The following is a 72,089-nucleotide window of genomic DNA, read 5'->3' on the forward strand; positions in this document are numbered from 1 at the left end:
TGTTAAGTCCCATAGTGCTTAGAGCCATTTGAACCATTTGTGAATGACTTCCTTCAGAATAACGACATCGCTTCACTAGAGTGGCCAGCATGTTCTCCAGACATGAACCCTACTGAACATACCTGGGATAGATTTAAAAGCGCTGTTTATAGACGTGACCCACCAACGACTCTGAGGGATCTGGGCCGAATCGCCATTGAGGTATGAGACAATCTGGACCAACAGTGCCTCGATGAAGTTGTGGATGGTATGCCAAGATGAATACAGGCATGCATCAATATAAAAGGAAGTGCTACTGGGTATTAGAGGTACCAGTGTGTAGAGCAATCTGGACCACCACCTCTGAAGGTCTCGTTGTATGGTCGTACGATATGGAATGTGTGATTTTCATGAAGAATAAAAAGGGCAGAAATGATGTTTATGTTGATCTCTATTCCAGTTTTCTGTACAGGTTCTGGAACTCTCGGAACTGAGCTGGTGCAAATTTTTTTTGAAGTGTCTGTAAACATGCCAGAACGTAGAAAATTTGTGGGATTTACAGGGAGTTAGTTGCAGACCCCTTAATTTTTAAGTACAGCGAAAATCCTCTTTGATTACGTTCAAACTACTGAAACAGTGCCCAGTGATATAGTAAGGAATTAATAATGGCTCATAGAAAACCAAAGAAAATTCTATGTTTCTAGTATCATTGTGTGTACTCTCTGTAATAAAATTACAACCATCAAATTAGTCATATTTGAGGCAGAAGAGTGACTGTCAACTTTGAGCACAACATAGTAAGACAGATTTTACATTGTCACTCAGGGACATTGACACATACCAGAGAGAATGATACTGGGAAGCAGTAATGCAACTCATGAAAGTACAGGTAACAAATTACATAAACTTTGGCTCACAAATCAAGTGAATGACAGTAATAACTGTGTGTGTGTGTGTGTGTGTGTGTGTGTGTGTGTGTGGGAGGGGGGTTCCACCAAAGAGAATAGTCTTACCTTACTTAATTCGTTTATTCCTTTATTGCTGGTAATAGCACAGTTTCAGTGACTAAAACAAATCTTTAGATGAAATAAAACTTCTACACTTACGTAAAAGAGCAGGTATTCCATATCGACTCAAGTACCAACAGCATTAATGTGCCTTTCATTAATTCAGCGCCTAGATACAACCATGCCACCGATGTCCTTTATGTAGTCAGTCATTGGACATTCAGCAAATATAGAAGAGTCGTGATATTTTGTAGTTAAAGCAACCACTTTCTTTGGCTATACTTGTACACTGTTAGTGTAAAGAAATTTCCAGAAATTCTGCAAAATAATCTTAGAAATCGATTAAAATTTTGTTCTGAGAAGGGATGAAAATGCCTCAGGGTCAAATTAGCTGTATAGAGGCTCTTTTATTAGACAACACAGCCACACCATTATTGGTGCAATGTACAGTGACAATTACACTGCATAAGACTAGAGACGATGTAGGATGTACCAACATACAAGTCGTAAACTGATTAACCCTATAACCAATGGAAATGTTATCAGATTAGCTTAACTCTGAATTCTACAGCGTAAAGTGAACGTCTAAAGTGTCAAAACTCATGACTCATTATGAAACCAAAGCTTTGTTAAAACCATCCCAAGGTGTAATATGGTGATTCCTTATTAAATGTGGTCTTAAAATGCAGTTTCGATTAAAGAGGAGTGCAGTTAGCACCTGCAATTTCTCCATCGTGTGGATAAAACCATTGTTCACTTAGACTGCCCATAAAACTGTGCTAAGTGACGAAGGAGCTACAACATTGTATCCAGCTTCTTGGACCCTGCTAGTGTGAGTTCATCTTGTATGGGGTCCATTACAGTGGGTTGTTGTGACACTCGCCCAATAGAATTCAATTTGAGGTACTAATATGAACCAAAATAGTGGATGGGGTAGGAAATGAACATGTCAAATGAATGATGGAAACACTAGATGGTTCAGTCATCACTTAGCACAGTTTTATTGGCAGTCAACATGAACCATGGTTTTATTCACATAATGGTAACATTTAATGTGCAACAAGAACACTGTGGGCTGTAAGGCATGTCGGAGCTAACATCTGGCTAGGTGGGATGGTTTAATCTTTCTCTATTCGTAGACACTCACCTCTACATTCCACAAATCTGTTTTCTGATCTACAGCGACGAGCAGTAGATCAAATAGTGTAAAATAGTGTAAAATAACTGAATGAAATATTCGTGTCCCTAAATTGCATTACTGTTTGCTGTAAGCTTGTCCTACACATGAAGTCTTCGTTCACTAGATAATTGAAGTAAGCTCTCAGAAAAATCTATACATAGTAAAAGTCACAAATGTTGATTTGTTTCACTCAAACTTCACACCCTTACTGAGTGGTACCCACCTCAAACCTATGACCTACTAGGTAGAAACCGCAACAAAGTCTGTCTTTGAACTGTATGTGATTCAGCACCTGATTAAATATTTTGTTCATGTTCATACATGTTAAAAACCCAAAAATGTTACATTTTCTTGATACACTCTTCAGTCAGTGTAATAAGAGTATATAGTAGGTTGGATACCCCCACCTACTATGTTTCCATTGCTCAGTAATACAGCAGACACACAAAAATTTCTTCACAGCCAGTCTTAGGCCACTGTAACTTTATTATGTGGCTATTGTGAATCTATTAATTTTTTTGAGCTATCGATTTTTTGACTGGTTTGATGTATTTCACCACTAATTCCTATCCTGTGCCAACCTTTTCAGATCAGAGTAGCACTCGCTACCTACATCGCCAATTACGTGCTGGATTTGTCTGGTCTGTCTTTCTCTACAGATTTTACTCTCTGCAGCTCCCTCCAGTATCATGAAAATTACTGCCCGATATCTTGACAGATGTCCTACCATCCTTTCCCTTCTTCTTTTCAGTGTTTTTCATACATTACTTTGCTTGTATTTTCTAGGGATCACCACCTCATTCCTTATCTTATCAGTCCACTTGATTTTCAACATTCTTCTGTAGCACCACATCTCAAATGCTTCGATCCTGTCCTGTTCTAGTTTTTCAACGGTCCGTGTCTCACTACCATATAATGCTGTGCTCCAAACGTACGTTCTCAGAAATCTTCCTCAAGCTGAAATCTATTTTAGATACTAGCAGACTTCTCTTGTCCAGGAATGCCCTTTTTGCCAGTGCTGGTCTGCTTTTTATGCCCATCATTGGTTATTTTGCTGCCTAGGCGTTAGATTCCTAAACTTCATCTACTTTGTGATAACCAATTCTGATGTAAAACTTCTTGCTGTTGTCATCTGTGCTACTTCTCATTCTATTCGCGTTTCTTCGATTTAGTCTCAATTCATATCTTGTACTCCAGTAGACAGTTTATTCTGTTCAGCAGATCCTGTCATTCTTCTTCAGTTTCATTGAGGATACCGCTGCTATTAGCAAATCTTATCACTATCCTTACACTTTGAATTCTACTCCCACTCTTTAACCTTTCTTTTATTTCATCACTGCTTCTTCGATTTGTGAATTGAACGGTAACGATGAAATACTAATAAACCCCTGTCCTACATCCTTTTTAATTTGTATACTTCATTCTAGGTCTTCCAGACTTATCCTTCATCTTGGCTCTTGTACGTATTGTATATTACCTGTTATTCTTTGTAGCTTGTCCATATCTTTCGCAGAATTTACCGTATGTTGCACCATTTTCCATTGTCGAATACCTGTTCTCGGCCAACAGATCGTATGAAAATGTCTTGATTTTTCTTCGGTATGACTTCCCTTATCAACTGCAGCACCAGAACTGCCTCCCTTGTGCCTTTATCCTTCCTAAAAGTAAACCATCTAACAGATCCTGAATTTTCTTTTCCATTCTTCTGTATACTATTCCTGTTGAGAACTTGGACACATGAGCTGTTAAGGTGAATTCTCAGAGTTATTGACTCTTGCGAAATTCGAAATGGTGTGGATGCCGGTTTCTGAATGTCAGACTGTATATCGTATCATACATCCTACACACCAGTGTGAACAGTCGATTTGTTGCCACTTCCCGAAGTGATTTTAGAGATTATCTTCCTAAGCTCTTTTAAATTCTGAATCTAATATTGTATCACCCCTCTCTTCTATATCGACTACTGCTTCCTCTTCTATCACCTAATCAGCCAACAGCTCCTACCCCTCATAGAGGCCTTCAATGTGTTCTTTTCATCTACGTACTGGGAAATGAGAGCAAAGTATGATGAATTTCACTGTCAGGCCATCAGAACGATGAAGTTTTCTCACACTGTCAACCATTGAGGCTAGAATCGGGTTTAGGGACTGTTCAGGGAAAGAGAAATACTTAGGAGATGATGGCACAGCCTATTTTGTAAAGGGGTGTCTACAATAGATTGACAGGCAGAAACTCCTGTAATACAAGCAGGTGCAGTGCAGTGCAGTAGCACTATGGCATTGTGTAGTACTGAAGAAAAGGTAGTGATGGGAGAGTCAGCATATGGCCAGTTGCAGAGTTGAGTCGGGAGGGTGGGGGGGGGGGAGGGTAGGGTTGAGGCAGGGACTGCAGGTGAATTTGCATCCACACCTGCATACCACAGGCAACCTTAGGCTGACTTAGGGTGGCTACTTGTTGGGAAGCTGTCACTGCCCCAACACTCTCTTTTGATCCACTCAAGAATGGTGTATGGGAAGAATGAGTGAAGGAGAGCGTGCCTCACAATCGAAAATCATGGTTTATAGCTGCTTGAAAGTCGTTGCTAAAGTGTATTTACATATTCAAATTCTTCTGGTATATACATATGGAACACTGGTGGACAGTTTAATGTATGAAATAAAATGTAAAACAAACTTGAAATCAATCTCTTTGAGGTTGATACAGTTTCTTTTCGGACAAGTAATTGGATTAAGAGCATGGCATGCACCTAAATTAGTGTGTGGTGCCACTTCATCACAATAGGTGTACTAATGTGGGCACTGTGAGTCACCTAGATGACATATTGTTATGCGACTTGACACGTGACCCACTTGAGTGCTGAAGATTCTCTCTTTGGCTGCAGCTCTGTAGTGTGCAGCCATAATCCTCAAATCTGGTTGCACACTACTTGTAAAACTGAGACTCGGTTGAGACATCAGAAATATGTCTGAAAGTGATGCATTCCAGAGGAAAAAGAGGCGAGAAACTGTCTGGATCTGAAATTCTGAGTTGTGTAGTCTACTGTGGCACTATACTCAGCCTGTCCCCAAACAGGTGCTTACCTACATTGCAGCCTGCAGAGATACTCCTGTTAGCACAGGACTCCTTCCTGCCTGTTGGCCAGTAGACTATGAGAAGCCATGCAGAGCTTGCTGGAGGGTCTGTGTGGCAGCAGCAGCTCTGAGTTGCACAGAGGCAGCTGGCCTGAGTGGTGCCTCTCACAGGTGGGGGTGCAGCATGTACTGCCTTTGACAGTCAGGGAGGTTCCAACAGTGGAGCAGCACGACTCAGTGGGCACACAGGATACAGCGTGGCTTCTGATGAATCCCGAGACTGTGACCTGGAGGTCCTTCCTGCTGTCTAAACAAAGATGTGAGTGCCTACCTCTCCTATTCCCATCCCACACACAGTGTCTCATGTACCAACTGTACTAGCTGCACCGGCGAGCTATACAGTGTGATATAAGCGATCTAGTTCTGACAACCAGAGGGCTCCCTGTCATATTTAACTTAGGATAAGTGAATTACTCAACATTATAATTTTAGAACAAGTGAAATTTGAATCATCTCACCATTTAAAACTTTGGAGAAATGAGCTCTTGGGTTCTGAACTTAAGGTAATTGCAGTGGGTTAAATTGTTTCAATGGTAATATCAAAGGCTCAATTGTTTCAACTACAGTCAGTTGGGCTAGGAATCTTTTAAATTTAGGGAAAGAAACACTGTATATTTCACCTGAAAATGTATTGATTTGAACTGAACTGAGATGAATCTGAACTGAACTGAGTTGAATTGAATCTGAACTGAACTGAGATGAATCTGAACTGAACTGAGTTGAGTTGAATCTGAATTCAACTGAGTAGAGTTGACTCTGAACTGAACTGAGATGAATCTGAACTGAACTGAGATGAATCTGAACTGAACTGAGATGAATGTGAACTGAAATGAGATGAATCTGAACTGAACTGAGATGAATCTGAAGTGAACTGAGTTGAATCTGACCTGAACTGAGATGAATATGAACTGAACTGAGTTGAGTTGAATCTGAACTGAACTGAATTGAGTTGAATCTCAACTGAACTGAGTTGAGTTGAATCTGAACTGAACTGAGATGAATCTGAAGTGAACTGAGTTGAGTTGAATCTGAACTGAACTGAGATGAATCTGAACTGAACTGAGTTGAGTTGAATCTGAACTGAACTGAGTTGAGTTGAATCTGATCTGATCTGAGGTGAATCTGAACTGAACTGAGTTGAGTTGAATCTTAACTGAGATGAATCTGAACTGAACTGAGTTGAGTTGAATCTGTACTGAACTGAGTTGAGTTGAATCTGAACTGAACTAAGTTGAGTTGAGTTGAATCTGAACTGAACTGAGTTGAGTTGAGTTGAATCTGAACTGAACTGATATGAGTTGAATCTGAACTGAACTGAGTTGAGTTGAGTTGAATCTGAAGTGAACTGAGTTGAATCTGAACTGAACTGAGTTGAATCTGAACTGAACTGAGTTGAGTTGAGCTGAATTTGAACTGAACTGAGTTGAGTTGAATCTGAACTGAACTGAGTTGAGTTGAATCTGAACTCAACCGAGTTGAGTTGAATCTGAACTGAACTGAGTTGAGTTGAGTTGAATCTGAACTGAGTTGAGTTTCATCTGAACTGACTTGAGTTCAGTTGAGTTCAATCTGAACTGAGTTGATTTGAGTTGAGTTGAAACTGAACTGAGTTGGATCTGAACTGAAAGTTGGTGTGCAGACAAGTTCACCTTGGATACAACCCATAGCATGAAAAACATATCCTGGAAGTACCCAACAGGCTCAGACTAGCAGGGACAAAATATGTCTTGTCTAACAGGCAGGGCTCGAGCTACAGGAGGAACCAACACCTTTTGTCCTGGCTGTGTATAGCAACCCACACAGGCTAGGATTGACATGAGTGTTGGGGAGAACTTTGGAAATGTTGTAACGATATGGGTGGTGCCAGCATCAGAGATGAACCATGTTGAATGGCACTAGACAATGCCTCATCTACGATTTCCTGCCCATTTATACTTAGGACAAGAGGTCTAGTTCCACAATGATATCATAGGAGGAGGGATGGGCAAACCCACTAGCAGAACGGCACTACTTTCGAATTTCTCGCCATCTTTGAGCTTAGCTCCCTTTTTTGAATTTTTCGCCATTTAATACATGGAACAATTTGCCTATGTTGTAGGATGAGGAGGAGGAGGAGGGGGGACAGGGAAGGAGGAAATCTGGCAACGATGCATGGTATGAGAGAAAAGGATGTAATTCTGGCAACACTACATGTGGTGCCTGACTAGCTGACTATACATACTGTTTGAATTTCAGGCCATTCTATACTTACGACGATTGAGGATAAGTCCGCTGTGATGCCTTAGGGTGTGGAGGCTGTTGGACATTAATATTAAGGTATCTTGACTACTGTGTGGTTTCCCATACGGTACATCTACTTTTCCTTGTGTTTCGGTTGTCTACCTGTATTGTTCCTCTTTTCAAACACACGTAGGTTAATTGCCGAAGAATTCTTAACAAAGTGGCCGAGTTCGATGCGCCTTTCAAAAGCGGCAAAACACGTGTAATATTAGGTCCAGATAACTGGTTACTCCCGAACTGCAGGGCAGTGAGATTTGTGGAAAAAATTCAAGCGTATATCGAAAGGATAGGCTAATGAGAGATGGATGTGGTGTAAATGTTGATGTAGACAAGATGCATAAAACCGTCAATACGGAAAATAAAGATGCATGGGAGACTCTTTAGCCAAGACTTAATACCAAGTGTGGGTATAACACAGGTAGTCACTTCATGGTGTAACAAAACGTTAAGGAAAAACCTCAGTTTGCTACTAAATGACTTTCACAATCACTCTGTAGTCATCTGAGGAGACATTAGTCATCCAGCAATCAGCTGAGATAATTACAGTTATGTTAATATCGAAAATGACGAGACATCCTGTGAAACACTGCTAGGTGCCTTTTCTGAAAACAACTGTGAAGTGATGGTTCAGAATCCCATTCACAAAAGACATTAGATCTAATGACAATAAATAGACCGGATCTCTTTGAGGATGTCCACATAGATACTGGTATCAGTCCTGATGAGGTTGTTACAGCAAGATTTATTACCAAAGTACAAAGGGCGACTAGAACGAAAGGAAGTATTTATATATTCAGTAAATTAGACTGAATTGTATCGAATTTTATTTTATCCTGTAGGATTACAAGGTGTATACGTAATAAAGCCTATGTCAAAAAAAAAAAAGAAAACATTCATTATCATGTACTTCCTTACCTTTTTCCCTATGTTCTAACATCAATGATTACTAATAACAATATACCCAAATTTAATGTGGTAAGTACTCTTCAACACTGTGACATTTCTTTTCCACCAGTTAGTGTTTGAGGTCCTCTGGAGAGTTAGTCATGAACACTGTTACACCACATTCAGGGCAGACTTCTTTGGAATTTAATACCTGAGTACTCAGGTCCTTTTTCGATCTCTGGCAGTTGGTGGGATAGCAACGTTGTATCTCAATTAGGAACTCTAAGCATGTTGAAGCACTCTGGCTCACGTTTATAAGATTACTTGACCATGTGTTCGATAGATATGTATCTAGTAAAACGTTTCATCGTGGGAAACGCACTCCATAGCATACAACCCCAGCAAAAAGCTTCTAAAGAAACAGACTACTGCATAATAAACGTTAAACAAAGATTCGGGCTAGAGATGGAGTTGCTAAATTAAACACATTTCTGCCGAGAGGGCAATGATGAAGCTTTCAACGCCTACTGAAGCGGACCGTTGAAAGAGATCTCTCACAAAACCCAAAAAAATTCTGGTCGTACATGTAAAGACTGTTAATGCTACCAAACTTTCTGTCCAACCACTCATACACGATAAAGAGGCTGAAATTGAGAGTAGCGAAATAAAAGCAGAAATCTTTCACTTTCTGATGTTCATTTGTAAATGAAAATCCAGTTTTATTCTCACCCGACTTGTAATCTACGTCCCTCTATCTTACTTGCAGCAATTGTCCACAATAAGCAAAGTCTTTTATGAAAAATTTGAAAGGGTCGAAGATTACTATAAACTTTCTGTTTACTTAGCTTGTCATACAGAGTTGGCTCCTGTTCTTCTTGTCTAGGGGTCTGATATTTGAAGCTGAAAATATCACAGTTTAGGTCCTCACGGTTCGATTGATGTAAATAAATTTGAAGATTTTTATTGCAGAATTTTAATTTTTATGTAAAACTATTTCCTCGGATTTTGGTTTATCATATAGTCTTTTGGTCACATTGACAAAGCCGAAATTACATTGTTCCACAAAATACAGAAATACATCCGATCGTATCAGAGGCATAACTATAGTACAAAGAGATTACAAGTTTTCTTCATAAACGCATTTCTACTAATTTCTGTTACATTATTACTTTCCGTTATTATTTCATAAATGAATCCAGAAATAAACATAATGGCCAGTACAGTATTGCATAGTTAATAATATAAATTTTAAGTATGCCAATACTTCGTGATTTCAAATGCTTCTTAAAAAAAATTAACTGTACGTTGAGAACTAATACTTATGGGTTATAACACAGAGTAAAACATTCTATAAAGTAGTTCATTTTCATACATTTTAGCTTGAAATATAAATTACTATATATAAAATTATGCGAAAGTTTTCAGAAAAGCAACTCAGATAATCCTGACAGGTCCAAAATTCGAAAAATAGTTGTAGTATCGACAACTGCTATGGAGGAAAAGTAAAGCTAGAGAAGGATGTCGCGTTACACATTGCTAAGATGAATGATACAGATATTAGTGTTCGAGTTGTCCTAAGTTGAGGAAGGCTCCAAAGCCCGTTGGAATCCCTACTCAATTCTATACCAAATTTCGGAGAGTTAGCCTGTGTTTTAACTATAATCTGTCGTAGATCCCACGAAACAAGAAACTGTGTCCAATAGTTGACAGAAAACACAGACAACACCCAGTGGAGGTGATTCACGAAACTACTGTCAAATGTCCTTGATACCCATTTGCTGCAGAATCTGACCTCAAACTTAGTGAGTTATCTTGAGCAAAATTCTTTTAGCTTGTCAGCGAGCACGGATTCCGCAAACATCGAGCATGTGAAAGCCAACCCACGCTTTTCTCACGTGACGTCCTGAAACTCATGGGTCAAGGGAGTCAGATAGTCGCAGCAGTTCTGTTTTTTTGTTATCAAAAGTTGAAGCGTATTGGTTATCAAACGAAATCTATGACTGGATTGAGAGGTTTTTTGGTAGGTAGGATGCAGCAAGTTGTCTTGGATGGAGAGTCTCCGACACATGTAGAAGTAACTTCGGCTATGCTCCAGGAAAGTTCGTTGGAGCCGTTGCTGTTCATGATGTATGTTAACGACCTCACATACAATATCAATAGTAACCTCAGACTTGTCATAGATAATGCAGTTGTACATAATCAGGTACTGTCTGAAGAAATATGCACAAATATTCAGTCAGGTGTTGATAAAATTTTTGAAGTGATACAATGATTGGAAACTTGCTTCAAATGTACAAACATATAATCCTCTGATATAATAGGTCAACTAGTAGAAATACGTGGATGCTACAATTTATAGGAATATGAAACGCAATGATCACATAGTCTCAATTGTGAAGCAGGTGGCAGACATCGTATCACTGGTAAAAAACTGTGAAAATGCAATCGGTCTACAAAGGACATGCTTACAAATCCCTTGGGTGACCCATTCTGGAATATTGTGAAAGTGTGTGGGACTTGTTCCAAATAGCACTAACAGAGGATATTGAATGCATGCAGAGAAGGGCCGCTTGAATGGTCACAGATTTGTTTGGTCCATTGCACAGCATCACAGAATTTCTTCAGAAACTGAACTGGCAGACACAAATTCGCTCGAGAAAGCCTACTAACGAAGTTATAGTTACGACTCTAGGAACATCTTTCAGTCGCCCACATATTGCTCCCGTAGAGATCGTTAGGACTAGGGTGGATTAATTACGTTACAGATGGAGGTATTTGAATAACCATTCCTCCCGTGTCCCATACAGAAGTATGTAGGAGCTCAAGTAACTGGTACATTGGAAGTACACTCTACCATGCACCTCACAATAGTTTGCGGAGTGTGGATGTAGAGTTAGCTCATTTGAACGATTCTCGTATCGCCATGATGTGGAACGAATTATGGACGCATTATTTTGTAGTCCTGCTCGTTCAACCACACTCATGCTAGCAGTTTTTACACAGAAATTTGTTCATGGAATAGGAGTGTCAGTACCAGATGGAAAGTGCTCCTAGAGCAACTCCAATATCGCCTCATCTTTCAGTTCACTTGCTATTGTCGTGTAAAAACATGACCTACACGTGCAGATTTTTTGTTACGAAAAGTTTCTAAAAATTTTCAATATTTTGTGCTTCTAATCTATTATTGCTATAAATAGACTTCCAACAAAATGAGGAAAATGATTTGAAGACCGGATTACCAGAGGAAGCACTCAGATTCAAGTTCAGAACGACACCGTTACAGCCGGTATGCAAACAGCAGTTGCAGTGCTCTCGCTCATACTCAAACAGCTCTAGAGCGACAGATAACACATCCGTCAAAGTTCTGCGATATGTTAACAGCGTACCAAACATTTCGTTACGATGCGAAAAGTCATTTTAATCTCTTACGAGGCCCATTACGTATTCTAGTAGCGCCATAACTACTGTTTGGTCACAGATGCCTTGCTGCAGTAATGACGACTATGAAGCGTCGTGCATGTGTGGGCTCCAGAATGATTCATACCGCCGCGAACTTATTTTCGAAGTCATTGTCGATATGTCGATGTCCCTAATGTGATGGAAAAAACGATGGATGGTCATCTGTTAAATGTAAACAACAAAGAAGGAGAAGAGGTTGCGACTGCAATCCCTTGTGACAAGCAGGTTAACTACGTTTTGTAAAAGTGTACCCTCGCCTCCTCTCCACTTGCATTTTTTGTAGTTAATGTCCAACAGTCATGCGTAATATGTATCAAAATACTCGTTGGAGGCTTGTTCATTGTATTATATAGATTTTCTGCATTCAGTCTGGACTTTTTACTATTATAACGAAAAGTGTGTTAAGCAAAGTGAGAACGTAGATATGAGGCTATGCAGCAGATCAAGATTTTACCACAATGATAGATTTGCATTCACAATCTTTGGCTTGACCAACTCACAACCAAACTGTTCGAATTTTTTTTATCAAAGTCTGTACTCTTCCAACTATTCTTGTAATCAGTGCAATTAGCACGTGATGTAAACGAAGAATTTAAATTTCAACAGTTACCACAGTAATTATGTGTCTGCACTTTATTGCTGTAGCGAAGCAGCGAAGCTGAACAGAACACTTAAATTGAGACATTACAACCCAGTGTAAATTTCAAATGTGGTATTTCTAAGCACACAATATTTGCTTCTTCCATCGACTTTCCTATTTTTTTTTTTTTTTTTTGCAAGATTCTATAAGACATTACTGTTAGTGCTTATTTAGTATCAGATCCTTTTTCTCGTTACTTATCGACAATTCACTTCACGGTAAATGATAACAGCTAAACAGTTACAGGATAAGATTTATTGAAATACTAGACCATGGCTTCAGTATATCTAAATATACCTTCACCAGAAACAAAAATACACTAAAATCACATCCTGCAGTGGAGATACATGAAACAATCGTGCCGAACGCGTCGTCAGTAGTTAAAATTAAAATATCACCTGTATGTGTACAGGATAATTATGCAGAGAAAGTCGATGCCAACACGGTACATCATTAGTACTTAGCCTGTGAACTACACACAACTAACAGTAACTACTGGATCCAGGTAAATACGTGATATACCGAATAGATTTCGTTGTGTAAATGAGTTGAGCTGGTGCACATAAACAGATATATCTAAATAGCGAATTGTATTTCTTGTTAGAAGAATTTGAAAAGCATTGTTTCACAATTAAGAATGTTGTCCGGTAGTGATTTAGATACAGATGTCAGTTTATTTAACGCATTCGTAATGTCAAGTTGTCGTCCATGAAGCTGTGCGGAACTTGGCTGGGAAGTTGGCCTGTATCAGTTTTCCAACAGCCAAGACGGCTGCTGCTAAGACTCTCCCAAACAAATGACAGAGTAGTCAATTGCGGCTAAAGAGCATGGAAACTGAACTTATAAATCAGTTAAGGTGTACCTTAAGTGTTCAGTGTGTTTTTTGTGTTTCTCACAATGACTTTAATGTGAATTCCATTCAACACGTATGTAAATGTGATCACACATTTAAGGAGTATCGAATGGAAACAGCAATATCGAAAATTTCAGCTTTTTATTATAGGCAGCGGATCGTCGCCGGCTTTTTTCGTACAACTGATCGTATCAACAACGACATGATTTATATTCATTAATAATGCAGTATTATGTCGATCCAGCGTGTTCTCGTAGCACGCGAATTTCATTACAGAAATTAATGAATATGGAAATTTACCTACAGAAAGAAGTAGTGCATTACGACGTCTGCTCATTTGCTCCTTCCACCAATCACCGCTAAGGACCCATGACGTCACGCATGTCTGTACCTGGCAGTAGAACACGTCTCCGACGCTTCGATATTAAACCAGCTGTCCACCACGGCGAATGGAGGCGAACGCGAAATGTAGGCAGTTCGCCAGTGGCACTACCACACGATTCCCGCGAACAAGCTGGAACTGAAGAGAACTCGAATAAACGACCCCAGCCTGTGAAGGCTGCCTCATTATTTTTTGGCGGTAACGATCAACATCGCAGACGTATTGTTTTTGACGAAATAAGATAAACGGAATAGGAAAAGGAAATGCGAGTGATGTAAGGTTAATGAAAGGTGAAATGTGTGTACGAGCTGACACGCTGCCTACTTGATAAAATCTGCTGTATAGTTAGTTAGAGGGCAGACAGCGTGGTCCCAGGTAAATGATTTTTCTCAGCAAAAATCTGTAGGATAAGAGTAATACGTCATCCACGTAATAACATATACCATGAACATAGCCAACGAGCACCATCAGATCTCTTGTATATTTCTAATTTTATTCAGTATAATGATACGTATTCGCAAACATACACTTTCAAGGAAATTCGTTGTAGCTTCCATTTTTAATAAAAAGAATTGCGCCTGTTCAATTCTTTCCTGCTAGATGCAACCATTTTAAGTGTGACGTCACGCGTGCTGGACTGTTGTTGAAATTGCTCGCCAGTATTTTATAAAGGTTTTGTCTTCAGTTACTCTTTTTAAAGTTTATTTGTGTTAATATTTGCTGTAAAAATAACTTATTAGTGGATTCTCATTAACCTCAGTCTTTCTTCCTGTGCTATTGACTCGAGTGGTCTGTTAGTCGTGAGTGTGCTTACGTCGGTCATCCAAGCCTGACGCCTCAGTAGTATGTTTATATCCCACGGCGTACAGTTGCAGCTGTAGCGGCTATAAAGCTAAGTACTGACAAAGTTATTTGCGCGCTGTTATAGAGTTACTAAATTTAATAGTTTTCAGCGGTGTTTCGTGCTGTTTGTGGCCAAATAACGATTTAATAAACTTGTCGGAACGTGGGAGTAGTCAGTGATGTGTACTTGGATTACTCGATGCAAGTGCAGCAGACGTTAGTTATAAGTTTTTAGTCTTTGATTGTTAGTTGAGACAGTTTTCCTTCTTTTTCCTTTTTTGCAAAGCTGTATGGGGGTTTAATTTATTTCCTACATAACTGGAGACCCCGGGAAAAGTACGAAAAGCTCTCGAAACTTAATATTGTGCGACAGTTTCGCCAAAGATGGAAGAAGCCAACAAAATTCTGCAAGCAACAAACGACGAGATACGACGGCTAAAGCATGAGATTGAGCTTTTGTAGCTTGCAGTGCCGAAGAATGATAGCAAAACGGAATCTATGAATTTGCAAACTCCGCTAGTAGCAGAAACACGCTGAAGATTTTTCACGCACGAACGCGCGTTCGATCAACCGCGCCGCGGTTGCAGTTAAGAGCGCCTCCATTCACGCCTGGCGAACCAGACGTATTGTTTGCGATTACAGAGAATATCTTCGAGCAACAAAACCAAAGACCGCGAAAAACCACTCTCGCAGTTAGCAACCTGGATCAGGGGCCAAAAGCAATAGTCTCTGATATGATCACACATCCGCCGCTCCGACAATCATACACCACACTTTAAACGGCGTTGATCGCTCGCTGCAAGAAATTACGTGAACCACGACCTTCCCAGGTGATGCATCAGGAGAAACGCCGTGACAGAAGGCCATCTTAATTTTTGAGACATTTACGCACTATCGTCGACGCAAGCGTGATGTCCAGTGAACTGTTGCTGCACGCCTGGCGACATCAGCTTCCTCATCAGGTTCAGCTGACGTCGATTTGCGTACGACGGACTGTTTGTCGACAAGCTACTGCAAACAGCTGACAGAGCTTTCGCTACTCTACAGTCGAAGCTCGTAGCGTCCGTAGCAACGTCATCTGCCACAACAGCAACGGAAGCCAATGATGACTCATCGGAATGGTTACAACAATCGAAGTTAAGCTGTGCAGCCACAGACAAAAACAAGGCATCGCTGACGGGAGCAGAAAACTGCAATGGAAAATATGGCTACTCGGCTACATAGCTTGGAGCTGCAGACGTCCACCAGTAACAAGAAGTCTCTCTCCAAACAGGACGAAGCTCACACTGACAGTTTTTGCTGGTATCACAGACGATTCGGGCCACAAGCTACGAGATGTGCCAAACCTTGCGGATACCCAAATGGCGAGGGCAGCCCGCTCTAGGCCCCACGGGCTGCGGCACTCACGAACGGCGCCGTATACGAACCAGGAACCAGCCGACAGTAGCAGGCAGCAACACGCACAGGTGAGGCGCTTGAAGGCTTCCCGTATGCTGTACCTTTATGCCACTCTGCGTCAACCTGGGAGTGTAAGCTAACATCGCGCAGATTACAAGTGGTTGATACTCTCAAGTATAAAAACGTACAGCTATGAAGAGCTCACGATAGATGTTGGTTTATCTACCCGTTATAAGTGGAATTTTGTAGTGGCAGATATTTTACAGCCAATCTTAGACACAGTATTCTTGTCTCATTTCGCACTCACCGTGTACTTGGCAAATAACTCTCTTACCACCGGATCAAATAGGTCCGCCAGTATCGAGACGTGTCCGCAGATTAGCCCTAGAGCGATTAGCTGGGAGACAAAAGCGATATTTGAGGAGATGCTCCAGACTGGAGTAATTAGGAGGTCTGACAGTTCTTGGGCGTCCCCTCTCCACCTAGTACGCAAGAAAAACAGCACATGGCGTCCCTGTGGCGACTACCGCCGATTGAACGCGAGAATAATCCCAGACAAATACCCCACACCAAACATTCAAACGTTTAACTACGCTCTAGCAGGTGCGAATGTCTTCTCGGTAATGGAGTGCCGTAAGGCATACAGTCAGATTCCTGAGGCTCCGGGTGACGTGACAAAGACGGTGGTGATCACACTCTTTGCGCTATTCGAATTTCTGTTTATGCCATTCGGACTCGAAAATACGGCCCAATCCTGGCAAAGATTCATTGATTAAGTGCTCCAGGGATTACCATTCTGTTACGCAAATCTGAATAATATTTTGGCATTTTCAGAGGGTATGCAATCACATGATAGATATATTGAAGAGGTACGGCAGGGGCTCGATACATATGGAGTGTTTGTAAGGTGTCAGGCAAATCCAACACCTTCTATGAAAACCCTGACATCATAAGCAAATCCAGTAGTATGTCACATAGTTGCGAATAAATCCTGACATTAAATTAACGAAAGTAATACGAGTAACGAATGAGCAAATGGAATACCACAGACTAACACAAGAAGGCCTAAATGCATGTCATATCTTCCCACCATGAGACAGACGCAGTTCCGAGGGGAGAAACGAGAACAGAAGCCGAGAGCAGAACCGTGTTAAGCTGGAAGGCCCTACGATAAGGGACGGACACCCACGTTGCCAGCTAACCGCTAGGACCGCCCCCTAGCCCATGTTAAAAGATAGAGCCCTCCAGAAGAACAGTATAGATCTCACGATAACACTAAAAGGACCACACCAGCTGCAAGTTTTAGTGTTAGACTTTTTCGCGTCTCTGTTACGTTGCAAACTTTAAAAACATTGCCCCACCACGAAAAGTATAACGTTTCTCATTGGATAGACAGAATTTTTGTAGGCGGAGCTTAGGGTTAACATTGAGACCCTGACTGGTCAGATGAAAACACAGCCAGATAGTTTCTTTTAAACCAACTTCGGTAAATTGTAGTAAGGAGAAGTTAGGAGGGAGTTGCTTCCGAGACGGCGAGGTGAGCGGAGCTGTGCTGTCCCCCGCCCCCTGACGAACACCGACAAGGTAATGAACGCACGCGATGCTGCATAACAGCACATAAGGCTTCACTCAGAACTGCAGAAGTCTCATCTGTTACACCCCCTTTTTACGTAATACTAGTGTCGATCGTCAATTAAAGCTCATGGTGTTCACATTTGCCACTTGAAGTAAATATCTGAAACGCGATGATTTTTCTGTTATATAGTTATTGAGAAGCTACATCAGCCACTGTAATTTACGACAAGTGAGATAAGTAATTAGAGATAATTGAGGGTACTGTAGACCATTTTGATAGTTTTCTCTTTTGTGAAACTTAATTTAAACCTAGATTATAGATGTGATATGGTATAGGTCATCCTTCGATCCATTGTAGAACTTGGAAACCCATTCAGGGAATATTCGTTCACATTTTTGTTGAATGCAGTTGGTTTTTACCATCCTGTATTAAAACATTTCCTTTTATCAATAGTGCAATTTATAAACAATGTTTTGTGAGTAGAATAAAATTTCCAATGGTAAACTTAACTGCTAACTAAAAATAGGAAAGCCTTGAACTCCTTCCACTAAATGGAGTTAGTATTAAGATTCTTTTACAGGGAGTGCAGTGGAGCTGACGCTGAAATCATTAAGTATTTGGTTATATCATCGCTAGTCTCACTGAACTCTTCTGAATTCTACATGTCATGTGTGGTCTGGCGTCTACTTACCAGCAACAGGTCCCAGGTTCAAACTAGTGAATTCCCTAAAAAACACGCTCAGAGCGTCGTTGCTCGAAAGTGGTAGGGAGACACGATATAGAACAAATAGACACCACGCAGAATGTTAGAGAATTTCTGTTTATGCCATTCGGACTCGGAAATACGGCCAAATCCTGGCAAAGAGTCATTGATTAAGTGCTCCAGGGATTACCTTTCTGTTACGCAAATCTGGATAATATTTTGGTATTTTCAGAGGATATGCAATCGCATGATAGATATATTGAAGAGGTACGACAGGGGCTCGATACATATGGAGTGTGTTAAATGAACGCAAATGCGTCATAAACAAGAGTCAAGTAACTTGTCTCTGCTATACAGGGTGGTGCATTGATAGTAACTGGGTCCAATATCTCACTAAATTTGTTTCAATCGAAAAAACTACAAAGAACGAAACTTGTCTAGCTTGAAGCGGGAAACCATATGGCGCTATGGTTGGCCCGCCAGATGGTGCTGCCGTAGGTCAAAAGGGTATCAACTACATTTTTTTAAATAGGGATCCACGGTTTTTATTACATATTTGTGTAGTACGTAAAGAAATATGAATGTTTTAGTTGGACCACTTTTTTCGATTTGGGATGGATGGCGTTGTAATAGTCACTAACGTATACGTACGTGGTATCACATGCCATTCCGCCAGTGCGGACGGTGTTTGTTTCGTGATACATTGCCGTGTTAAAATGGACCGCTTACCATTTGCGGAGAAGGTCGATATCGTGTTGATGTTTGGCTATTGTGATCAAAATGCCCCACGGGTGTGTGCTATGTATGCTGCTCGGTGCCCTGGACGACATCATCCAAGTGTCCGGATCGTTCGCCGGATAGTTACGTTATTTAAGGAAACAGGAAGTGTTGAGCCACGAGTGAAACGTCAACCACGACCTGCAACAAATGCAGGAGAGGCCAACATCAATACCGCAGTGACGTCAGAGAAGCCGACGGCAGCAGGTCGGCGGAGGGCGGCCACAGTGGACAGGCAGGACCGCAGCTGCCTGCCGCACGCCCTCGTCCCACAGGAGTCGTCGACGCGTCAGCACCTTTCTCAATGGGCCGAAGACGTGATAATCGCACGGGGAGAAATCAGGACTACAGGGGCGGGTCGTTGCCCGTAATGGATAGGGCTGGCTTCACAGATCGACTGGCGTCTTGCGTGGAATCGCCACGAACCCGAAACTTGGTCCACCGTTCCACAACGGCAGGTTTCGACTTACGTGCTGCCCCATTCACGTCCTTCCTTCTCTGATGGATGCCTACTCTTGTTTGTCCCTCGGTAGCAAGAAAGAACAACAGCACGTTGGTCCTGTTCGGATACATTTGGTAATAACGTCGCGATTTCGCATTTACCTCTACCACCCGAGGAAAACACGAATGCCACACTAATCTCTTGCCTACAAGTCGGTGGTTATATACCAGCATCGGAGTTGCGCTACGTTGCATATGCACTGTGTGATCAAAAGTATCCGGACACCTAACTCAAAATGACTTACAAGATCGTGGCGACCCACTCCACATGGAGTGCTGCACTGAAGAGAGGTATTGATGACGGTTGGTCATACCCGGCACGAAGGCGCCGTTTCAAAACATCCCAAAGGTGTTCTGTAGGATTCAAGACTCTGTGCAGGCCAGTCCATTAGAGGGATGTTATTGTCGTGTAACCACTCCGCCACATGCCGTCTAATATGAACAGGCGATCGATCGTGTTGCAATCACCATTCCCGACTTGTTCAAAAGTGGGAAGCAAGAAGGTGCTTAAAACATCAAAATGGTTCAAATGGCTCTGAGCACTATGGGACTTAATATCTGAGGTCATCAGTCCCCTAGAACTTAGAACTACTTAAACCTAACTAAACTAAGGCCATCATATACATCCATGCCCGAGGCAGGATTCGAAACTGCAACTGTAGCAGTCGTGCGATTCCGGACTGAAGCGCATAGAACCGCTCGGCCATAGCGGCCGGCTTAAAACATCAATGTAGGCCTGTGTTATGATAGTGCCACGCAAAAGAACAAGGTGTGCAAGCCCTCCCATAAAAAACACGACCACACCATAACACCACCGCCTCCGAATTTACTGCTGGCACTACACACGCTGGCAGATAACGTTCACTGGGCATTCGCCGTATCCACACGCAGCCATCGGATCGGCACGTTGTGTACCGTTATTCGTTAGTCCACACAACGTTTTTCCACTGTTCAATTGTCCAATGTTTACGCTCCTTATGCCAAGCAAGGCGTCGTTTGGCATTTACAAACGTGATGTATGGCTTATGAGAGGCCGCTCGACCATGAAATCCAAGTTTTCTCACCTCCCGCCTGACTGACATAGTACTTGCAGTGCATCCTGATGCAGTTTGGAATTCCTGTGTGGTGGTCTGGATAAATATCTGCCTATCACACATTACGACCCTCTTCAACAGTCGGCGGTCTCTGTGAGTCAACAGACGAGGTCGGCCTGCACGCTTTTGTGCTGTACGTGTCCCTTCACGTTTCCACCACTATCACTTCGGAAACAGTGGACCTAGGGAAGCTTAGGAGTGTGGCAATACCGCGTACAGACGTATGACCCAGGTGACACCGAATCACCTGACCACGGAACACCCCATTCTGCTCTCATACGATGTCTAATGACAACTGAGGTCATTGATATGTAGTACCTGGCAGAAGGTGGCGGCACAATCCACGTGATATGAAAAAGTATGTTTTTGGGGGGTCTCTGGATACTTTTGATCACATAGTGTACGTCCAGTTTCGTGACATATAACAACTACTCCCGTATGCAAACAGCAATATTAAGTTTCCATGTGAGATCTTTTTCATTTGTAAGGAATAGTCTATGTGCACGACAGCTACAGCCGACAGTGAATGTGTGAGTGCGTTACATCTGCGACCCTCACTTCTTTGGCCCATATCCGTAACTCACCTCTGTGGTGCCTAATACATTCCAGTTGCATAATGTTCTTGGTTTACGTTTTCCTTATCTTCTCATCTCATTTCCTTCTTTCTCCTCGTTGTTCTGGCGTTGTTGTTGCCTTAGGGACTGACTTTTCAGGTTTGACAACTCTCACAGAACCAATTGCCAACACTGGTTGTCTTGTAGTAACCCCACACCGGCTAACTGTCCCACCATAAAACGAGTTACAGGCATAATAACTTTCGAGAATGACAAAATAGCAGCAACTCAAACTATAAAAAAGTTTTTAAAAAATCGACGTTCGCAAAACTAGAAATACACAATGGAAACATAACAGCATCGCACAGCATATCGTATGGCAGGTCTGTCAACTTGAGAAACAGTTATATAGTATATGTTTCCCCAACAGGAGTGTGATGACTATATTGATGTGTCGAAGCGGCAGGTATGTGGGTGTGGACATGGACTGAGAGATCTGTAGGTTGATTTTTAAACAACTTCCTGATGTCCAATTCAGTTCTTTTAACCAACGTGTTCTTCAAAAATATCTAAATAGCGATTTCACATGGAAAACAGAAATACGGATTTTTTGAAGCGGATTCACAGCAAGTTACCTTAATCGCATCACGACGTCTCATCAAAAATCCAGACTGTGGCCATTCGTGAGGCGAAAGCGCCCACATGTTGTTTCCTTGTTGCCACGTCATGTTGTTTCGCTTCTTTATACTACGACGCGTATTCGAAAGTAAGTTCCGATCGGTCGTGAAATGGAAACCACTGCGAATATCAGAAATGTTTTATTTTCAACAGTTATCTAAACCTTCCAAATACTTGTCTACGTAGTCGCCGCTCAGATGTAGACATTTGTTGTAGCACTGTACCAACTTTCCAGTACCCTCTTCATAGGAGGCAGACGCCTCTGCTCTCTGCCAATTCTCTACGCTATTCTGCAGCTCGTTGTGTCTGCCAAAATGTTGTCTTCATAGCCAGCGTTTCAAGCGAGCAGAGATGAAACTTGGTGGGAGCCAATTACGGGGTGTATTGTGGGTGATCAAACATTTCGCATCGAAAACGCTGCAGGAGCGTCTTCATTGCCCCTGCAGAGTGCGGCCGAGAATTGTCACGAAGAAGGAAACGTGTAACAGTTATGTTGTGTGGGCTGCGTGGCATCAGGCGAAATATCTCACCTGGCCCCCATACTTGGCGGGAGACGCTGTTGTTGTACGCATCTATATGTGTTCACTGTGCCCTGAGAACTGAAAAGAGCGACGTGACGCGATCGACGAGATTACTAGAGATGCTGTCCAGCACATCTGTGCAAAGGTTCATCGGCTTTCCACTATGGTTTCCATTTCGCACCCAATAGGACCTTACTTTCAGAATAGCCCTTGTAGTTTTTTACAGACATGAACCACATGACAGTGGCATTTTGTTGTGTGCATTTTATTGTTGACACTCGCAAATAATACGACAGGCACAACCTGCTGAAGAAAGACACTAAGTGATGGAAACGAGCAAGAACATTAAATTTCTTTTATGCAACTGACTGCTTATTATTTCGTTATGTCATCAATGGATTTCCGCTGCAGAGGATAACCAACAGCAAAAAGCTCAAGACCTTTTCATCAGTAGGGAAAGTGATACTCATAGCGTTGTGGGATGTTCATGGTGTGGTGAATTTGGAATTCATACTACGACAAACTCTAGAAGACTACTGTGAGACTCTCAGAAAAGACAGAACCCAAATTCGAATTGTTCGTCCTCACACAGAGAACGCTCTTCTTCGATATGACAATGCCTGACCAAACTCGAGCACTGCGACATCTGCAACGGTCTGGGTTCACTGACATCCATCATCCTCCATACGTGCATGACTTGGCACCATTCCAGTTTCAACTGCTTCCGAAACTCGAAGAACACCTACGCGGACTTCACTTTCACAGTGATGACGTAGCGCAAGCAGAGGTGTGGTTGTGCCTCCCTGAACATAGTCAGACACTCTGCAGTGACGGTATCAGCAAACTGATCTCTCGTTGGGAGAAATATGTTCGTCGCCAGACTGACCATCTTGATAAATATATATTGATGTAGAATTGTATAAAGTTCATTTCATTCAAACTCGACAGCGTCACATTCCAGCACACCCTCCTACATCTCTCTCACTTTTTAGCTGACGTATCGAAACTGTAGACTTAGAAACGTAAAAACTGTGTTCATAATCTTCAGAGAACCGATTGCGAGTATTTTGTTTGTAGCAGGGATGATTCTAGAATTTGGTCAAGGGGGTTTGGGGGAATAGACTATCGCTCAACAAAAGGAGAGTTGGGGTCCACCACCGACACATTGGTAAAATTTGGTGTTGCTTAAACTAGTTTTTTGTAACTGTTTTGGAGTACAGGGTAAAAACACGTCTACAGAATGTGTGTGCCTAGGAAATTAATACGATTTGACCCAGATGTCCGGCGATTTCGAAGTTTTTGTCTGGGGTCAGCAACATAAGTGTCAGTAGGCATAGCCGGCGTATTGAGCTTTCTTGATTATTGTACGTGGTACTAGTTCATTGACATACATCCAATGTATATTAACAAATAATAAGGCGCCGATTTTAAGTTAAATCATATTCAATGGTTTAGATACTGAACTATTTGCCGCTCTTATTCTTTTGTTGAAATGTGTTTGAAATACATTGCAACCTATATTGCTACATAATTATAAAAAAATGATTGAATCTGTTGAAGTAAATAAATGATTGAATCTTTGAAGTAAAAAAATGATTGAATCTGTTAAAGTAAAAAAATGATTGAATCTGTTGAAGTAATATACTCGCTGATTTCTGAAGTCATTTTATCTAGTGTAATATGATACTCCGTTGTCGTGGGGGGGGGGGGGGGGGACTATAGCCCCAATAGCTAATCCCACCCTCTTGCCGCTGCCCCTGGTTTGTAGTAAATGAGGTGATAAAGAGCTCCCAAGGCCAGCGGTAAATACGTTTACGTGCACCACTGCACTGAGAGGGCTGACGCCCCCAGCTTGGCTGTCAGCTCAGAGCTGCAGCGGAGTGTCGGTCGGCCGCTTCCCGCCTGCAGCCACAGTGCGGATGTGACGTCAGCTACCGGGACCGCCCTTCCGCCGGACGCACGTGCACCCATGTCAACCCATGGGCCACTCTTGAGCAGTTTCGCAAAGATTAGGTTTCAAAATGCGAGATGTGGGCGAGAGTATTAGTTTTTGAAGCGTCTTGGTTAAGGGGGAACATAGGAGAAAATGGACGTGTTTACATAATCTAATGCTGTTTTTGGTGTTTGAAAGATAATAGAACCTAACTTAAGACGTGAGGTAATTATGTTATGGGCTACATTCTGAAATTTTTTCAAATTTCTTTCTGAGCAAATTAGATTATGGTATTATTGGAAATTTTCATAAGACATGCTGTCACACAAGGAACATTTTCACAAAAGTTACTTTACTTACAACTTTCATACTCTGATAAGTAACTCTTAGTAATCAGATAAGCAAACGTGTGAAAAGTTTTCTTTAACATCAGTTTTAGAGCTCTCGCAGTTTATTTTAAAAAATTATCCATATGAAACAAAGTAATTCCCATTTCACAGAAAAGTAAATAATTTTGACAGAAATACACCAAAAAAAAAATTGTACCACACCACGTTGTGTTACACTATGAACAAATTCTGCAGAAAATGTTACTTTTCTATCTCCAATCGTTCAGGGGAAAATGTTCTTTGTACACTGAAAAATGAAAGTTCTGAGAAATACACATAAAAGTTTTATAAAGATTTACACCATAAACTAATACCTTAATGCTGACCATAACCATACATATGGTCTTCTTGCTGTTCGTGTACCTGTTTCCCTTTTATCAGATGTTCCTGGCCTGCCCTTTTGGCTATATCCTTCACAGTCAGTTCAGAAGATGATTGTTTAGTGCTGAGTACAAGGCAGACAGAGATGACATATTCATTACTGTAAAAAACAAATTACTAAGTTCCCTTCTAACACCAACACATCATATCACACAGCATAATCTTATATAAGCTCTGTACACCCAATTCTTAGCAGTTGATTTTCGTGACAGGTGTAAAATGGACATTTCAATTCAAAACAAGTGCATAATACACACAATACCGTCTCTGTCATTATGTCGTATAATCTTAAAGACTTATTGCCATAGTTACCACATCCACAAGAATTTCTGATAATACAAAACGTAATTTTTAAATCACTTATCGTAAAATCACTATTCACTTCGTCTTTAGTGGACTGAAACTCTACAATAGATCCAGGATTCTTCTGTGAACTACTCGTCGTCTTATCTTCACAACTGTCTTCTGCTGACTTAGTTCACTCACCTGTAGATGCTGATATTCACACGTAAACGGCGAGCTTTGGGCAATTTCTTAAGCACTTTACCACTATATCTTGGCATTTTATACAGTAAATCACACAAAGAAAGCCTGAACACAGTCGTAATTCTCACAGTAACAGAAGAACTGAAATGTTTGTATTTCTGCACCACAGACAATAAATAACAGCTGCCAAAGATAGCTAGCGGAAGGCTATTATAACACGACGTAAACGGGTCCACAGCGTTCTATACTGCTCCGATGCTTTTATGACAGCAGGAAGTAATAAAACATCGCAAACAAGGAGAATGTCGTCTAGAAACGTGGGCGTGGCGCTGCGCAGTGATTGAAACAAGACAGTTTTTTTTATCATTTGTAGTTCGAACTAATCAGTGAAAATTGTAGACAGTATTTCTAACATGCTACAGAACTATCTGGTGGCAAAAATTCTTTTATAATTTTTTTACTATTTTGCCAACGTCCCCCCTTAACAGTTTTGTCTGGAAGTTTGCTTCCCCAGTGTGCGACGTTATCGGAGTTGGTGCAGTGACCGGTTGCCAAAAAGGCCTGGCTGCAAGCGTGTGGCCAACACAGAAGCCAAGCAGCCGGTTATGACGAAACGCAAAATCAGAGACGCCACCGAAATACTTAAACACCCCAATAACAAGAACAGGGCGGATGGACTCAGGCTTGCCCCACCTTGGCTGCCAGCAATCAGAGCCCAACAGACCGTTCTGTCAACACGAGGCCCGAGCACTGCCGCCGAGTAACTGCCGCCGCGCGGCCGACGTACAGCGCCTGGTAAACAACAGCCAACTCGTCATTCGACGATGACCGTCAATCACGGCACATAACACAGGAGCCAACAGATAACAGAGGTTACGTTCTCCCTCCACTGCAGTGACCTATTAAAATAAAGTTCCTTCTCGTTCTTCCTTAAGCGACCAATGAAACGAACTATCTTTTAAAATTATGACGTAATGGCATGCGCAGTGAACAGTAAAAGCAAACTATAACTTACACTGCATAGCTACTAGAACGCACCATTAGACCCAGAAGAAGGCCGCTGCAACCGTGGCCGAAACTTTGGTTTTTCTCCAACAGCAGAATTTTATACAGTATGACGCGCGATACCATGCCCAGAAAACTCTTATGTCGACTGACTCTGGCCGTGGAAGCCTGCGCAGTTACACTTCTGGTGTTGTTATTGTGAAGAGGAATACAAGCTGGAAGGCGAGGGTTTAGCATCCACATGCAGTAACGAGTGTAAAAACGCAGAGAATAAAAAGTTGTAATGTAAATTGTGAAGATGTGTGTAAGTAGAACATCGTGTACAGGCAGGGCTGTGACCAGCCATGTTCCACCACAGGCAACACGTGAGTGTGCGTTAGATCAATTTTCCAGTTCGTCACTGGAAGGAGCCGATGAAACCTTAGGTGAGCTGTTGAATAGAAGCGAGATCGTGGCTATGGGAAAGAAGCCGAAAGCTAGACAGATAGATTTTGGTGTATAGGTTACCCCTGACCAACTCCGCAATCTGTTGAGCTTTCGGCACGAAAACGAAACAGGTAGGTATCTCGATCCGCTAAGGATCGAGAAAACATTTTGTATTCCGAGATATACACTTAAAACACATGTGGTTGGCAATCACACTGAGTTATGTGCATGCACAATAAATTGCAATGAAACCACAGTCGATTTTGCTTATCGATCCATTATGTCCGAATACAGAACTGGAGCCGTTCGGTAACTACAGTATGCTTCAGTGACATCGAAAAAGTTCAAAGGACAGGTCGTTTTGTATCATCGCGAAAGAGGGGGGATAGTGCCACAGACATCATATTTGAACTGGAGTGGCAATCATTAAAACAAAGACATTTTTCGATGCGACGGGATCTTCTCATGAAATTTCAGTTATCAGTTTTCTCCTACGGTATGTAAAAACATTCCGATGGCACACATCCTCATAGGGAGAAATGATCATCACAATAAAATAACAGAAATCGGGACTCGCAAGGAAAAATTTAAGTGCTCGTTTTTCCCGCGCGCCGTTCGAGAATGGAACAGTAGACAGACAGCTTGAAATTGAAACCTCTGCCAGGCACTTTATTGTGGACAGCAGAGTAATCACGCAGATGTAGATCTTCGTGAGTGCCGTAGGAACGACAGGCTGACGGTCGAAAAAACTCGAATTTGTTTTCATTATGAAATTCGAATGTATATACATTGAAGAATTATTCCCCACAATAGTATGCTAGAACTCTAAAAAGTAACGATTCTGTGAGCGTGTGAATCCGAGTGTGCACTGCACGCCGCGGCGTTAGAGAACCGCTTTCCACAAGTCGTTATCGATGCCTTCACCCCCATTTTCACCGATTTGAGCAAACCTGATTTGCTGGAGCGTTCTTTGGACGGTTTTATTCAAAATGTGAACGAACGTTTGAATAGTTTCATTCGGAGATATGCTCCAGAAATAACATCCAGGCGAAGCGAAATTGTCAACTTTGCTTCAAACCACCACCATCAGTACCTGAATTTTGACAGCTGTCATCCCCTTCAGACCAAAAAATTCCTCCCACGTAGCCTGGCTACCCGAGGATGGCATGTGGGTAGAGAGATGAAAACTGTCTGGTGGAGTGTGCAGGGACTAGACTTCTAACAGCTGCAGCATCAGGAGACTGTGGACTAGGCAGGTGGGAGAAAAAGGAACAAAAAAGGAGAGGAGCAGAAAAAGACGGGCAGATGCGTTGGGAGAGGGCTGCAAATAAACTGGGTGGGAGACAAAAATGGGGAGGAGGTGAGAGGACAGAGGAAACTGTTGGGTGGAGGATGTGGAAACAATATGTTACCAAAGGTTGAGGCCAGGATGATTACAGGACTGAGGAATGTGTTGTAAGAATAACTCCCATCTGTGCAGCTCAGTAAAGCCGGTAGTGGAGGGAAAAATCCAGATAGATCAGGTAGTGAAGCAGCCACTGAAATCAAGTGTGTTACGTTCAGCTACATATTGTGCCACAGGATGGTCTACTTGGCCTCTGTTTGACAGTGGCCATTCATCCTGAAGGACAGCTGGTTGGTAGTAATACAAATATAAAAAGCTGTGCAGTGATTGCAGCAGAGTTGGTAAATGACATGGATGTTTTCACAGGCGACCCAGCCCCTGATGGGGTAGGATAAACCTGTGACAAGTCTGGAATAGGAAGTGCTGGTGGGGGATTGGGCAAGTTTTGCACCTAGTTACTTCACAGGGATGTGACCTCTTGTGACAAGGGATTGGCATTTGGAGTGGCACAGGGATGGGCTGGGATTTTGTGGTTGGGTGGGCGACAGAACACGTTTTAGGAGGAGTGGGAAGTATTGCATGTAGGTTATCCCTCATTTCTGGACACAGATAAGCAAAGCCCTGTCGAAGGATATGGTTCAGTTGTTCCAGTTCAGGATGGTACTGGATGACAAAGGGGACACTCCTTTGTGGCTGGTTTTTGGGGGGTGTTGGGAGGATTGGGGTTATGAGGAGAAATCACATGCATGAGAGATCTGTTTGTGGACTATGTCTGGAGATAGTGCCTGCCTGTGAAGGCCTTAACGAGCATCCACATACTGAGCAAGGGAGTTTTTGTCACTGCAGGTATGCTATTCTCAGGTAGCCAGGCTATATGCGAGGGGTTCTTTGGTGTGAAAGGGATGACAGCCGTCAAAATGCAGGTACTGTTGTTAGTTGCTGGGTTTATTGTGGACAGAGGTACAGATGGAGCATCATAGAAGGGGAGGTCACCATCTTGGAAGTTGGCACACTGGGTTGAGGAAGACCACATGAAGTGGTTGTGAAGGAACGAAGATAGGGTGTCTTGGTACTAAATCATGAAGATATCATCAATGAACCAGAATGAGACTAGAGGTTCAGTGTTTTGAGAGGCTAGGAAGATCTCCTCTAGATGCCCCATAAAAAGGTGGGCATAGGAGCGTGCCATGCAGATGCCCATAGCTGTACTGCTGATTTGTTCATGTACCTCCCCTTCAAATGAGAAGTAGTTGTGTTTTAGGATATAGTTAGTAAGCTGTGTGAGGAATTAGGTAGGGGGCTTGGGAAATATAGCATTCAATAGTGGTAAGACCATGGGCATGAGGGATGTTGGTTGATAGGGAGGTGGCATCAACAGTGATGAGTAGGGATTCAGGAGGTAAAGAGGTGGGGATACAGGAGACTCAGCGAAGGAAGTGGTCTTTGACTTGTTAGACTAGATTATGGGCAACTGGTGGGAGATGTTGATGAATGAGTGCCAAATAATCCAATGTCAGAGCTGTCACTGGAAGGCACATTGATTCGGCAGGAGTCTCAACAAGCTAAAACCCCATTGCAACTGAGGGGATGAATCCATAAATAGTATGAATCAGACTGTTGTTGAGATAAGAGTTCATTGCAATGTTACACTTGATAAGGATTGTACTGATGGGAAATATGTCCACAGTCTGATCTGACTTGTAAAATTTACTACGTTCCTTCTTCAAACGTGCCCTTTCGTGAAACCCAGTAGGCGCCCTATTGAACCTTTCTGGTTAAAGTCAATCGTTGCATTTACAGTCCTTATTTCAGATTTAAGTGTATTGATGTCTGCACATAGCTAAATACCTTTTCCAGACTGTTTTCAGACTTTATTTAAATTGTCGATATCGTATGCACATTGTTCTATTTACACAATACCTTTTCACAATTAATATCCAGGTGCAGTTTGTTGTTAGTCTCGGTGATATTTGGGGTGCTGTTGTACATCTCCAGTCCATTCAGTGCAATACTACATTCACCAATACTCAAATCAATTGGCGGGAAGCAATTTGTATGCAATACAGATGATCGTTCTTTTAACGTCAAAGTTTACGACATTGCATCTAAACTTTAACTGATGAAGGACTGGTTAAAGCTCCTCCTTATACAGTCTCCTTCTCCTTCTTTGTAAACTTCAAGAGAAACATGATACATAGTTGCACACAGTGCTGTGTATTAAAGTCCTGATAGCGCCGGAAATTGTAGGACACGCGTCTTCTGTGAGTGACGTGTCGTGGTAACTCTCCTGGCAGTTACCGCCGATGCAGTATACCTTCCAGTGGCAGCTCAGGTATTGGATTATTTGACGCTGCGTATTGTGCACCAGGTTAAACACCTTGTGGACTTTCGTGGTGAGGAAATCATTGTACGATTACATCCAAGGCAAGACGGGCATACAGCATAAAACCAGTGGTCGCAATCTACAGAATGTCACTACGTTACCAAACTGCTAAGTGATAACATGTGCGAACTATGAGTTTCTTAAGTCAGTTGGCTTGAAACCCCGCAATGACGCCCTCACTCAATATAATCAGTCCAGTAGAGAATGATGAGAGAATTATACCTCAGGAATACTTCTCGCATAAACCTTACACTTCAACCACATTTAATAAGAACGACATTCCTGTTCCAAGAGATACTCTATGAACTCAGTGGGTCTGAGATCGACTGTACACGCAGTGTCAGCATAGCATCAACTCTGCTTCACGTGCAGATTTGAATAGTTTAGAAATTGCGAGATGATTCATAGATGATACATAGGACAGAGCAGTTGCAGAGTATAAGCGATTTACTGCATGCATACCTCGAAAAATGCTTATGGAGTACTTTGAGGACATGAGGCACATTATTATGAACGCTAAACAGGAACTCATTCTGGTGCAGAGTGCGGCAGATAATAAATCATACATTCAAGGAGCTCAAGAGGAGAAAATTATCACAATCAGAAAGATAATATGGAAAATGGCTCACATCAGTGTATCAGACGAGGAGCATTTGAAGCTTTTAAAAGTCCTGAATTCTGGTACATTTCTGTCAGTGACATTTCGGTCATGGAAGTTTTTCGAGTACCCAGTGTTACCGACTGCGAGCAGTAAAACAAGGGCTAGGAAAACCTCTTCGCTGTTAGAGACACCTATATACATCGTACTTGCGTTTCAGATTGAAAGACGAGGGAATATAGCAAATGATTCCACCGTGCCCGGCAAATGCAAGTTAACTAATGAATTCATATTTGTACCCATATGACATATATGCAAGGTTTCTCGCTTCTTACTATGAAAGTGGTGAAGAAGAAGGAGGAGGTTGTCTACTCAGCCCATGGAAGTTCAAAGAGCTATCACGGATCATCGTGATAGACTGCTCGAAACAGAACAAAATAATTAAGTCTGGACTGATAGACATGCGAAATGAATTTGAATCTTGGACAAATTCCACAGAACACACTGCCGTGTATGCTCTAGTTCTACATGACCGTGTGATCTACTACTGCCCACTCGCCAGTGTTGTGAAACAAGCTGCGCAAATGAACAGGTGCTGCACCACGCCTAGAGCATTTTACAGTGACGTCTCAAGGTGTGAACATCACTGCGGATGCTCAGGGTCTGTATGAGGGTGAGCGTAGACAGTTCATATTTAAATATGTTGCGTTTTTACCATACACAGAAGATGCAGGAATAATAAAGACTCAGTAAACATTGCATCACTTAGGTCTTTCAAGTGTGTGAAGTGTGCTAAGACATGGAAGAGTGCAAAGTGGTTAACACATTTCTACCATAGAATTGACTGGGACGATCATGGCATACCCTGTAAAGATATTGTGACGTCGCTTCAATTATTCGACCACACGGATACCATCATCTACGTGAAGGTGAAGGAGAAGGGCTCATGGATGCATCGAATCTTTAAGTTTGCTGCTACTTAAGACCTTGAATTCTACAGGTGTCCTTCTCTCCATCGACTCAAGAAGAAGAACAAGAAGATGTGTGGAAATATTGTTGATGTGGCTACTTATGAAAATGTAAAATTACTTCCAAGTTGGATTACAAATAAATGATTTTTTACCTCACAACCTCTGTGTTCTTGTTTTCAACCCTGTTCCCACTTTCACAGTGTACATTTTTAACCACATCCTATGTCTGTGGTTTCCTTCAAGCACAGAAGATATAATTTTCGAAATGTAATGGTACGCATTTCTCCTCCTTGCACGAGGCGTCACAACATTTCACAAGGCAACGCCAGTAAACTGCTGTTTGTGTATGACAAATCGGTTGGAAACTTTCCTCATGTCAGCACGTTGTAGGTGTCGCCACCGGCGCCAACCTTGTGTGAATGCTCTGAAAGCTAATCATTTGCTTATCACAGCATCTTCTCCCTGTCGGTTAAATTTCGTGTCTGTAGCACGTCATCTTCGTGGTGTAGCAATTTTAATGGCCAGTAGTGTAATAAAAATGAATTTGGCACCCCTGAAATTGTCACCCAAGATACCCCGGTTTGCCTCCCCCCCCCCCCCCCTCCCGTTCCGCCTTAGATCCGGGACCAGCTTATGAGGAGCACCTTGTCAATTACATGTCATCATTTTTCATTCTCTATGCGCAGTTGTTTTGCTAGCTGGACTGCTGTCAGCACTTTGAAGCTCACGAGTGATTCCTTTCACTGATATCATGCGATTTTCTACAACCCCGTCCACAGTACTCGACAGTCCCCCTCCGTCACTACATGTGGTCTACTCGGTCACGCTCCTTACACCAAGCGAGGCATTGTTTGGCATTTACCGGCTTATGAGTAGCCGCTCGATCATGAAATCCAAGTTTTCTCATCTGCCCCCCGACTGTCATAGTACCTGTAGTGGATCCTGATGCAGTTTGTAAATCCTGTGTGATGGTCTGGATAGATGTCTGCCTATAACACATTATGACCCCCTTCAACTGTCAGCAGTCTCTGTCAGTCAACAGACGAGGTCGGCCTGTACGCTTTTATGCTGTACGTGTCTTCTTCACTATCACATCGGAAACAGTGGATCTAGGCTTGTTTAGGAGTATGGAAATCTCACGTACAGACATATGACACAAGTGGCGACCAATCACCTGTCACGTTTGAAGCCCGTGAGTTCCGCGGAGCGCCCCATTCTGCTCTCTCACGATGTCTAATGACTACTGAGGTCGCTGATATGGAGTACCTGGCAATATGTGGCAGCACAATGCACCTAATGTGAAAAACGTCTGTTTTTGGGGGTATCCGGATACTTTTGATCATATAGTGTATAGTCTATATTATATTACACCTAAATTCAATTTAGATAGTGTACAATCGATTTCAGTGTTTCCAGTTATACCTATCTTATTATTTCATTAGAGTACGAACACTCTTCATAAAATACGATGTTTACGAGAATTGCTCATTAGGTAATGTTATAAAATGTCCCTTGCTACTAATATTTATTACTAGGCCCTGATATTTACGCAGTGATGTTTGGCGGAGTTTTCTTTTCTTTTTTTCCAACTTTCGGAAAGCGTCTTCGGCAGCATAAAGAGAGTGACGTCATTCATCAAAGGACTTGTGACGCTAACACGCCAAGTTCCTTGCATTATATTTGTTCCATGCCGGCTTAATCATATTTGGGTTTCACTGAACTTTGTTCCTCTAAGCACTATATGCAGTGCTGTTTTTCTGGGGAACGCTGGGGGATGCGTATCCCTAAACATTTTCGTCGACAAAGTAATTTTTTTACGATGTTGAGAACTTGGAAGAGTGCCAAAAATTTATTTCACGGACGTAAATTTTTTATTTCTTTTTGTCGTGTTGGCAATTGCAATACGAACGATACCAGTGCAGTTTTTGGTGGGAAAATCGATGTCATTGACTATTTCAAGCATTTCGAAGCTGCGGCAACCGTTTTCGACAACTGAATCGCTGGCAGCCAGTTGGACAAGCACGTAGTGCCTTCGCCCGTTAATTGTGGGCGATGGTAGTGCTAAACGGACATGCGTGCGCTCAAATCGCATGATTCACTTGAGGTTATGTAAACTGAAGTGTTCGATACCACTTTCTCTTGAATGTTTCTCGGCATCGCCTGCTTCATTTGAGCTGTAAAATCAACTTAAGAGTCCGATACCAATTTTTGTTTTCGTAGTTCGACATGCTGATGACGTCATGGCTAAAAGCTGACGGTGGTATCCCATGCTTCAATTATAACTATTTTTCGCTGCATTATATCCCATGTCTGAGTACCCTCAAACTTTTATTTTTTTTAAAAAAAAGCACTGATTATATGTAATTCGAAATTAGTGTCGAACAGAGTTGCAATCTAGCGCATAGGTTCATCAGGCTACTAAAAATAAACTGACGGAAAAAAATTGCGACACCAAAAAATAATTAATGTAGAGTAATGAAATTTTGTGAATACACTTGTCTAGTAATATATGTAAGTGATTAAGATTGCGAGATCACACGTTAATGTAAGTGCGAGATAAGCCATTGCAATTGTGAAATGCTAGGACATTAATGACCAGTGTGTCCGCCACGATGGTCAGCGTGACGGACTGCCGTCCTAAGGGGCCCGGGTTCGATTCCCGGGTGGGTCGAGGATTTCCTCTGCTCAGGGACTGGGTGTTGCGTTGTCTTCATCATCATTTCATCCCCATTAGGCACGCAGGTCGACCAATGTGGCGCCGAATGTAGTAAGACCTGCACCGAGGCGGCCGGACCTGCCCCGTAAGGGGCCTCCCAGCCAATGACGCCAAACGCTCATTTCCATTTCCAGTGACCAGTGTAACCGCCAGAATGTTGCATGCAAATATGGAAACGTGCACGCATTGTGTTGTACAGGTGCCGGTTGTCAGTTTGTGGGTCTAAGATCTGTACCAGTTGCACTCGGTCGGTCAAAACAGGGATGGTTAATGCCATTTGTGGATGGCACCGAAGTTGTTGTCCGACGATATCATTCGAGGCAGATCTGGTGATTGAGCAGGCCACGACAACGTGTCGACGAGCATGTCCGGTTATAACACTGGTTTGTTGGAAAACGTTATCCTGTTGGAAAACACCTACTGCGGTGCTGTTCAAGAATGGAAGTACAACGTGTCGGATCACCAGATTTGTAGTCAGGGTGCGTGGGATAATCACGAGAGCGCTCCTGCTGTCACCACTGAAGCTGTAAACGGCGGTGGTTTGGGGTCAGTGGAATGCACGTTACAGGGCTTCTGGCTCGGAGCTGTCCTTTAAGTAACCGACTTGTAGCAGTTCGCTGTGTCACTGTGGTGCCGACCGCTGCTCAGACTGCTGCAGCGGATGCAGAGCGATGCGACGGAGCCACGTCTGAACGCGACGGTCTTCGCTCTCGGCAGTGCCGCGTGGGCGTCCGGAGCCGAGACTTCTTGCGACCGTACATCCTCGTGACCGACGCTGCCCGCCGTCACGTACAGTGCCTGCATTCCTGTCGAGTATTTCTGCAATGCCGTAGAAGGAACATCCGGCTTCTCGTAGCCCAAAAACGCGACCTCGTTCAAATTGGTCGGTCGGTTTGTGGGACTGAAGGGACCAGACTACAAGGGCCATCGGTCCCTTTTCCCACGAACTTGAAACACTCACAGAGAATAAGAACAAACACTGGTCATGACGAGAGACGACACAGGACAAGAAAGACTTAGACAGAGACCAGAAAAAAGGAATTAAAATCACACCGAGTGTGACAGTGGTTGGCCGACCGTAGAAACAAAAAGGAAAAGCCAACCACCAAGAAACGCACTAAAAACCCCAGTCTAAAACCGTAGGCCAAAGGCCAGACTCGACACAAAAAAAGGGACAAAAGCTTAGATCGAGCGATAAAAACACTCTGCACGAATAAAACTCAAAACTAAATCTGCCATTGCAACATCGTCCGATAAAAGTGCGGGAAGCGCACCGGGCAGCGCAAACGTCAGCCCGAGCGGAGTTAAAAGCGGGCAGTCCGACAAGATGTGGACCACCGCCGAATATGACCCGCAGACACATAAAGGCTGATCCTCGCGGTTCAATAAATAGCTGTGTGTCATCCTGGTGTGGCCCATGCAGAGCCGGCAGAGGACAGCAGAGTCCTGGCGGATCTCTCGCCTCGCACCGGTAGCCTCCTCGGTGGCCCGAAGTTTGTCGGGTGAAGGAAGGGCGCGCCATTCCTCACCCCAGCTGCGAAGTACCTTCTGCCGCAAAACTGACCCGAGGTCACTCTCCGAAAGGCCGACCTCCGAGGCCGGTGCACCGACAGCCCGTTTGTCCAGCGCGTCGACACGTCCGTTTCCCGAAATGCCGACAGGACCCGGGATCCACAAGGAGACCACACAGTGGCAGCAATGGACAAGAGTATGGAGGGTCTCCTGGATAGACATCAGCAGTTGATAATGGCATCGTTCTCGCCTTAAAGGCACTCTCGACTAACATCAACTCGTCACGTCCAGTCTCAAAGGTAACTAACGCTCACGACCGTTACAGCGCGTATTTAGAGCAAACCTGATTTGCTGTCTCGTAGTGGCGCAGCTGTCGCCACTCCTATGCGACAGGCAAGAAATTGGAACATACATCATTTTTCAGATGTATGAGACAGGCGAAATACCCTCAGCCTTCAAGAAGAATATAATAATTCCAGTCCCAAAGAAAGCAAGTGTTGACAGATGTGAAAATTACCGAACTATCAGTTTAATAAGCCACGGCTACAAAATACTAACACGAATTCTTTACAGACGAATGGAAATGCTGGAAGAAGCCGACCTCGGAGAAGATCAGTTTGGATTCCGTAGAAATGTTGGAACACGTGAGGCAATACTGACCATACGACTTATATTAGAGAATAGATTAAGGAAAGGCAAGCCTACGTCTCTAGCATTTGTAGACTTAGAGAAAGCTTTTGACAATGTCGACCGGAATACTCTCTTTCATATTCTGAAGGCGGCAGGGGTAAAATACAGGGAGCGAAAGGCTATTTACAATTTGTACAGAAACCAGATGGCTGTTATAAGAGTCGAGGGGCATGAAAGGGAAGCAGCGGTTGGGAAGGGAGTGAGACTGGGTTGAAGCCTGTCCCCAATGTTATTTAATCTGTATATTGAGCAAGCAGTAAAGGAAACAAAAGAAAAATTTCATGTAGGAATTAAAATCCATGGACAAGAAATAAAAACTTTGAGGTTCGCCAATGACATTGTAATTCAATCAGAGACAGCAAAGGACCTGCAAGAGCAGTTGAACAGAATGGACAGTGTATTGAAAAGAGGATATAAGATGAACATCAACAAAAGCAAAACGAGAATAATGCAATGTAGTAGAATTAAATCGGGGGATGCTGAGGGTATTAGGCTAGGAAATGAGACGCTTAAAGTAGTAAAGGAGTTTTGGTATTTGGGGAACAAAAAAACTGAGGTTTGTCGAAGTAGAGAGGAAATAAAATGTAGACTGGCAATGAGAAGAAAAGCGTTTCTGAAGAAGAGAAATTTGTTAACATCGAATATAGATTTAAGTGTCAGGAAGTCGTTTCTGAAAGTATTTGTATGGACTGTAGCCAGGTATGGAAGTGAAACGTGGACGACAAATAGTTTAGAAAAGAAGAGAACAGAAGCTTTCGAGATGTGGTGGTACAGGAGAATGGTGAAGATTAGGTGGAATATCACACAATTAATGACGAGGTATTGAATAGAATTGGGGAGAAGAGAAGTTTGTGGCACAACTTGACTAGAAGAAGGGATCAGTTGGTAGGACATATTCTGAGGCATCAAGGCATCACCAATTTAGTATTGGAGGGCAGCGTGGAGGGTAAAAATCGTAGAGGGAGACCAATAGATGAATACACTAAACAGATTCAGAAGGATGTAGGTTGCAGTAGGTACTGGGAGATGAAGAAGCTTGCACAGGATAGAGTAGCATGGAGAGCTGCATCAAACCAGTCTCTTGACTGAAGACCACAACAACAACAACAACCTTTTTTCAGATGTAGTGCGATATTTTTCCGTCAGTGTATTTAGCGAGTTGAAGTTTTTGATATCGTAACTCTGTAATTTCGATCACGTATTCATTGATTACGCAGATATTAAGTAAAGCGCAGTTCCTGCACAGAAAAGAAAAAGATCTATGACCTTATTTGATGTAGGTGTGATCAACACAGAAACTCTGTTGCAATATTATTACTGAATATTATTAGTGGATTAAATTGATAAATACGTCGCACTTTCATCTGAAATGCTGTCGTTTAAGGTTCATCAGTCCCAGTCATAAATTTTCCCTTTCTCAGTAGAACGATGATCATAGTTGGTGATGCTGAGGTTACTCGTATTAAATGATCCTGACAGACTGCCCAAAATCTGCGTGAATTCTGGCACTCAGACTTCTGGGTTGCCTTAGTCGAGGAGAAAACAACTATATGATGTTTGTGCACGAATTCAGCAATTTCGTAACTTGGAATGCACGCACATACGCTATGTCATCAAAAATATACGGACATACCCAAAACATACGTTTTTCATATTAGGTGCATTCTGCTGCGACCTACTTCCAGGTACTCCATATCAGCGACCTCAGTAGTCATTAGACATCGTGAGAGACCAGAAAGGGGTGCTCTGCGGAACCCCCTGACTTCGAACGTGGTCAGGTGATTGGGTGTCATTTGTGTCATAAGTCTGTACGCGAGATCACCACACTCCTAAACATCCCTAGGTCCACTCTTTCCGATGTGATAATGAAGTGGGAATGCGAAGGGACATGTACAGCATAAAAGCGTACAGGCCGACCTCGTCTGTTGACTGACAGACGCTGCCGACAGTCGAACAGTGCCGTAATGTGTAATAGGCAGACATCTATTCAGACCATCACACTGGAATTCCAAACTCCATCAGGATCCACTGCAAGCGCTATGACAGTTAGGCGGGAGGTGAGAAAACTTGGATTTCATGGTCGACCAGCTGCTTGTAAGCCACACATCATGCCGGTAAATACTAAACAAAGCCTCCCTTGGTGTAAGGAGTGTAAACACTGATGGATCAAACAGTGGAAAAACTTTGTGTGGAGTGACGAATCACGGTACACAATGTGGCGATCTGATGGCAGGGGGTGGGTATGGAGAATGCCCGGTGAATGACCTCTGCCAGCGTGTTTAGTGCCAACAGTAAAATTCGGAGGCAGTGGTGTTGTGGTGTGTCGTGTTTTTCACGGAGGGCGTTTGCACCCTCTGTGGTTACGCGTGGCACTATCACAGCACAGGCCTACATTGATGTTTTAAGCACCTTCTTGCTTCCCACTGTTGAAGAGAAATTTGGGGATGGTGACTGTATCTTTCAACACGATCGAACTTCTGTTCATAATGCACGCCATGTGGCGGAGTGGTTCCACGACAATAACATCCCTGTAATGGACTGGCCTGCATAGAGTCCTGACCTGAATCCTACAGAACAGCTTTGGGATGTTTTGGAACGCCGACTTCGTGTCAGGTCTTTCCAAATGACATCGATACCTCTCCTCAGTACAGCACTCCGTGAAGAATGGGCTGCCATTCCCCAAGAAACCCTCCAGCACCTGATTGAACGTGTGCATGCGACAGTGGAAGCTGTCATCAGGGCTAAGGGTGGGCCAACACCATACTGAATTCCAGCATTGCTGATGGAGGGTGCCACGTACTTGTAAGTCAATTTCAGGCAGGTGCCCGGATACTTTTGATCACATAGTGTACATGGTGTGGAGACGTTTCGCCCCATGGGTACTTGGAGCACAAAGACAAAATAGGGCGGGTATGCCGTGATGACCTACACGAGACAGACGTTCGATTATCAAACGAAGTTCACTCACCGAATGCGTCGCACACCCGCCTCCACAAAAGTGGTTGGTGGCCGTCGAGCATCGGGTCCTCACTCTCTGGAACAGCTGCCACAACCCTGTTTCAAACAGTAAACTAGATTTTACAATTGTAGATGTTTACACAATGGCGTAAGTTCTTTGACTGTACTTCCAAGAGGACGTATTCCTAACTGAAAGATCGCTGCTTCTTTCGCCGCCTAATTCTTTACTGTGATCTCGATTTTCTTTCCTGGTTTCCATTGGCCCCTGCTGCGTTTGCTGTAAATACGGGAGCTCCTAAGGTTTCTGATAACCTGTAGTTTAGAATTATCAAGAAGAAACTCTTCTACGTTCATGAGGTCACGTAAAGAAGATTTCGCTGCGACTGTGATCAGCAATTACTGTAGAGGGACGCTTTGCATTGTGCAGTTAACAATGAGCGTATAGGCGCATTCTGCACTTCTTGCCGAGATACGAACTCTGCTGTATCTGTATTGAAAGATTCCATCTGACCAACACAGATCGGGTGTATTTGAATGTCCGTTCAGAATGGTTATACGCTTCAACGGACAACTGCTGAGAAGAAACGGTCACTAAATCAGGATGATTAGAGTAGACAGTCTGGATGGAGATAAAGCAGAATTTTTGTCCCAATAGTTCTCATGATGTAATTTACAACTCTACAGAAAAACCTCAATTGCAGCCACACATTAACAAATACCTTCTCAGAAATGATCACGAAACGTAAGACATCTACCATTTATTATATTATGACAAGAGACTACGTAAGTGATAGAAACTCGCGTTATATTTGTGACCTGAAACTTGTAACAGAGGAATACGAATTTTTCATTAAAATGCCGTTGAAGTTGCATCTAATGTTACTCCATGAAGAGGGGGCTGTGACTGTGTGGGGGTGTGGGGGAAGGGGGGGGGTTTGGGAGGGGGGGTGCGCAAAATTCCCATCTTGAGAGAGACACACACACACGTCCGTGCGCGCACTTGAGAGCGCGTAGGTGTGCGCATGTGCGAGTTTACGCGCTCAAATACACTGTCAAAAATGAACTCATGAAACTTTTACGCAACCTGCTAACAAAAAAATTACGTTATTGCACATAGTGCCAAGACTGACTAAACGCATTCTAGAGAATACGCATCACGGAACTATAGCACCAGCTGAGTGGTACTAAACGTACAAGGCAGTCATTGCCATCAACAGAATGTTTGTAAGTTTTGAAAAAAAAATGGTTCAAATGGCTCTGAGCACTATGCGACTTAACTTCTGAGGTCATCAGTCGCCTAGAACTTAGAACTAATTAAACCTAACTAACCTAAGGACATCACACACTTCCATGCCCAAGGCAGGATTCGAACCTGCGACCGTAGTGGTCGTTCGGCTCCAGACTGTAGCGCCTAGAACCGCACGGCCACTCCGGCCGGCTGTAAGTTTTGAACATTAACTCGACAGGCAGTAGATCATGAACATAAAACTGACCAGGAACTTACTACGGAGCAGCGACACTGAAGATGCACGCAGCTTGTTTTTTACTATTCCAAGCCAATGACAACCAAAAAAAACAGCATTTCAGTTATTGCAGCGATTTTGCTTATGGGTGATCACGAAGAAAATGACTGTCCCAGAAGCTGCAGAACACGAGAAACTGCGTGCAGTTAGACCACGTATGTTTTTCATATATGTTGACATGTCTAATAAAGACGCAAAACCGTAACATCCTAGAAGAACACCAACATCACACATTTTCGCAACTTCCTATGAGCACAATCGCTATTGATTACGCGTCAGCCACATCTTGCGCTACAAAAGTTGAGTATCTCTTACCTTTTCGCCGAGAGAATTTTCTGCTGGACGCTGGAAACCTAAAATAAAAGCTTCTGTTACAGAACTCTGTCATAGAATTCTGCAAGCTTCGAATTCGCGTCGTATGTAACTCTCGAGGGCAGCGCAACAAGACAAGTGTCGCAAACCGACAGCTGCTCGTATAAATACGCCATTCAGAGATGTGATAAACCTTTTGCATTTCCTTTATGTTTTCGTCTTCTTTGAAGGCAAAGAGAGAAGATGAAGCGGTAGCCTACCGTCATGTATTTTTTGACTTTCAGTTGTTAAAAAACAGAGGTTTTTTTCTGGTACCAGTAGGAGGAAGGGAGGATTCGCGCTCAGCTAGTGAACGAGTGAGAAGCACGCCATTTTTAGTGAGTAATTGTATACGGCCATTTTGGGGTCGCCATGAATAAGTGAGGAGTATGTATTTCATATGTGCACCGTTTACAAAAATACAGTATTGTTTTATTAACAGAAAGGTCGTGTGAGTTGTTATTTCAAATAGTACAATAATTACAAGAACTGAAGCCCACCTGTGTACTTTGGAAAATTACGAAGATCCGATGAGTTTAATGGGAACATGGCCAAGACTTCCAAGGTGAACACGGCGACCAAACGTAGTATTATAAAGAATGGTAAGCACAAATCTACAGCGGAGAAAGAAACTACTTCGCCCTGCAAAATAACATGAACTAATACGAACTTATTTCCAGGCATAGCTCAGCTTATTGTGCTTGTCATGCATGCCGAAAAATTAATCTCATTAATTCAATTCATTTTAAAAAGCCACACATTCCAACATTTTATTATCGTCTATTCCATTATTTTATTATATTATAGAGAGCAATTATTCGTCGCGGGAAAACGCTCAGAGAGTAAATAATACGTGGCGGGAAAAACAATCTCGCAGCGAATATTACTGAAAGATGCGCATCAGTCGTACAGAGTTTTGACATGAGCTAAAAATAAAATATATTAACTGAAGTAATGTATAGTTTTGGTAAATAGCACCGCCGATTGCACTAGCCCTCTGACAACCTGTATGTTTACAGAAATAATCCTCCAAATTTTTCCAGCCATTGATATGACGCTATATATACACATGAAAAAAAGTTTAGCATCACCTCGGTTCCGAGAGTTCCGGAACCTGTACAGAAAACTGGAATAGAGATCAACATAAACACCATTTCCGCCCTTTTTATTGCTCATGAAAACCTCACATTGCATGTTGTACCACCATACAGCGAGACCTTCAGAGGTGGTGGTCCACATTGCTGTACACACCGGTACCCAGTAGCACGTCCTCTTGCATTGATGCATGCCTGTATTCGTTGTGGCGAACTATCCACATGTTCATCAAGCCACTGCCGGTCCAGATTGTCCCACTCCTCAACGGTGATGCGGCGTCCATAAACAGCCCTTTTCAATGTACCCCAAGCATGTTCGATAGAGTGCATATGTGGAGAACATGCTGGCCACTCTAGTCAAATGTTGTAGTTATCTTGAAGGGAGTTATTCACAAGATGTGCACGACGGGGGCGCGAATTGTCGCACGTGAAGACGAATGCCTCGGCAATATGCTGCCGATATGGTTCCACTATCGGTCGGAGGATGGCATTCACGTATCGTACCTCCGTTACGGCGCCTTCCGTGACCATAAGTGGCATACGTCGGCCCCATATAATGCCACCCCAAAACATCTGGGAACCTCCACCTTGCTGCACTCGCTGAACAGTGTGTCCAATTCGTTCAGACTGAGCGGGTTGCCTCCAAACACGTCTCCGACAATAGTGTGGTTGAAGGCATATGCGACACTCATCAGTGCAGAGAACGTGATACCAAACCTGAACGGTCCATTCGGCATGTTGTTGGGCCCATCCCTACCGCACTGCACGGTGTCGTGGTTGCAAAGATGGATCTCGCCATGGACATCGCGAGTGAAGTTGTGCATCATGCAGCCTATTGCGCCCAGTTTGAGTTTGTAACACGACGTCCTGTGACTGCACGAAAAGCATTGTTCAACATGGTGGCGTTGCTGTCGGGGTTCCTCCGAGCCATAATCCGCAGGTAGCGGTCATCCACTGCAGTAGTAGCCCTTGGCCGGCCCGAGCGAGGCATGACATCGACAGTTCCTGTCTCTCTGTATCTCCTCCATGTCCGAACACATCGCTTTGGTACATTCCGAGACGCCTGGACACTTCCCTTGTTGAGAGCCCTTCCCAGCACAAAGTAACAATGCGGACGCGATCCAACAGCGGTATTGACCGTCTAGGCATGGTTGAACTACGGACAACAGGAGCCGTGTACCTTCTTCTTGATGGAATGCCTGGAACTAATCAGCTGTCGGCCCCCCGACGTCTAATAGGCATGGTTGTTTACACCTTTGGGCGGGTTTAGTCAATAGGACTGTGTCTGTGATACAATATCCACAGTCAACGTCTATCTTCAGGAGTTCTGGGGATCGGGCCATGAGTTAGCAAAAACACATATTTTGCATGAAGAGGTTTGACTTGTCGTGAGCACTTCGTTCCGGCAGTTTTGAGGAAAATTAAGTAATGACAATCATCGCAGCACAGCATAAAATTCGTTGTAAGACATATAAGTTCACATAGGTAGTTAATCCTGCCACCTTATACCACTAACAGATGCATATACTGACCCTGTGAAGATATAGGACACAGGCCAGGAGAAAGAAGAGTAAATAACTTAATTTTGAATACCACCATAGTTGATATGTTACGGTTTCCAACCGGAGACATTCCAAGGCATGTTTAACCGATTTATTTTTCATAATGCGGGGCCACAGTCATAATATATTTCCTTAAAGTCAGTACCGCCATTAGACTGTCGTTTATTTGCAAAATGGTATACTCAGTGATGAAACAAAGCAGTAGACTTTACCAGAAATATCGACCCTTAGACAATGTGTCTAATAGTGTATTTTAAATACGAGAGTATGCCATCTTAGGCACTGTATAACACTTAAAACACTTGATAATGGCACTTTTAAGCCGAAATTTATCTTGTAAGTGTAAATGTAACACCAGATAAACAACAGTCTAATATCGGTACTGACTTTAAAGAAAGGTTAAACAGATTTCAGCTCTTGCTTTACTACAAGCAATGACGACTATGGGGTTTCGCGCCTGGCGCACAGTACGACCGAATGCGAAATGAATCACCTATCAGCAGCTGGAATTTGAGCGAACGCTACCACTTCATTACAAAGGAGACGAGAAGCCAAGGAAATGTGGGAGCACTAAACTGTTATTAACGATGCGAACTGCACTAGTACAAAGGCGATAAAGCACCCCCACCTTAGTTAACGACACTTAAAAGGACCATACCGTGGTTCAGGTCGAAAAAGTCAATTTTCGGTTTTCATCATATTTCGATGGATTTAGGTTTTATTTAAATAATCTGAAAAGGATTGTGCTGAAAAAAATTTTTTTCGAGCTTTTTCCTACCACGTGTGTTCATGTGCCACGCCCACTTTTCTGTCACCCACTTTTCTGCATATATCTTAGATCTTTATATCCCCTACATGCCACGTTAGGATTTTGTTTTTACTTCCGAGTGTGTTGGCTATCCTTGGAATGCAACCGTCGGTGTTCTTTTGTTTCTGCTGTTTGTAAACAACACACTTTCAAACACGTGGTTAGTTTTGTTCGAGTGTGATTGCGAGTAGTTGTTATAGAAAACTTGCAGGTGTACTATGGGCAGGCAATTAGGAGAAATAAAGAAAATCTGTAGGCAATGAAGAGAGATGTTTGGACCACATTCTTCCGTAAGTCCTCTACTGTTGATAGGCCATGTCATGGATTGTGTCCATGAGGAGAAAGTTCGTGGTGCAAATACAATAGGGCTCAGGCAACTGGAGAACCTCCTTCTTACCAGCATTCTCTTCCTGCTGCTGTTATTACAGCAATTAAACCTATTTTCAGAGACTTGGCTCATCCTGACCTTCTAACGAAATGTCTGCAGGGGCAGACACAGATCCCAAATGAATGTTCAACAGCATATCTTGGAACCACCTTCCTAAAACAGTATTTGTAGGCATGCATACAATGAAACTAGGAGTTCATGATGCTGCTATTACATTCAGTTGTGGTAATATTGGAAAGTGTTGAATACTGAAAAAGCTGGGAATTAGTCCTGGTGAAAATATGATCACTGGGCTGCATCACTGCGATAAAATGAGGATAGCCGATGCAGACAGGTCTGCATCTAATATGACCAAGAAAGCAAGACAAACATCCAGGAAGGTGAAAAAGGAGCTGGAAGACCTGCTAGAGGCAAAAGAAGAGCCAGCATATGCAGAAGGACAGTTTTAATTAACTGTAAATAACAAAATTTCAAAAGTTTTTTCTTTAAAAGTCAATTTTCCGCAAACTAAAATTTTCAGTACATATGTCCCTTATATCTGAAACTATCATAGATAAATGAATGAAATTTTCAGAGACTCTGCATAATATAAAGAGCCACCTATAAAATAAATAAAATTAAATAAATAAAAAATAAATATGTTGTTATTTTATATCTGTTAATTATTCTATCTGTATGATGGTGATTGTGATTGCAATTGTATTCACTTATCTGGAACGTGGACGTTTGATTATTCGTTATCAGACGCTTGACAATGGCTTTTTCTTAAAGGCAATGTTACTCGTAGTTGACCGTGAAATAAAACTGAATAATCGGACTTTGTAATTAAATCGTTTCCAAAGACTGCTGCGGTAGGTGCGGACTCATAATCTAAATCTCAATATTACAATAATTTGCCAGCCATGCCAATATGTCGTACAGAGGTGATTGTCTACTAAACACAAAAAAAGTTACACAGTTAGTTAAATCAGATATATTCAATGAATAAGCCTACAGTTCATAATCCTACTTACTTTTATAAATATAATTCTTTACAGAATCGAGTGCCTAGTGTGGTTGCAACTCGCAGTATTCTTCTATAACATGAAATATGGCGGTGTGCCAGACAATAAAAAAAAAATACGTGCTTCTCGCACCACTTCAACCAGAGCTCTCCTTTCTTAATCAAACGTAAGAGTAACGTAATTGTGCTTTTGTTTTATCAGCGACACAGCGCTGCAGTTGTGTGCCATAGGCTTTATTTATTTGTCACTGATTATTTATTTAATTAATATTTCGCGTTTCCGAGGAAACTCACGCTCGGCATGCAAATGTGCCTTTATACACCTCTGGTACTACATTCATTAACACTCCTCCATTAGGAAGTTAACAAAAAAATATTTTCTGCCGAAAAACTTAATATTTTTTGTTAATAAATTTAAAATGTATTTCATAAAGATTATAAAATGGATAAAGTAGATTTTAGTACACTTCACTCTATTAGCATCATGTAACATACAGTAAAAATATTTATGTCTTGCATCAAATAATATTTTTCAGAAATGGGTCAAATACTTGCCTAAATTAACATGAGTTAGATAGGCAGGGTGTGGTCCCCTTGAACAGCAAAACAATTTCGAAAGGCATTTCGCTCCATGAAGTAGATAGCTATGATTGAAATGGCAAATAAGCGTTCTGTCGAAAATAGAGGATAAATTCTCGCTTTCGTTTCCAACTGTCGGCTTCCACCAATGACGTCATACCTAAGTCACGTCAACGTTAACTCCCCATCGCACACCCGTCATATTTAGTGGTAAGATGGCCCAGTGGATAGGATAGCCCGTCAAAAACTGAACACAGACCAAGCATGAAAACAGGAAGACGCTGTACTGGACTGTGGAAAAAAAATGCAATATAGATACAGTGAACGGTTGAAGAACAAGAAGTGCAATATAGGGCAGCCTGAAACATTAACGGTGCCGTGCGAAGTCATCATGGTGTATGACTGTATGGTGCGAACATTGGCAATTGACCCTGAATAACGAAAAGTGTGACGTCATCCATATGAGTGCTAAAGGAAAACCGTTAAACTTCGCTTACACGATAGATCAGTCGAATCCAAGGGCCGTAAATTCAACAAAATACCTAAGAATTTCAAATACAAACAACTTAAATTGGAAGGAATACACACAAAACGTTGTGGGGAAGGCTAACCAAAGACTGCGTTTTATTGGCAGGACACAAAATGTAACAGATCTACTAAAGAGACTGCCTACACTACGCTTGTCCGCCGTCTTTTGGAATAGTGTTGCCCGGTGTGGGATCCTTACCAGAGAGAATTGACGGAGTACAGGTAAGTCCTAAAAGAACTAGGGCTCACGCCTCCTGAAAATGACGTAATAAAGGAAAGTGGAGTCAATAATTAGAGCGACACCAACTTGAAAATTCTAAAAGAGTGCACAGCAGGAGTGTGCAGTGGTTTGTTATACGATACCAGTCTCTGGACTGTAGACCACAACAACATCTGTTTTGGTGTTGCTTTCGGTACTACTGTTGTTGGTGTAGCTGTGTACTCTCCATTCTTTGCCATGTATGGTATCACTCCATTTGTTGATTCCACGTTCTATTATTATTCATGATTTTTATTGGCTGTTAATTATTTCGTCAAGGGTTTAACTTTTTCGTATCGCTTGCTATGCTCTTGGAAGCACGAAAAACATTACTAGCTTTGGAATCGACAACTACACTTAACCTAGCGTATATCAGACAATAAATAAGTAAATAATCCTAGAAGAAGTAACAAACACTTTTGAAAAATAACGAACCGAGGGATGGAGAACTAGAATTGAACTATGTAACTGTCGTCTTTGGTTGCTGCCACGCCTCACCCTCGGCAATCGTGGCACATTCGGAAAAAGAACGGCCAAATATTTGTGAGAAGCAAGATTATAGATACGACTGAGGATCGCCTCACACGCAGCAATTTCAGCTACACTCTTTAAGTTCCTGTCTAACGCCGCCTTCAGAAATCATGCCGTATTAGGAAAAAATAGCCATATATATTTACGAGAATACGATTATAAATAGGATTGTTACTCGATTGACACGCAGCAACTTAAGCTGTGCACTTAGGTTCTTGACTAACCACAACCTGGTAAATCGAGATATGTTTATAATAAACAGCGTAGTTTACGTCAGACACTAAGACAACCACAGATAAAATTTAATAACAAGCCACTTGAACATCGTAAACTCATGGCGTCCTTCACTCGGGATGTCATTGGTCAAAGCTGGCAGGTAGAAACGGACACTAGATTTGTTTCAACATAGAACTTAATGCCTGAACTTCATTTAAAATAAGTTAGGAAGTGTTTAAAATACGTTACTTCTTACGAGATCGCCACGGAAAATGTGTGTTTCACGGCAGCACGGTGATGTACTGAACACGTCACGTTGTCTATGCGAGCGAATACAGCAAGCACTTCGCATGGGCATCTTCGTAGCACCATGTACAATTAGTAGTAATTCCCAGCTTACTCTGATTACAAGATTTGTGGAGTTAACGGTTCTCCAACACAAACTGCTTTAGACGAACCGTAATAAACAGTCCGGACGCCTGTTTTGCAAAACTAAATTACCTCGAATATAATTGCTGTGTCGAAGACCGTATTCACCCAACATACGTGATGTGAGAAGTAATGTTATGCGTCCGCGGAATCGTGCTGCGATTTAACGCCTGTGCTTTGGCTGCCAAGGATTGGCGGAAAACAGATGCTGGTTCAAGACTTACCAGAGACGGCTATCGGCGTTGCCCGTGCCGCTACAGCATTTCACGGTTTTCTAAGGTTTTGCTGAGCGCGGACAGAACCATTCGTGATGCTCGCCATTCGACTCGTCGTCTCAGACTGTTGCTAAGACACGACACGGGGCGTCGAAGAGGCTCCTGTATTGTTGAAAACTGCGTCACGTCGCGATTGCTGTTGTTTACTCTAAGAGGGTATGAGGACAATTATCGCCATATAATTACAGGAGGCGTATATGGGCTGTGGTGTCCGGGGCAATTTCGCCGAAGACAACTCCCGCACAGCCTTACTTCCTGCCCCGTCTAACACTTTCCGAACATCACAGAGGCTCTCCTGCGAAACATGCAAGACCGGGAGTCCTGAAAGAAAGGATATTGCGGAGACACGGCGTAGCTCCAGGCTGAAGCCAAGCAACGCCTCCGCAAGTTGCTTTCTTCCAGGAGCGCCGGTCTTGCACGTTTCGCAGGAGAGCCTCTGTGAAGTTTGGAAGGCAGGAGCCGAGGTACTGGCGGGAGTCCTACTTGGGTAGCTCAGCTGGTAGACCACTCGCCCGCAAACGGCAAAGGTGCCGAGTTCGATTCTCGGTCTGGCACACAGTTTTAATCTGCCAGGAATTTCACATCAACACTCGCTCTGCTCAGAGTGAAAATTTCATTCTGGAAAGTAGTTTATTTATTTTTTAAATTTTACATGTCTTGCTCATTAGGACCAAGTCTACGAGCAAATCTCCGTGGTCATGGAACGAGAGAGTGCATGAAATTAACATCACAAACGTTGACAACAGATAACATCTACACGATGATGAACAAAAACTAGCATAATCAACAATATAACACACTAATTTTCTTTCTTTTATCCGGGAACTCGCTGACACACTAGAAGGAGTGAGCTATTTTCTTCGCTGCACCTTACTGAAAATGGATGCACCGGAGTACCTCATGCCTTTCTGCACAGTAGTAAATGAGGTGCGGGCCAAGTGCAGACTGGATCCCTGCCTGGTGTTAACCGAGCGGAAAGCTGCTGCTTCTCGGGAGTAGGCTCATGTTGCTAACAGCGAACGGAACTGAAGAAAATGCCTGTTGAGAGGCCAGTGACAGAATTCCAGGGGTCGACAAGAGGTTCGCGATCGTGTACCACGTTTTGCTCGAACTGCCCTTTTCTGAGCCAAAAATACACTTTGAGAACGGGTGGAGTTACCCCAGAGAAAGTAGTAACATATGGCATAAATGAATGAAAATAAACAAAGTAGACTAATTTCCACGTTCGACTACTACTACCAGATACTGTACTAATAGTAAATAAAGCAGCATCACGTTTTTGAAGACGGGTTTTCCATCACAACTTATCTCTTAGGAATTGGGAGTGTTCAGATTCCCTAATCATTTGCCCATTCTGTGTAAATCATAACGACAGTTTTGATTAAACTGAGTGATAGAAACTGTGAAATTTGAGTTTTAATGTAATTTAGCGTAAATTTTATTTCTACAAGTCTTGAACTGCATCATTTTATACTTTGCTTATGTTGCACTCAACAAACTTCTCTATGAAGTTAGTGTCATCAGTAAACAGAAATATCTCATAATCACCTGTCATATATAAACATATATCATTCACATATATCAGAAACGGGAACGGTCCCAGCACCGACCTCTCAACCCCGCCCCCCCTCCACCACCGCTTTACATAACGGTCTCCCAGTCAGAGTCCGTGTTACGCCCGTTCTTATTTACTATGGACACATCATCTTTCGCTGTATGTTCTTAAGATATGAGTGAACTAGTTGGGTTTTATTCATATTATTCCATAATGGCCCAACTTCTGTAATAACATTTTGTGACTGTCCGCCCCCAGTAGCTGAGTGGTCAGTGCGACGAAATGTCATACCTAACGGCCTGGGTTCGGTTCCCGGCTAGGTCGGAGATATCCTCCGCTCAGGGACTGGGTGTTGTCGCTATCATCGTCATTTCATCCCCATCGACACGCAAGTCGACGAAGTGGCTCGGAAGACTTGCCCCAGGCGAACGGTCTACCCGACGGGAGGCTCTAACCACACGACATTTCTATTTTTTTCCATTTTGTGACCAACGCAATCAAATACCTTATTTAAATCAAAAAACATCCCTGCTCTTCGCGAATATTTGCTTAGCGCGTCGAGTGAGTCAGAGAGAAAAAAGAATACAGCATTTTCAATTGTTAAAGCACATGAAGCTGATGGCTTGACAGCAAATTTTGTGAACTAAAATGATCAATTAAGCTTATATGTACAGTCTTTTCGATAACTTCAGCATACATCGATGGCATAGAAAAGGTCTAAAATTGTCGACATTACCCCTTTCTCATTTTTACAAAGTGGTTTCACTTCTGAGTACTTAAATCGTTCAGGAAACCGACCATTTTTAAAGGAAAAATTACTAGTATAACATACGCATCACAGTGCTTTAGTATTCCGCTACGTACCACGTCATATCTTCGAGAGCCCTTAGTCTGCAGCGATCTAGGTATTGACTCAGTCCCCCCTCTGTCAGTATCACTGAAGAGTGTTTCAGAAAGCAGTCTCGAAAAGCCGTCTTCTGTGAGAGTTATGTGATACCCCCTACAAAATAATTTTTTCTTTAATTCACCTGCTATATTGCTCAAATGGTTTTAATTTTATGCAGAGGATTAGGTACTGTATTTGCATATCACGCTTTTTGCCTCCCTAATAACACTTTTAAGCAGTTTACAGTTCTGTTTGTAACGGGCTACTGCAACTCGATTGTGGCTGTTTCTAACATTATAAATTCCCACTAGTCAGCCACGTAGATTGCCTGTTAGTACTAGTATTCTGTTTTCAGTGTTCTAATGGAAAGCGACTTCCAAACAGCATGAGAAATGCGTTAAGGAAAGCGTTTATTTGTCAGTCGTCTATGTTACCAGCAGTGTAAACGTCCTGCCACTCTTGTATTTTAATGAGGTTCGAAAAAACGTCTGTTGGCGGTGGATTAACTTTTCTAAATAGTTTGCAATTATATTTAACATTTATGTACGCACAGATTCTTTTACCATTAACATTTGCGTGTCATGTTTTGAAGGCAATTCACCCTTTTACAAACAGAATGCCTGTCTAGCAATGAAGAATGAACCAGAATGTTGTCTTTGGTTGTGCTACCGCTCTCCTGCACTCTTGTCACAAAGAATATAATCTGCATTAGATGATGTAAATTTAGGATTTCTTTCAGCATTCTTTTTGTTGCACAGTCACTTGTAAAATTAATATTAAAGTCACCACGTGTACAACTTTTGTTTCCGCCGTCTTTTTCCCCAACATTTGAGGCTTTCATGAAACAAATTGGTCACGCATGTATCATTCAAAGTATTTTCCATCGCTGGCCACTACTTTCTCCCATCTTTCGGGCAGTGTACGAATCCCGCGTCGAGAAAATATTTCATCTTTTGAAGCGATCCACGAACCGATCCAGTTTGTGGCCTCTTCATGAGACCGAAAGTGTTTGTCAGCCAGGCCATGCGCCATTGATCTAAACAGGTGATAGTCAGAAGGACCAATGTCTGGAGAATACGGCGGCTGGGGTAGGACTTCCCATTTTAACGTTTCCAAGTACGTTTCGACTTCTTTTGCAACGTGGGGTCGAGCGTTGTCGTGCTGCAAAATCACCTTATCGTGCCTCTCGCTGTATTGCGCCCGTTTGTCTTTTAATGCTCTGCTCAAACACATTGATTGCGTTCGATATCGAGCACCTGTCATTGTCTCACTTGGTTTTAAAACCTCACAGTACACGATGCCGAGCTGGTCCCACCAGATGCAGGGCATGGTCTTGGAGCCGTGAATATTCGGTTTGGTCGTCGTCGTGGAAGCATGGCTGGGATATCCCCATGATTGTTTGCGTTTAGGGTTAACATAATGAACACGTTTTTCGTCCCCGGTCACAATGTGATGCATAAATCCCTTCCGTTTTTGCCTCTCAAGCAACTGTTCACCAACACACAAACGCCTTTCAAACGTCTCTCGGTTTCAGCTCATGCGGGACTCGAGTTCCTTCTTTCTGAATCGTGCCCATAACCACGAGACATTTGAAATGGCTTGCTGTGTCACTCCCACTAATTGTGCCAGTTCTTCTTCAGTTTGACGCGAGTCTTCACTCAGCAACGCCTCCAATTCTGCATCTTCGAAAACATTCTCTCTTCCACCACTATGCCGGTCCACGACGTTAAAATCACCGTTCTTGAGGCGTTGAAACCACTTTTGCAACGTGGGGTCGAGCGTTGTCGTGCTGCAAAATCACCTTATCGTGCCTCTCGCTGTATTGCGCCCGTTTGTCTTTTAATGCTCTGCTCAAACACATTGATTGCGTTCGATATCGAGCACCTGTGATTGTCTCACTTGCTTTTCAAACCTCACAGTACACGATGCCGAGCTGGTCCCACCAGATGCAGGGCATGGAATTGGAGGCGTTGCTGAGTGAAGACTCGCGTCAAACTGAAGAAGAACTGGCACAATTAGTGGGAGTGACACAGCAAGCCATTTCAAATGTCTCGTGGTTATGGGCACGATTCAGAAAGAAGGAACTTTCTTTTGAAACCCGTTCTTTCACTAACAGCGTCCTTACCATACGTACTTGAGAGCATTCGATGAGACTCAGCCGCTGTTTCCTTCATATTGAAACAAAAGAGTAACACCTCCCGGAAATGACGAGGATTACGTTCGTAAACTGACATTTTCAATCAAGAACAACTTTATGATGCAGACACAAATCGACTAATGTTTGAATGAGGTTATGCTGACCGAGGTCCAAGCTAACTGCCTGACGTATGTGATCTGTTTCTTTCGACCGCTACTTACCGTTGTCGCCGCCTATCGGCAAACGGCGGGAGCTAGGTTGTACACCTCGTACGTTAACCGAACGAGCTACTGCAGCTCAACCAGTGGAGTTGTACATCCAACGACAATAATGTGTAATTCTCCCTTACGCCCTTTCATGAAACACAATGTTCTTATTATTTATATTCTCCACAACGTGTTTCGGGGAACGGTTCTTATTTTCAGTTGCTTTTTCTCTGTGATACGCCAGTTATTCGTGATGTTTCGCATGTGTGAAGTGCTCCATTGTTCTGTTGTCCTTACTGTAACGTATAAAAAAAGTGCCATTTTTAATTGGTCTTTATATTCAGATCGATCATTAATTAAAAATTTCATGTGCTTTTATGCATTACAGTAAAGACAACAAATTACTTAGCACATCACACATGTAAATCATCACAAATAAATGACATAGCGCACAGAAAACACACTTTAAAATGGGACTGATTTCCCGAAACTCAAACCGCAAAAAATTAGTAAAAAGAAAATCCGCAGGCTTTCGCCAACCATTTATAATGCATCAAGTCAAATTTTACAGGTATCTAGGGCATGGGAATTCGAAGCGTTCTCTACATTTTAAATTTCTGCTCGGCCGATTTACAGTTGCTGGCGTTATTAGGCACACATGCACGATCATTTGGCAGATGTTAAAAGAGGAATACATGAAGCAACTCACCACAGAAGAGTGGAAGAATATTAGCGACCAACATGAGAAGACGGCAAACTTCCCTCACTGTACGGGATCCATAGACGGACAACACGTCACAGTCGTTAAACCGTGCAGATCAGGCAGCGGTTATTACAATTGCAAGAAGTACTTTTCTGTTGTACTGACGGCCATATCAGACAGCAATTATTGTTTCAGATTCATAAACGCTGGGTCATTTGGTCATCAAGGAGACTCTAACATATTCAAAGCTAAAAAAATTTAGAATCAAACTTTTAATTTGCCAGCTGCTTCACCACTTCTCAGTGATCGTTGTGGCCGAAAATACGTCACGTGTTTGTAGCTTATGAGGTTTTCACAAACATGATGGCTACAGTTTCGGTGACACTCTGACATGCAGTATGGAAAGTATTCCTGCACGTGAGACAAAAGGGAATAATAATGGGAAAAGTATCAGAGATCGTTTTGCTGATTACCTCTGTATCATGGCTTCGATCTGTACCGCTGCAAGATCGTTGCGGTAACATCCTCGAACAAAGACGTAGTTTTATTACTGTAGCAATTCACTTGTTGGCATTTTATTCGTGAATCTGTACACTGTTTATAGATACTAAAAAAACATTTTACTGTTAGTACTCGCCAAGACCTGACTTCTGCTTGTCATATAGACCATCCCCCTTTCTGCCAAAACGGCTGCAGTAACTGCTCGCCACGACTCTCTCTTGTTTTCTTTGTTTTTATACTCTTCGTCCCGTGTGTCGCACAGACATGATGATGAAGTTTGGTTTGGGGGGCGCTCAACTGCACGGCCATCAGCGCCCGTACACATTCCTAATCTGTATGCAGTCCAGTCTATCCACTTTCACTAATGATGAGGAGAACACAAACACCCAGTCCCCGGGCAGAGAAAATCACCAACCCGACCTGGAATCGAACCCGGGGGCCCGTGATCCAGAGGTAGCAACGTCAGCTACTAGACCACGAGCTGCGGACGTCGTACAGGCGGTGTCGTAGGGTTTCCTACCGTGGGGTTTCCTAGGAGCAGTTTCGCACTAAACCTGTCAGAGGCCCGGGCCGGCAAAACAAATTGAGGCTCCCCTTGCTTTCCCCTCCCACACTCCTCGCCACACATGAGTTCTCCGAGAGTTTCAAACGCAAACGGAAGGAAGTCCCAGATTGCTTATCATCTTCATTTTGTGTCGTGATAATTTACAATGTATAACGTTATTTTACGTAACACTGAAAGTGACTGCTCTCGTAATCTCGTTGCTATTATTTAATAGCTATGTTGCCCCTTATACGACAGAATTCATTACATGATTTATGTTGTTCGAATCTATTATTTATGTTTCGCAACTAAGTCGGCATAGAGGGAGCGGGGCGTATAAAAATGAATCCCTATTTCCCAAACCAAGAGGAAGGTCACTGTCTACATAAAACTTCGTTCAGTGCATGGTGGAGGGTACTTTACTTACGGATTTCAACAAAAATCACAGTGTTGCTCCGATCTTGATGAAATTTTGTACATTTGATCTTCAAAACAAGGGGAACCTCACCGCCTACGTGAAATTTCATACGGTGTATGGTGGATGGAGGGTAGCTTACAACATAACTACACACCGTTTGACTGATCAGCTTGGGAATTGGCTCATGTAAGTATGTTTTCGTGGGGAAGGCATTTATAAAAGCCAACGTATGCTGGATGGCGGAGGGTTGGCCTACCTTTAAATAAATTCAACATCGTTTCGTCAATCAGCATGAAAGTTGGCAGATATACGTATTTTTTCATAGACAGGGAAAGAGGAGATGGCATGACAGGCGGAGGAGGAGATATACGGAGTGAGGAGAACGAGATGGGGGCGGGGAGGGGGGAGGAGGTGCATCCAGAGAAGTGAGAGAAGCAGATTAAAAGAGAGAGGGAGCAGCAGGTAAACAGAGAAAGGGGGAAGGTGGTGAATGACTAATGGAACACTGTAATAAATACATAAATTAGGGGTGTTATTGTGAATTCGATGTATTATTAGAAAAAGCGGAAGAGGAGGTGGACAGAGACGGGAAGATGGATGGAAAAGGAGAGGAGGATGGAGAGGAGGAGGATGTGTTGTGAGAGAGGGGGCAGATGGAGGAGATGGAAAGGGAGACGGATGGGCGGAAGGAAGAGGTGGATAGAGAGACGAGGCAGGACTAAGTGGACGAGAGAGATGAGGGAAGAGGAGATGAACTGACATAAAACTGGGATGAATAAATATCTGGGCAACGCCGGGTTTCTGTTAGTAATTAGATAAAGATTTACGCGACAATGGGCGTGTTCATCTGAAAGAAGTTACAGAATGTTTTCCTATGGTTCGATGAGGCGTTTAAAGTCTCGATAACTAGAGTGTTGTTCTTGATGTCTACATATGATAAAATTCGTTGCTTAATACAGATGACTCCACCAAAGTTCATCTAGTTGGAATTTCATCTTTATAAAATGAACTACATAATAATCAGCTGAAAAATGCTCCTGTTGAAGCACAATAAAGGCAAATATGTTCGTGTTTAAAAGACTCTGACAGAAAAGAGGGCAACCAGCTGTCTGAGTCCTCATTCCGCCTTCCTCACCAAAAATTCTGTAAGCTTCGCAGGACGAGTGACCATGTTATGTAAGGAATTTACCAAGTAAAATTTCAGTTTTGTTGAGTTAAAAATTCAATAAATAGCAGATTTTGTATTAGAACTTCAGAAATACCGTTAAAAGCGTACTTTTGTGAATGAAATCCAGCAAATACAAATAATTAGTTTTGTATGACATATATGACGAAACTCCAGAATCGGCAAGTTAACTTTGCGAAATTATTGATGCTGCTAAAATGTGTGCTTTATTTACACATACCGCTTTGAAACAACAATATTTTTAAGGCCCACAGCAAGCTGCATAATTTTTCACACAGAACATTACGGAAAATTTTTTATCATCCAACTTTTCGAGTCTCTAGACCTCCTCCGTGGTGACGCTCGCATTTCCGACTACAAATAAATATCGTAACAGTGAACTTTCCGACTGACATGAAAATAAGAACATCCCTTCACATTTTATCCAGGCTTAGGACTGGCTATGCACGTAGTTCATAGGCATGTTTAAATGTTTTTTTTTTTTCATTTTATTTCTTTTTATTTATTTCTTCTTGTTTTTGTTGTTATTGTTGTTCAGAATTACAGTGCCAAATTAAAGACCTTTTCTTCTTATCAATCGTAATTTCTTATTCAATTTTTTGTAAAAAGGCTAGAGATTTTAAACGAATTTTTAAATCTCCAGAGTCTTCATATATTTTCATAATGTCTTTTAATCTTTTCTCAAGATCTATGTACCTTTTATTTCTTTTTTGAAGAGGTAAGCCAATGGAATCTTTCTTAATTTCAAAAATAGCATTCACTGCCTCCTCCTTCAGCTTCTGAATCAGAAAGTATACATTTGGATGTTTCTGATTTATTGAGGAGTTCAGTTTTCTATGCGAACCTTCGACAGCATTCGTCGTTCTGTGTCGTTGGTTATAAACATTCCACATTTCAGTAGGTATATTAGGGTTTTCCATCCACTGATCAACCATATAGTCTGCAAATGCTGTGATCTTCTCTCCACTGGGCATTTGTTCCATTATTAAAATCCATGCTTCATCGACAGTGTTAAGTGGAAGATGTGCCATTGCAGCACACATGCGACAAAACAATCGGACTTCCTCCCTATCCCTGTAGTCTTCCGTTAATCCCAGTTCCTGTATCTTTTTCCACAGACACTGGTTAAAGTGAAAATTACAACCGGAAAGTTGTGTTTCAGGGAGCACTGAATTCATTGCTTTAATTGTAGCCATTTCAAAATCTAGCACTGCTGTTTTTGGTGACCACCCAGGCATCTTAGATTTCAATCCAGAAAAAAGTCTTTCGTATAAATTTTGACTTTTGTCTGGTAGCAAAGCAAATAAAACACGAAATATCTTAGTTGCCTCTTCTGTGCTTACGATGTCGACATGGATTGTGTACAATTGTTTGAACTGTTTCGAACAGCTGTCAAATGTCCCATCCATAAGCACAGTTCCATTGTCACAAAGGATTTTCTCTGCTTCTTCACAAGCAAATACTAGAAGTCTCTTGCCTGGAACAGAGCCATCATCAATCTTCAAAAAACTATTACCTTCCAAACTAGAGCCAGGGTTCTGGGTTGTCCCAATAGCTCCTCTTCTCGCCTTACACAATTGAGTCTTGGAGCTCTCATAATTCGGAATATTTGCCACGAATTCTAACCCTTTATCTTTCAAATCTTGAAATTCCTGCTTAAAAATTTGGGCCACAGGCACTGTCTTTTCATGAATTCTTTTTCTGCAATTACGTATTCTTTTCTTTATCTCCACATCTGTTTTGTCAGGTGGACAAGAATGTTGCTGCTGAGCAACAATTTCACCATTTCCAATTTTTAAACGACCTTTTGCACCTACTCCGTTCATAACTGACGCACATCCAGTTCGTATATTCTTCATTTTTCCTATGAATACGGTAGCGATGACTATCCTTGATAAGACACGGCCGCCCTTTGGTTGTTGTTATCACTTCCATCGTGTACGCTGCGTAGAACAGAAGTCGTATAGGAAAACGCACGGAATGAAAGCTATCGACGACGACACTGTCTGAGAAACGGTGACAACTCCTGCACTGAGGGTGAGCGACTAGAGGTGTACATGTCCCGCTTTTAACCCGCCCATGCTTGCCCGGTGGCCAGGCAGGCAGGCCGCCGCTCGTTGTCAACAGAACGGGCAGGCTGCTTCACTCCCAGCCAAGCCAAGCAGAACCCAACCCGGGCAGGCTGCGGGAAACTTGCTTGCCTGCCCATATTACTGCTGAGCTGCGCTACGCAGCCGTTTAGTCTGCGCACGTCATTGTCGTATTATGAACGTTAATCAAAAGTTTTTATTTTACCTGAGCACCAAAAGACAAACCCCAACATTATATATATATATATATATGTATTAATTTCAGGTAAAAAAAATATTGGTTTTATTTGTATATTCTTCCTTTACGCGTATATTTCGGGCTTCCTATCTATATAAATAAAAATTAATTGCCAAATGTGTTGATAAGCGTAAAACTCGAGAACGCCTGGACCAGTTCGGCTAAATTTTTTTTGCTGTGTTCGTAATTCTCAGGACAAGGTTTTTACGAAATAAAATTTTTCGAAAATCGACCGAAAAATTGGAAAATTTGACAAAAACTGAAAGTGCGTTTTCATTGTGTCCGTGTGTTTGTATTGCATACAATCTTGATGAAATTTTGCACACTATACCTTGAAACCAAGAGGAAGGTCACAGTCTACATAAAATTTCATATGGTGCATGGCAGAGGTTCCTTTACATAACGGAACTCGACAAATTGTACGTATTTATTCCGATCTTGATGAAATTTGGCACACTTGATATTCAAAGCAGGATGAAGGGCGCTGCCTGCTTAAAATTCTGAATGGTGCATGGCGGAGGGTACTTTACGTACACACTTCTACACCAACCTACAATTTTATTCCGTTCTTGAAGAAATTTTGCACACTTGAACATCAAGAGGAACATCACTGTCTACATAATATTTCGGACAGTACATTGAAGAGAGTACCTTACAAAAGATTTTGACATCGTTTGTGGGTTACCATGAAAGTTCACTATGTACGCATGTTTCCATGGAGAAGGTTTTTGAATATTTACATGTGCATGTATATATATATATATATATATGCCTATGAGTATATATATGTACATATATATATATATACACTCATAGACAAATACATATATACATACATATATACATATATATATATGCATATACATATATATACATATACATATATATACATAAACATATATAAATATATATATATATACACATATACATGCACATGTAAATATTCAAAAACCTTCTCCATGGAAACATGCGTACATAGTGAACTTTCATGGTAACCTGCAAATGATGTCAAAATCTTTTGTAAGGTACTCTCTTCAAGATCATAGACATTTCGTTTAAAAGAAATGTATATATATATATATATATATATATATATATATATACATTTCTTTTAAACGAAATGTCTATGATCTTTTTGAAATTTGAGAGCTGTCTGACACATTCACAGTCATCGTGTTGGACAATTCGCGCACAGCAAATATCGTTTAACAGTTGCAAACCATTTTTGGTTGAGTGAACGTGTTATATTGGCTGCAAAAAACCTTGATGTTAACGAAATGAATTTTCAGATTCAAAATATGACACCTGGCGAATTGCTAACATACAAGTCGGTTTATTCCGTTACTAACCAAGATGATGTAGTCAACTATCCTATGGAATTTTTAAATTCGCTGGATTTCCCCGGATTACCGCCTCCCAATCTGTAATTAAGTCGGATCGGCAATCATGTTGCGAAAGGTAAACCAGCCACGTCTTTGTAATGGCACCCGGCTTGCGGGGAAGAAGTTAAAGAACAACGTAATCGAAGCCACAATTTTAAAAGGAAAGTACAAAGGTGAGGACAGTTTGATTCCAATATCACTAAGATTCCGACCGACATGCCATTCGACTTTAAACGGTTATAATTTCCAGTGCAGCTTACATTTGCCATGTCGATAGATAAATCGCAGGGGCAGTTGTTATATGTTTGTGGCATCAATCTTGAAAATCATGTTTTTCACATGGCTATTTGTATGTCGCATATTGCCCTGTCGGGACACCTTCAACTTCATTTGTTTACGCACCAGAAAACAAAACTATCAATGCTGCGTATCAAAAAGTATTACAATAAATGCTACCTAGCAATAAACTTTGACACAGATTCACTGATCACCACAAAAGTTGACAGATATATATGAGTTTTCATAGATAGGTGAAGAGGATATGAACCGAGGTGGCGGAATCCAACAGAGAGAGGACGAGGAGAAGGATAGAGGGTGGGGGGGGGGGGGGGAGATGGGCCAAGGGATGGGTTCAAAAATGGTTCAAATGGCCCTGAGCAATATGGGACTTAACTTCTGAGGTCATCAGTCCCCTAGAACTTAGAACTACTTAAACCTAACTAACCTAAGGACATCACACACATCCATGCCCGAGGCAGGATTCGAACCTGCAACCGTAGCGGTCGCGCGGTTCCAGACTGTAGCGCCTAGAACTGCTTGGCGACTTCGGCCGGCCAAGGGATGGGGAGTGGGGGGGGGGGTGGAGGTGATCAAAGAGATAGTGGGAGAGGACTAAATCGATAGAGAGAAAATACGGGAGGGAAGATGGACTACGAGAGTATGGAATAAATAAATGCCCAGGCAACGCAATGCAGTCTGTGCTGCACTTTTCAACACCGAAACGGATGGATATTTGTACTAAAGAAGTGAACCTCCACCCCCCAAAAAGAAGATTGGTCACCTCCCCAGAAGAATAAATTATCTACGCCCCTATTAACCACTGTACTGCAATGAGAACCAAATTAAGATTTTGGAAGTCTAGATTCTTTAACTTTAGTATGTTTGAGCCAAGTATGACACCAATTATATAAATATTTAACTACGTTTCCAGGATGTATTTTACTGGTTCTGTGAATTCATTCAAAGTTGGAAAAATCATTCAAAATTGCCAAAATGCATTTTAACAAAATCGAAGGACTTGTTTCGTATCCAGTTCGTCTAAAAACTATAGTACTGGGAATACAATGGCGACCCTGAGCCATTTTTCGCGGCTCCTACGTTTGCGTCATGAGAGTCCACACTTGTAGTCTAGGCCTGCATCATGAGGGACCATATTTCGGACCATCTTGATGCAGACTAAGACGACGAGTGTTTACTTGCATGATGCAAATCTAAACGATGACTCTAGACCCTCATAACACAGACCTAAACGACGAGTCTGAATCCTCATGACGCAGATATAGACGCTGTGGAGAGTGGCTCAGAGTTTCCATTATATTCCTACTACAATACATTCATGGAAAAAGACGCTCTTCATTTTAGGAGTATTTGTAGTGTCTAGGTTTTCAGCATCTTGACTCTGCATGTGGGATTCCCCTTAGTACAGAAATACAAGAATAAAATTACATTTTGCAATGTGTGTGGAACTCAACAAAATAAATTGTAATTTAAACTCATAATGTGTATTGCCTTACTCCACAAATGAATATTTTATTTTGCAGAACACTTTTCAACATAAAATCTTTACAAATTTTCCTTCAGTTCCCCTGAAAGTATTATTTAGGCCAATCCAGATACTCCTAAAAATATTTGGCTACTTTTGCAAACCTAAGTAACAGAAAATGGTTTACAAACAATAATTAATGTCACTTGGAAGGATTGAAATAAAAAATTTTAGTCTAAAATAAAAATGAACTGTATGCATTACAAAATTTCTATCTCAGAAATTGACGCCCAGAAAGCACAAGAAAGAAATCTGCACTCTTAATTAGTAAATTCGCGCTCAAACTCATAGTTTCCCGTTTAATGTTCTACTGTATTTTCAATGTGTCTGCTGATTAGTGTTTGAATTAATTATGACGAGATCGTTAAGTCTGTCTGCATTAAGACGTGATCGTTTTTCGCTAATTAGGTTTCCAGCGCAACTAAAAATTCTCTCACTAGACGCACTAGTGGCTGGTATATTTAATATTTTTCTTGCCACACACGCAAGTCGAGGAAGTCGTTGGGAGTTATTTTTCCACCACTGTAGAATATCTCCCTCGTCCACACAGTGTTCTTGCAAGTATCTGCTGACTTCATCACGTAGGAGAGGAGGCTCTTCTGCCCAGTCCTCAAATTTCGCCATTTTGTACGGCCCTGGATTTGTTTCTTGGTTGCTGTGATTGGGCACTTGTACTGAAACTGCACAGGTTCCAATTAATATTTGCAGAATAATGTGAAGATCGTACTACACATAGTTGAAATTATAATAGGTTTTAGATGATGCTGTCATTTATCGTCCTGTAAAGTCACCAGAAGATCAAAACTAACTGCAGGACGATTTAAATAAGGTATATATTTTTGGTGTGAAAATTAGCAGTTGGCAATAAATAATGACGAGAGCGAGGTTATCCCTGTGTGTACTAAACTAAGTCCGTTAAACTTCGTTCACAAGATCAACCAGTAAAATCTAAATGCTGTAGATTCTACTTAATACCTCTGATTACAATTACGACCTACTTAAATAGGAATGGACACACAGAAAATGCTGTAGGTGTTTTAATGACAAAACACTCTTTTGGAGCATTGCTACGAAGTTGGAGAGCCTTACTATTGACGGAAGAGGTCGAAAGAGTCTAAATAAGGGCAGCTGGTTTGGTATTATCGTAAAACAGGGGAAAGAGTGTCGCGGAAATTACACAAGAGTTGGGGTGGTAATCATTTCAACAATGGCGTTTTTTGACGTGGCGCGATCTGTATATGAAATTTCGATCACCAACTTACACCTCCGAATTCGAAGAGATATTGTTGAGTCCCATATACATTGGAAGAAATGATCATCAGAATAAAATAAAAAAAAAAGCAGCGCTCAGACGGAGAGCTGTAGGTGTTCTATCCCGCGCGAAATTCGAGAAAAGGAGACAAATAAGTTGAAAGTGGTTCGATGAACCCTCAACTAAGCACTTGCGTGTGTCTTGCAGAGTAACCATGTACATGTAGATGAAGAATATATGCATTACCTGAGGAGCTTACCTTCAGCACACATCTGTCGTGCTGCTTGGTAAACTTCAATTTTTTCATCCTCGGTTAACTTTCTTAATGTGCGGTAGTTAGCCACCATAAACGTTGCAATTTTATGCAACATATTAACGCACATTTTCTGTTCTAGGAAGGCATCAGCGGCTTGTTTCAAAGGTTTCATGTCCTGAAAATACATTTTCTCAACATACATATTTCACAAGTGGTTCTATAATATTCAGATGGAATAAAATTACAAACCTCTTCATCGTTATCCCGTACGGTACAGTGAGTTTTTAAGGCATAAAACCACGGTAGAACTAAATGTAGGGTTGGATCCTTGTCACTCTCTAGATCAACTGTGGCTTCTTTAAACGGCTTAAGAAATTCTATAAGCTGGCCAGTTATATGGTGGTCATAACCGAGCATCTTATCAGAGGCACCTTCATTATGTAAAACAGCCTTCACTGAATCAATCTGAGAATGGACTGATACAAGCATGTCAAAATAACTATTCCAACGAGTTGAAACCCACTGCTTTAAAGATGAGTTCAGTCTCACACAGAGACCTCTTCTCTTGAAGTACGAAACTGTAGCCCGCACTGTATTAAGAATGGCTAATATATTTGGAACATTTTCTTTCAAAAACTGTTCGCTCAGAACATGTTTCAAGACTGTGTTTATACTATGAGCCATGCATGGAAGACGCTGATATACTTCGAGAGCTTTGACAATGTTACTGCCCTGGTCTGTGACAAACGTAATTTTGGCAATGTCTTCACGAGAAACACCCATAGTTTCTAAGCCATCTTCCAACTCGTTTCGAATATTCGAGCGAGTTTTTGGGCAGTCAGGAAACGCAGAGCACATTAGTACATATTTATTCAAACGCCAGTCTGAATTTATGTAATGCATTGTCACGGACATGTAATGCACCCCTTTGTAATTGTCTGTCCATAGATCAATTGTACTGGCACATATACCAGAACGAATCGCATGCACTATATCTGGGAGCATTTTGCTGCGCACTTTATCAGCTAAGGTTTGAACTTTCCTAGTTACTGTCACTCGGGAAGGCTAACATTTTTAATATCAACTGAGCCATATTTTTTACCTATGTCGATCAGTGTCTGCCCTAAATTAAGAAATCCTTCTCCCTCTATACTGCTAAATGGTCTCAGGTCCTTAGCACACATTTCGACGCACTTTTCGGCCACTAAATCTTTGTCCTCTTTCAAGATATTTACGGAGTGAGGGAACTGCTTGTCAAATTTGCACACATGTCGTAACATACTCGAGGTTCCCGAATAAGTACTTAAGAGCTTTTTAAATAGTTTGCATTGAGACACACCTACCGATTTATTTGAAGCGGCCTCATAAACACACGAAAACGTTTCCCATGCGGCACTTGTGCTCTGTTTCGTTACCAGCATGTATTCGCCAGTTGTCAATTTTTTTTCAATCTCACTAAAGTTCGACCTATTCATTGTGCTGCCTCCACCGTTGCGATAAATGAACTGCAGGCTAACTACCTGGCTACTCTAGTCACGGTAGCTTGACAGCGCAACCTGTTGTCAGGCGCAGCAAGCTGAGCGGGTCCCGTAAAGCTTGGCAGGCTTGCGGGAACCCAGGTAGCCCGGGCTTGCGGGAGCCCGTATCGCCCGCATTGCCCACTATGCCTCAGTACACGCGCACTCTTGTGTTTACATCGCGGCAGGCTGACCTGCATGAATGGTTGCAGAGGTGCTAGGGGCAAGCAGGCTGCAAGGGGAATTTGTACACCTCTGTGAGCGACTGGGGAAGACAAGCAGTGGGGGAGGCTCAGTTCGCAAACACCTCGTTACGGAACCGTTCGCTAGGGACAGCTTCGCTACCTGCTGCACCCTTGTAGGAAACCCCACGTAGCCACGCAGACACAGGGCCAGCTGTCAGCTTTGTGTATGGAACTACGCTGAACGCCGACTCCTGGTACGTCAGATGGGTCATAAGTTTACTGTTACAGACGTATGTACATTTCCAGTTTTTAAGAAACAACTACAATTGTGTCACGCAGTTTCCCATTGAAACCCTCCATAATGCTGCTCACTTATCAGTGCCGAAATAGAGATGCCATTCATACTTCATCGCGATAAACAGTCTGTTCACGGAAAAACGAATTCTCTAATCTTCAAGAAACAAAGGTTCCTGGAAGAAAATGTAGTAGATTCTTGTAACTTCAAAGGCAAACCAGCAATAAAAATTACGAATCCGATGCCATTATAGGGTACAGCTTTCTGTGTTCATAAAAACGTAATTAGAATAGTTACAGAAATTAGATCCACCTCAGACACACAATCTTTCTTGTCAGTTAGATGTAAAAACAAGATATGCAATAAATGAAAAGAACGAGAAACATCCACAAAAAACAGAGGAATTCTGCTGTCTTTTAGAAACTGAAATATCTAAAATTCCAAAGATGAACATCGTATTACTATTACCCGACATCAGTACACAAATACGCAGAGGAAAGAAATTTAGAAATGTACTAGGACACTGCCCGGCTCATAGAATAACCGACACAAATGTTATGAGGCTAATCAGCTCGTGTTAAAGGTCTCATCAGAAGCTAACACCAGCCTTATTTAGGAAACTCCCAAGAAAAGGTGAAACGTGGATATCTCCTAACCCAATGTTAGGACGATTTCAATTAGATCATGTGCCTATTTCGCAAAAAAGTGCAATGGAAACTGTGAATGTCAAAACAATAACCAATAGTGAATCTGATTCTGATCAGTACCTCTCCAAAATCAGGCAAACTCCAACCGAATTAAGATCATAGAAAGTCACAAAGATTAATAATATATAATGCACACAGGCTTACTATAACGAAAGAACCAATTAAAAACTGTTGTTGTTGTTGTTGTTGTTGTTTTGTTCTTCAGTCCAGAGACTAGTTTCATGCAGCTCTCCATGCTGCCCTATCCCATGCAAATTTCTTCATCTCCCAGTACCTATTGCAGCCTACATCCTTCTGAATCTGCTTAGTGCATTCATCTCTTGGCCTTCCTCTACGATTTTCACCCTCCACGTTGCCCTCCAACACAAAATTGGTGATTCCTTGATGCCTCAGAACATGTCCTACCAACTAATCCCTTCTTCTTGTCAAGCTGTGCCACAAATTCCTCTTCTCCCCAATTCTATTCAGTACGTCCTCATTAGTTATGTGATCTACCCATCTAATCTTCAGCATTCTTCTGTAGTACCACATTTCGAAAGCTTCTATTCTCTTCTTCTCTAAACTACTTATCGTCCATGTTTCATTTCCATACACGGCAAAACTCCATCCAAATACTTTCAGAAACGACTTCCTGACACTTAAATCTATACTTGATGTTAACAAATTTCTCTTCTTCAGAAACGCTTTCCTTGCCATTGCTAGTATACATTTTATACCCTCTGTATTTCGACCATCATCAGTTATTTTGCTCCCTAAATAGCAAAACTCATTTACAACTATGTCTCATTCCCTAATCTAATTCCCTCAACAACCCCTGATTTAATTCCACTACATTCCCTTATCATCGCTTTGCCTTTGTTAATGTTCATCTTATATCCTCCTTGCAAGACACTGTCCATTTCATTCAACTGTTTTTCCAGGTCCTTTACTCTAAGTCTACATATGCTAGAAGTATAGGTTCGCCTTTCCTTAATCTAAGGTAAGTTTTAGGGTCAGTAAAGCCTCACGTGTTCCAACACTTCTACGGAATCCAAACTGATCTTCCCCAAGGTCGGCTTCTACCAGTTTTTCCATTCGTCTGTAAAGAACTCGTGTTAGTATTTTGCACCTGTGACTTATTAAACTAATACGATAATTTTCATACATGTCAAAACCTACCTTCTTTGGAATTATTATATTCATCTTGAAGCCTGAGGGTATTTCACCTGTCTCGTACATCCTGCTCACCAGATGGTAGAGTTTTGTCAGGGCTGGCTCTCCCAAGGCTATCAGTAGTTCTAATGGAATGTTTTCTTCTCCTGGGGCCTTGTTTCAACTCAGATATTTCAGTGCTCTGTCAAACTCATCACGCACTATCATATCTCCCATTTCATCTTCATCCACGTGCTCTCCCATTTCCATAATATTGCCTCCAGTACATCGCCCTTGTATAGACCCTCTATATACTCCTTCCACCTTTCTGCTTTCCCATCTTTGCTTGGAACTGATTTTCCATCTGAGCTCTTGATATTCATACAAGTGGTTCTCTTTTCTTCAAAGGTCTCTTCCTGTAGGCAGTATCTATCTTACCCCTAGTGATATATGCCTCCACATCCTTACAGTTGTCCTGTAGTCATCCTTGCTTAGCAAATTTGAACTTCCTGTCGGTCTCATTTTTGAGGTTTGTATTCCTTTTTGCCTGCTTCATTTATTGCATTTTTATATTTTCTTCCGTCATCAATTAAATTCAATATATCTTCTGTTACCCAAGGATTTCTACTAGCCCTCGTCTTTTTACCTACTTGATCCTCTGCTGTCTTCACTATTTCATCCCTCAAGCTGCCCATTCTTCTTCTACTGTATTTTTCCCCCCATTCTTGCCATTCGTTCCCTAAAGCTCTCCCTGAAACTCTCTACAACCTCTGGTTCTTTCAGTTTATCCAGGTCCCATCTCCTTAAATTACTACCTTTTTGCAGTTTCTTCAATTTTAATCTACAGCTCATAACCAATAAATTGTGGTTAGAGTCCACATCTGCCCCTGGAAATGTATTACAGTTTAAAACCTGGTTCCTAAATCTTTGTCTTACCATTACATAATGTATCTAAAACGTTCCAGTATCTCCAGGCCTCTACCATGTATACAACCTTCTTTCATGATTCTTGAACCGAAGTTATGCTCTGTGCAAAATTCCTCTTTCATTCCTTACCCCCATTCCATATTCACCTACTACTTTTCCTTCTCTTCCTTTTACTACTACTGAATTCCAGTCCCCCATGACTGTTAAATTTTCATTTCATTTCAGTATCTGAACGATTTCCTTCATCTCACCATACATTTCTTCAACCTCTTCGTCATCTGCGGAGCTAGTTGGCATATAAACCTGTACTAGTGTGGTAGGCAAAGGGCCTCATGTCTATCTTGGCTACAATAATGTGTTCAATATGCTGTTCATAGTAGCTTACTCGGACTCATACTTTTTATTCATTATTAAACCTACCCCTGCATTACCCCTACTTAATGTTGTACTTATAATCTTGTATTCACCTGAGCCAAAGTCTTGTTCCTCCTGCCACCGAACTTCACTAATTCCCACTATATCTAACTTTAACCTATCCATTTCCCTTTTTAAATTTTGTAACCTACCAGCCCGATTAAGGAATCTGACATTCCACACACTGATCGGTAGAAAGCCAGTTTTCTTTCTCCTGATAACGGCGTCCTCTTTTGTAGGCCGGACGGGGGACTTCTTTACCTCCAGAATATTTTACCCAAGAGGACCGTATCACCATTTTACCATACAGTAATGCTGCATGCCCTTGTGAAAAATTACGGCTGTAGTTGCCCTTTGGTTTCAGCTGTTCGCAGTACCAGCACAGCAAGGCCGTTTCGGTTAGTGTTACAAGGCCAGATGAGTCAATCATCCAGACTGTTGCCCCTGCAGCTACTGAAAAGGCTGCTGCCCGTCTTCAGGAACCACATGTTTGTCTGGCCTCTCAACAGATACCCCTCCGTTGTGGTTGCACCTACGGTACACCTGTCTGTATCACTGAGGCACGCAAGCCTCCCCATCAACGGCAGCAGCAAGCTCCATGGTTCATGGGGGGCGCTCCAGATTACTTAATTCAAAAGATATTGTAGGTATGTTCTTGGATTTCAAAAAGGCTTTTGATTCTCTTGACAGAGAAACTATAGATAAAATAATTCGAGAAGTCGGCGTTAAATCTAAACTGGCAAACCTAATCCGTGAAACAATTAAAGATGCAGTGAGTAAGGTAAAATTTATGGGAGAAATTTCACAGCCTTTCAGAATAAAAACAGGCGTACTCCAAGGTGACGGCCTGTCACCAATTCTTTTTAATAGTGTGTTAGGGAAAACAGTAACAATTTGGAACGAAAAACTTATTGAACTCAACATATCACCTATAAGGTTAGAAAGAGGAAGTAAATAGATCGATATCAACTGTCTAGCATTTGCAGATGATTTTGTTACACTTTCCGAAAATGTGGCGCCTACTATAACACAAATAAATCTCTTGGAAGAAATAGCCAGCAGAACCGGCTTAAGAATTTCTGCAGAAAACACAAATTTTGTAACAAACGTTAAAGATGCTCCAAAATTTCTCAGAACAGATATTGGCCACATAGAGAAGGTAAGAAAATTCAAATAGCTAGGGGAGATAATGCAACAAAATGCTTTGGAAAATTCTGCAATAGAGGAAAGGTTGCATGACATGGGGAAAGCGTTTGGTATCGGCAAAGACATCTACAATAGAAAGCGTCTATCGAAAAATGCAAAAGTAAGGTATTACAGCACAGTAGTGAAGCCAGAATGCCTACATGCAAACGAATACCGGGCATTAAACTACAATTTAGATAAATTAGAAGTACCAGAAAGGCGAAATACAAGGAAAATATTAGGACCACAAAACACAGCAGAAAGTTGGAAATTATGAAGTACTGCTGAAGTATACCAAAGTATAGAATATATTTCAAACGTAATGAGAAAAAGAAGACTCGTGATTTTTTGACATCTGTTTCGAATGAAAGACAGTAGATTAACTAATAAGATTTTCAGAAGCCCACAACAAGCTGGGTCAACGAAGTGAAACAGGATTTAGAATGCAACAATATGAAATTGGAAATTATAAACAACAGAGAAGCCTTTAGGGCGAAAGGATTGAAAATGGAAGGATGCTAAGGCAGGGTAGCTAAAAAGACTGGTTCAAAAGGATCTGAAGACAGAACGAAGAAACATAGTGCACAGACGAAGGGATACCTGAAGAAAAAAAAGAGAACAAAGAACGAATAACTGAAATTGGAATGTGATCGCCCGATAGCCTATTCACAATAATAGTAATGATAATAGTAATAATAATAATAATAATAATAAGACCTGACCCGTCTTTCGCAGGAGACTCCTGAATGCTTCTTAAAGGCAATACGCCTGC

At 42.0% G+C, this 72,089-nt stretch overlaps 1 protein-coding gene across 1 annotated transcript; it reads right to left on the reverse strand.

Annotated features, from left to right (window-relative positions):
* Positions 1-6,033: 6,033 nt before the first annotated feature.
* LOC124553308 lies at positions 6,034-40,296 on the reverse strand. The gene is made up of 2 exons (XM_047127187.1): positions 40,245-40,296; positions 6,034-6,788 (listed from the first exon to the last, which is right to left on the reverse strand). Exons 1-2 carry the CDS (start codon positions 40,294-40,296, stop codon positions 6,034-6,036), a joined length of 807 nt encoding a protein of 268 aa, XP_046983143.1.
* Positions 40,297-72,089: the final 31,793 nt, after the last annotated feature.

This window comes from Schistocerca americana, chromosome 11 (genome assembly GCF_021461395.2).
Source record: "Schistocerca americana isolate TAMUIC-IGC-003095 chromosome 11, iqSchAmer2.1, whole genome shotgun sequence".
Classification (NCBI taxonomy): Eukaryota; Metazoa; Arthropoda; class Insecta; order Orthoptera; family Acrididae; genus Schistocerca; species Schistocerca americana.

Coding starts and splice junctions, on each gene's coding strand:
- LOC124553308 (XM_047127187.1), bottom strand. CDS start 40,296: ATGCTCGACGGCCACCAACCACTTTTGTGGAGGCGGGTGTGCGACGCA. Junction 6,789..40,244: donor GCGGGTGTGCGACGCATTCG/GTGAGTGAACTT, acceptor AACTCAGTTCAG/TTCAGATTCAACTCAACTCG.